At 30.7% G+C, this 72,089-nt stretch overlaps 1 protein-coding gene across 1 annotated transcript; it reads right to left on the reverse strand.

Moving 5' to 3' along the window:
* Positions 1–24,237: 24,237 nt before the first annotated feature.
* On the reverse strand, positions 24,238–54,029 carry LOC132715653 (adipokinetic hormone/corazonin-related peptide receptor variant I-like). The gene is made up of 6 exons (XM_060698689.1): positions 52,984–54,029; positions 28,586–28,790; positions 27,349–27,453; positions 26,264–26,327; positions 25,671–25,759; positions 24,238–25,202 (listed from the first exon to the last, which is right to left on the reverse strand). The coding sequence occupies exons 1-6, from the start codon at positions 53,551–53,553 to the stop codon at positions 24,841–24,843; spliced, it is 1,395 nt and encodes a 464-aa protein (XP_060554672.1). The 5' UTR covers positions 53,554–54,029; the 3' UTR covers positions 24,238–24,840.
* Between the last annotated feature and the right edge of the window lie 18,060 nt (positions 54,030–72,089).

Consider the following 72,089-nt stretch of genomic DNA (forward strand, 5'->3'; position numbering starts at 1 on the left):
AGAATCCCTGAAGAAAGTCCAACACAACAAAATTGAAAATGTTGCAGGCTCGGTTTGATTAAGTCTGTTCATGGACGGTATTGGAAAGTGCAAGTTACCGTCCACGACCCCTAGCAATGGCTTAAGCAGAATTCAACATTTAACACGGAAATGGTGAAATTTTGAATTTAGAATCATCCGCAGATGTGTTCATACGACGGTTAACAAACAGATGTAACCAAAAACTGATGGTCTAAATTGGGAAACAGCAGATTTATCATTGTTGCGGATCATCTGACTATTCCAATTACCCTAACGAAATCACTTTTTTTTTTAAATCGATATTATTTTACTGATAAGTCTTACTTAATTAGGATGTAAGGCTTCCTTGCCACGTGAGACCAAACATCGTCCTTGAACTTTACATTCATCGCTAAGTACTAGTTAGTTCCATGATTATAATCTGTTTAATAAGCCCAACGCTTACAAATCGACCAAATAAAAATATATATAAACTACAAAAATACAAATAATTCGAAAAAAGAATGTCTTTCCAATAGAAATTTAGCCTGGTTGTTTTAACAAACCTTAATGACACAACAAAGATTCAAACATAATTTGCAAAGAATGAGCTAACTGTCTTGATGTCAAAACAAAATGAAGATATTTCATCATAGTAACATATATCTTATCTGTCATATGCAATTATCTCCAGATACTGTTAAATGTTTGATAATGTAATTTTAATTCACTGTTGATACCATCTGAATATGTGTAACCTCATTCCTATAAGTTTCAACAATTCATCAATATTGAAGTGTATTATAAACATACACATACATTTGAGATATACAATATTATCATTTGTACAATTTACTCATAACATCTCATATCTAAGGTTAATTAAAACTATACTTTTTAGCGCTACAATATATATCGTAAATTCATTTATTTACAAGAAAAAATGTAATGTAACAAATATGTGTCCTGGTGAGTTTGATAAAATGAAAGGCTATGTTGCAATTTAAACATCTGCATTGATTCTCTTAAAGTAGATGAAGTCATTATTGCAGTTACCACCAGATTTTGAGGCTCACGTGGTTTATATTTAGGAAATGCTATCAGCGTTTTTATTGTGCTTCCTGCAGAAGATGAACTGCAAATGAAGACAAATGAGTATATTAAACTCAAGACAGCTTTCCCTATTTAAAGTGTTAACATAAGAAAGCTGCTTTTGGTCTGCCTTGCACGAGAAAATTGATTATAATGTCTGAAGTCATTAACTGTAAGTATTGTACTCTTATTTGATCACGGTTTTACTTCCTGTATACTGTTTATATAAATGATTTATCAATAATATGTTCCTTGTGATGATAGCAAACAATATCAAACCTCTGAAATTTAAATTGCAATGCAAGTCATCGCTAATTAACCTCATATTCATCTTACAATATACTTATGCTGGTTCGAATTAATTATATTGTTTAAAATATTTTAAACAGACAAATAATTAAGAACACATTAAATGCTTGTATAGTTATATGTGATCTCAAGCTAACCTTTAGTATTTAGGATCAACAATTCCAAATCGCTGGGTTTGTTTCTAATAGTTAAACTATTTCATATTTCTCAATTTCATATTGTTTTCCGTTTTAATTTTAGTTTGAGTTCAATCTGTATAAGTATATGTATATATTTGACATTATTTGAAAACAATTCAATGTTAATCTAAGCTCTATGAACTCTGACGGTAATAATGTTAACATGACACTGTGTACCTGCTAATAGATTAACCTAAATATAGTGCTACTTGGCATTTATTCAATGTACGAAAACTATTTCCTGGCTAACCGATGAAGATGCGTTTTTCTCTCGGACCAGTTATAATTATCATAATTTCATAGTTATGTCAAATACGACGTTTGGTAGATGTAAAGGTCATTTGATGTAAAAGAAAGAGAAATTCAAAAAAGCATTTCGATCGTAAAAATGGGGTATTAAGTTAAATGGGAGTGGTTGATGGAGCGTATAGAGGATATGTATTTGTTTGTTTGTTTGTTTAAGAGATAGAGAAATTCAATCGAATAATGGTAATTTGTGAATTTTAATATTCTGTATGTTACTATGTATTATATAAGATTGAATGAAAATATGAGGATATTTAAGCTGGTACATACATGAATATCCACGTATTTTTTCCATAAAATATGTAACACGTGTTATTGTTGAATTATAAATCACGAAAACATGTATTTTATCACAGTCTATTGTTGTTCGTATTCCATACTATCATATTGAAAGATAGAGTGCTCAAATATACAATAATTTTAAAGCATCTTTTCAAACCATAAGTAACGATACATGTTCTAAATATATATATATGGGATATCTATTTGGTTTTGTGTAAGATGAAATTTTATCTCATCAAGTGGGCTTTAAAACAGTATAATGTTTTTAAAGCTCGAGTGACAAAATTAAAATTCATCTTAAAAAACGGAGCTGAAATCACATTCTTCTTCCAATATAACCTTGAATATTAACATCTGTTCTACCCACTGGTATCTTCAATTTCAGACGACTCTCTCCAAACACCAGATGACAAAAGCATTTCACGTTAGATGGCGATGATGTCATTTATTTTTTAAAAAATCATTTTTTTTTATTTGATAGTTTGCTTAAATTAATTAGTTTGATAAAACATCTTTGAAATAATTAAATATTAATGTTACAGATAAATCAGAAGTCTATTTAAAAGCAAATGATAACAACACCTCTCCTAATATACTTGTTCATTGTTACAATGACATCCACTTTGAATTTGATAGTGCATTTTGTCAATTATGCTCGTTTAACATGTATTGCATGTAGGTAAATATTGCTTTCTTGCCAAGGAAAATAATTAATCTACTTTATTTATATTCGTTCGAAAAGTATCGGTGCCGTTGCTATTGCGTGAACGGTACACGAATCATGCAATTACCACTTCCATTCATGACCAGACTCAATCAAAAATAGCTTGCAACATTTCCAAGTTTGCCGTTTACAGATTTTAAGTACATTAAAACACAATGTTCATAAAGCACTCATTCGCGATGACATGACCACTGATGACTCTAATATGCATAAAATGTAACAGATACCTTAATTGTTTATTTATATAATCAAATTAGTCACCTATAGACAAGTTTGTAATTTGTAAATTATGATAAACAAGATCAACAAGGAAAGGCGGCGTTCAATGAACGCAACCCCCATATGACCCAGCAATAAGAACCAATGGCAAGGAGCCCAGGCGGACCCCAAACATAAAAAGGACAGGGCAACGACACGTTAATCATTAAATAACACAATACCATACATCACCAGGGTTTACGGTTAGCTTTAGATGCATTTCGCACCTCACCTGGAGAAAGTTTATGTGCGGAAGCTGGGGAACCATCGCTTCAACTTCGTCGAAAAAAGCTATCACTTCAATATGCAAGTAGAATTTCATCAAATAGCAAAGAAACAGCCAAAAATATTATTTTCAAACCAAGTTATATTGAAAAATTTGTTAACAAACCAAAGGAAATTAAACCATTAGGCCTTCGTTTAAAAGATGATTTAGATACACTTAAGATTAATCCAGACAGTATCCTTCAAAATGACGATGAGGATGTTCAACCTTGGACTTATAATTCCCCTGAAATAAATATTAACCATTCAAATATAAAAAAGTCATCAAATTTACATGAACATTTCAAAGAGAAGTTTCTAGCAATTAAGGAAGAACATGAAGATTTTATACATATTTATACGGACGGTTCAAAGGAAGGTTGCAAAGTAGGTGCGGCTGTGTTTGAAAATAATTTTACATCTTGTATGAGGTTACCAGATAATGCATCAATTTTTACTGCTGAAGCAAAAGCTATAGATTTAGCATTGTCATACATAGAACAGCATTCCCATGATAAATGTGTGATATTTTCTGACTCGCTTTCTGTTTAAATATCCATTAAAAACAAAAAACCTGACAATATCATGATAAAGAAACTTCTTTTACGATTTCATGATATACTTAAAATAAAATCTGTTAAATTATATTGGATTCCAAGTCATGTAGGTATACGAGGAAATGAAAAAGTAGATGCTTTAGCTAAACAATCATTAAATTTTCAAACAACTGACTTATTGTTACCTGCTTGTGATTTTAGAACGGCTATAAATAAACTCGTTTCGTCTGAATGGAAAGCAAATTGGGACAATGCCGTCTTTAATAAACTTCATGATATAAACACATCTCTTGATGTGTCATCATCTCTATCTTTGTCAAACCGCGATGATCAAACGGTTCTTCTTCGATGCCGAATTGGACACACTAAAGTTACCCACTCTTATCTCCTCACGAATGACAATGCCCCTTTCTGTGTAGCTTGCAATGAAAATTTTACTGTGAAGCATTTTCTTCTGGAATGCCATGATTTTTCACAGGCCCGTAATAGATTTTTAAATGTTAATTCACTCAAAGAACTCTTTAATACAATTCCATCAAAAAACATCATCGATTATTTGAAAGAGATAAACTTTTATTCAATGATCTAATTGGCTCTTTTTCGTTGTCATTTGCAGGGTTTTACATAATATTTTAAGCCTATTATAGCATTCGGTACGGTATGGCCATTTATGTGTTGACGTGCCGTAAAATCCAAACAAACAAACAAACAAATAACTCAAAATAGACATCAATAGATGTAATTAAAAAAGATTTCGTTCCTTTGTAAAAAGGCGTACACGCTCTTTGTATAACACTAGACGTTTTAATTGCATGCATTTTGTATCTAACTGCCTTTTATATTACTTGTAAAGATTTGACAGTTAAGTTAACAAATGGCAGGTTTTCTGGCCATTTCATATGAATGATATATGTTAATTATTGTGTTTCGAATTTAACATACACAAAAAATGGTAATGCATTATTGAATAGTTATATGTTAACATGCAAATTTCATATAAAGACAACATAGTTTACTAGTTGTGAATCAATTGATACCATACATTATAAATATGCTGATTAAATTTTGTTCTGAACATGTTTTTGCATGTTTAAAATGATGCTCATAATTTCTGATAAGTTATAAACGTCACAAACAACATGTTAAATCATTTAAGGCACGTTATGCCTCAGAAATCCATATATTTTATTTTTAAGTGTCTAGAAATATTAAACGTCTGTTTAATAAATGTTTTAATAATGAATTTAGAGCATGTAACAAAAATACAACAGTGTAATAACTAAAACGGTAGCGCTGAACTTGAAGTAATTTTTCATAAAGATAGCTAAATGTGAACAAAATAGTATCACGTCTTCCTGCCTATAACACTCGCGAGAGAGTTTTGCAGTACTCAGAGATAGATAGAAATACTTATTCACTATAGTTATACCATCGCCTACAGAGAAAAGACAACAAAGATGGTTCCTTTATATGACAATTGATGTTTTTTCGCCGCCCTTATGTCTACTCCAGGTTTTTATTTGGTGCCTTCTCGGCGGCCTACGAGGGTGTGCCGGGGGGGGGGGCTTACGTCCTATGAACGTTGCCTTTACCTTGTTGCTCTTTATTCTTGTTTTTTTTTTCAAGATATTATCCTATATTGTCATATCTCAGCCAATTATATCTAATCTTAGCTCACCACATCTTATCATAGCTCATTATATATTATCGTACCATATCTAATTTCAATATATATTTTCTCATCAAATATTATCTCATCTATCTATGTTATTTTATCAATGCCAAAAATAAAGAGCACTTATTGCCAAACTTTTTCATGAAATCAATTATTTTCGTGTCTGAAATGTTTTGAAGCCGAGCACTCAATACAATAATTTTATTATCAGATCGCATGCTGGCTAAAATAATAAAAACGCTGAGCAATAAAACGCTCTGAGATAATTTCTGGCTTTATTTGAGATTGTGTCTCCTATTTGAGAAGGTGTGTGGGTCGATTGAACCAAATTAGCAATAAGTTTATTAAATTATTATGTCTGACTTTCTCTTTTTTAAGATGTAGGAAAATGACTGCAATCAATTGATAGTGTACCAATCTTGGCTTCTACCATGGAGGATAGGTGCATAGATAGTTCCTTTTTTTCTTGTAATTCATTTATTCTATATTTATATATTTTTATATAATATAGATCTATATTCCGCACAATTTTCATAAAATTAAACGATGGTCATCTCAGATTTAACAATTTATTTAATATCACAAGTATTTAACTATTCTAATGTAAATTTTAAGATTGTTGGTGTTAATTGGCTACAATCAATTACAAGATATAAAATACTATTTATACATACTCAACTGATTATTCGTCAGTTAATAATTTTAACAAAACTCAATTCAAGTTGATACGAAACAGTACTGCTTTATATATTTCATGCGTTATATGTAATACACGATATGTAATTACATTTTCGTCATATGATACATGTAGTTAGTAGAAAACCTTTATTACTTCATACGAACATCACCGTTGTTAGAAAATGCCCTTATATAAATGAAGGTCAATGTCACGGTTATTGTAAAAACTGTTTTACTCAATAACTAGAGGAGAAACTCACGTTCATAGGATGATCAACCCTGTTTTATGGGCTTATGGGTATGTCAGTGTGACTCTGACTGACTCTGAAAACTGTGTCCGTTCACTTAAGTATTGTGCACCATATAAGTCATTGTTTGCAAATAGGACTCTTGTGTTATATGTATTTCCTAACATTTTGTGAATTTATAAGTTATAATAACATTTTGAAGTTAGATGAATATGAAAACATATCATATTGATTGACATGCACCTGGGGCATTGAGAGCATAAGTTCCCAATTATCTATAATGAGACTAAATAAGTTTTCTTTTTTTATTTAGAAACTTGGTTTATCGACAAACTGAGATACAGTTATATGTTTATAAAGGAAAATACTCTGCGTGAATATGATAGTATTCAGGTGTGCTTATCAATGTTTTTTAATCATATCACACTAGAAATAACTTTACCGTACATATTTTACAATTGATGTACACCTACTTTTTTAAAAAAAGGTACGTTATTCTTTATTTATAAACACATACTATAGCAAAACCACATTCTCTGTGACACTCATAACGGTTTCTTGTTTTTTTATATCCTAAAAAAGGGTAAAGAAATGAACTTATGTGTCATGTTAACATTAAGTTCATTTATTGTTATTCATTTCTTAGATATGGTATGGCTGTCAAATTCTCACCATTATTAATAGGAATAATGTTTTCTTAACATACATTATGCAATAGTCATTTCAAGCATACAATCTTTCATGATATAAAGAAAAGAAATGTTATTATACATAAATAATTTCAAATTTCTTAATAAATATTTATTTGCAACAATATTTGCAACATTCATGTTGTTTTATGGCAGTAGAGTCAGGAGGTCTATAAAATAATACTTTTATACTCTTTAGGTAAAATCATCAAACATTATATTCAAACGTAGAGAGCCTGCATTGTTAGACTTTAACTTATATATTAATGTTAAAATAAACTTCTATTCTCTCATACTGTTATTATACAAATAAAACACTTCAAATTGCAAAATTCGGTCAAAGTAGAATGTTGGCACTAAAATAATACTTTATAATGTAAACAGTTTAACGGCCTGGTTCTAATTAATAACACTTTTGATCTCTTCTGTGTATATTAAGATCGTAACTGATGTAAAAATATGTGTAGTTTATTTCTATGTTAGAATACCTACACTATTCTTACTTCAGCTTGAACGAAAATACAATTTAAGATCGTTAGTAAGAGTATACATATGTGAATAAAATTAATATACATATATGCAATGAAATAATAAAATAATACTTACTGACAATAAATATATGACGAGAAATTACTTTTTATTCGTACAATTATTGACTCATCTCACTTGCGTTAAGAAAATTAAAAATACTATTTATAAACCTACCTAGCTGACCTTGCCGTGATAAAACAGGTGGCAGAGGGCTACAGGGAAATAATGTGATTCATTTAATATAAGAATTGTGTAAAAATATACTACATATTTACCGTTATCGCCTATATACTCAATTTAACTACCGCAGCATATACTGATAGCAATTATCATATCAAATGCTCATTACTATCACTGTAAAATGAATACAGACATGGTATATGACAGTTTTCATTATTAAGACAATGGAATTTTATTTGGCCACAACAGAGTGATGCACAGCAAAAGTACCAGTACGTACAAGTCTCCTCTATTGTATCGCCACATCAGCGTTGTTTGTGCCGTTTGAAGGTCGTAAAAGATTGGCAGACAAGTTATATACCCGATCCTTGAAGATCGTTCAAAACGACACGACGTTATGGTTGTGTTTGTTGTACTTTTAGTTATTTCTGTTTGGTTTTTGTAGCTGAGTGGGTCCATTCTTCATAGGTTGAAGTTTTAATCATGTCCATTGTTGTCGTGTTATTTATGAATGTTGATATTTTTAAGCTGCAAATTAGGACATGGATTCCTGTAACTGTTGTACTTATGACTCAAAGTTCAGAAGTCATGTCGTATTATTCTGACATAGGATTCACAAAGGTATCCCAACCTTATAGCTTCCTACACAATCGAACTTAAGACAATTTTTTTTTTTTGGATAAATTCTGTATAAACCAAAGTTCTTTTAAATTTTTCACATTTAAAATGTCTTAATCATTTTAAATTAATTTACTTGTATATTTCTGGAAGCTATTAATGCATTTGGCTTGCTTTTGAACCAAACTTTATCAAAGTTTAAATAAATTTATATATCATTTTACAAAACGCCTACCCTTAAATTACAAATAGTGTTACTCTTCTATGGTCAGGAAATATTATACGTTGTATATCTTTCTTTTTTGCTTCTAATCAATTTGTTTTAAATTTCATAATTTGATATCTTAAAGACTATACAAAAATGGATCTAAACGATTTAGCCATATTTTGCAGTAGTAATAGAATGCGAAATGGACTCCATTTCGCGGAATGAACTTTTCGACTACAAATGAACATTTGTTTCTTAAATTTTGGTTTAAGTGTACTATTTAATATCATTTTTAATAACGAACATGTGATATATCACATTAAATTACTATTCAAACAATTTTGGTAATATTGTTTTCATTATTTATGCTTATACATTTGAAAATAATCGTAAAATAGTGCCACATAGTTCCGTGTTTTATACATGGTCTTTCAAATCGAGAGATTTTGTTATATCCTGGGACAAAACTATTTTTGTCGTTCCACATTAAACATAAATGAATAGAAAAGATACCCAATTTGACATGTCAGTTACACCATAATTTGTAAAGCAAATGTCCATTCCGTAAGCGAAAACTCCATTTCGTGGCCAAAAACTCCATTTTGTAGAGGCCAGACTATTTTCAGAAATATGACTATAAAATAAGAAAATAGTAATATTATTTGGTTCAATCAGTAGTTTTATGTTATACGTTAAACATAGATTAATAAGAATAAAACTACTTATCACTGTTAAACAAACAAATGTCCATTTCGTAGGCGTAAAGTTCATTTCGAGAAATGGAGTCCATTTCGCGTTCTATTACAACCCCATATTTTGGAAATAACAATGGAACGACATTACAAAGTTGAAGTACGCACTTATATTAAAAGTCGCACTGCTTTGCATATATCTCCAAAAGACATTTATAATGAGCTGAATGGTATTTATGGACATTCTGTGGTATCATTTATGACAGTTTGTAGGTGGGCGAAAAAATTTAAAGTTGGGCTTTCTTTGATTAAAGATGGTCATCGAAGTGGACGTCCGAAGTCTTCAGTGACTGATAAGCATGTGGCTGCTGTGAAAGCATTAATGGAAGAAGATGGCCGCTATACAGTAAAGGATATGGTTAATACTGTTGGCATTTCAAAAGAAAGTGTTCATGAAATTCTGTCAAAAAAACTTGGACTTAAAAAGTTTTGTACACGTTGGGTGCCCATTTACTGACCAATGACCAGAAAAAAATGAGAGTCATGTGTTTAAAACACTCCTTAAAGAGTTCAAAACATTTGACAGCAAGACTATTTCTGACATGTTAACTGGAGATGAGACTTGGGTCTACATGTTTGAGCCACAAAGGAGGGGAAAAAAATCAAAAACGTCCAGTAGTGGCTAAACGGCAGAAAAGCTCAAAGAAAGTTCTGTACACAATTTTTTTTTAATAATCTTGGTCCAGTTATTCAGATACCATCACAATTTGGAAAATCAATCACAAGAACATATAATAAGAACGTTGTGCTAAAAAGGATAAAAAAGTTTTATAAAAAGAAACGTCCAAGTACTGGATTAAGGGGAGTTAATTTACTACATGATAATAATCCCGCGCATAAAAGCAAAGGGGTTGTTACCTTTCTCGCTGAAGAAAAGGTAAATGTGTAGAGCCACCCCCAACCCTTATTCGCCGGATTTAAGTCCATGTGACTTTTTTTTTATTTCCCCGGCTAAGAGTTGTTGTCCGGACTTGGAAGAGCTGTATTTCAGTGTTTGAGACTGATACCAAGGGCAGACAACTCTGATGCATTTAGACAGTGGACATTTCGATTACAAAAGTGTATTTCTGTAGGTGGTGAATAATTTGAAGGGATGAAATAAACCATTTTTCGTATATATTTTCTTTATCTTGTTTTTAATACCCGATAACAGAACTTTTTGAAGAACCCTCGTATGCACTTTTATACATGCAACATTAATGCCACAACAGTTACAAATATCCCTTTGGTTCCCATGTGGGCCTGGTTTTTTTTAATTTCACACATTACGTGTCCCTCTCCTTTCGTCGCCATTATGTCCACATCCTGTCTTGGTGTAGTGCTTTCTGAGTGGCCTGCTTAGATGTGTCGGGGGAATGGGTATTGTGAATATTGTCTTTGCCTTGTTGATCTTTGTTCTCTTTTAGAGCGCAAAGTACTTGAATGTATCATTTTCTAACATAGACTGAAACCCCGTTGTATCGATCTATTTACATATAAATCACAACTGTAGTTAAAAAATTTAAATCTCCCTGAATATTTATTTTGTATCATTTATTTTGATCCTTTTGTCATTTAATTTATATTTACATGGCAAACATCACTGATATATAGTTTTTAGCTTTGGAATAAACGGATATTTACAGATATGTTAAACAGGTTGAAGAATTAGGTCACGCCATTATATCGATGCATTGTGAGAATCGCTCAGTTAGTCAAAGTTTTGGAAACTTGACCCATCTTTATCCTAGATTTTTCAGTCAATTAGAAACAAAGATGTCTGGTTTAAAATGTCAGCATAAATTAAGGAGTTTTCAACAGCCAGTTAATGTACTTTTAATACGAACACTCTATTTATAAGTTTATTTATTATCTACAAAGTCTGACGGAACTTGAAACATGTTTTTGATCATTTTTACGGCACAAAACAAATGCGAAAGATTTTCGTGACACTGTTGTTAAAGTAAACAAACATTAGCTAGTGCATTTTGCAAAAACATCATAAGATTTGTAAATAGATCGATACAATGAATAGCACGAGACAATGGGGTTCCACTATACATACATTTCGATTACGATCAGACTATCGTATATTCTTTGAAAATTTGTTATCGATTATTCAAACATTTTTGCCGGATAAATATATTTCAGTAATTGAATTTACATTATATTGCTTATAAACACATCAATTATTAGGAGGATTTAATAATTGTATCTTTAGAAATTAAATTGAGTCTTAAGCCGAAGATAGGGAGTGTGGATGGTACCATGCATTTTTCAGTACCATGCATGAATAGGCTCAATCAACCGAGCCAACTAAACTATTTCGTTTTTGTTTGTTTTTAACCAGATCTTTTTTAATATATACATTTACTGTCAATACTTTGACTGAAAGACCTAGCAAGGTTACAGAACTGCGATAATTGTATTCAAAACCATTAATAGGGATGTAATATCTTCACCTGGTGCCATTTAATAACATTATCTTTGCATGCAATTTAATGTATTCCCATCTGTTTTGAGGATTTGTTAATTGGCATTTCTAATATTTCATATTTAAACCAAACACATTTACTCTTGAGATTTAATTACATTAAGCTCTGAAAAGAAGAGACAATACGTACTTTATCATGAATTCTACGTGGCATCAACACAATATATGTCATATTGCAGTTTTACTGTGAAGGCTGTAAAGGAAGACATCAGGAGCCCTTTCGTGCATTATTAAAGGAGGAAGCTAAATAAAGTAAAACATACTTTGATATTTAAATTTGTGTTGGTTTTTGATCCAATTGTCCTATGTGCATTATTTAAGGCACGGCCTGAGTAGAACCAGTAAGCTTGATAGCTTCTTCACATGAATGAATTCATAGTCCCCGTCGGGTTTAAGCCTGGTGTGAGGAGAGAAAAAAATCATCCAAAGGAGGATTTAATAATTATAATAAAATCTAAAGAGTTTCTTTAAAGATTTAGAACAAAATATTATAAGTGTATAATGCATTATAAAGTGAGTTAAAACCTTAAAACACGGCATTTTTTTCACATATAATAATTATGTACGCAGTGTCCATGCCCGAGTGGTTTAAATCCTCGAGTTAAAACAACTTGCCTCTCACCTCTGCAGGTTCGGACCACGTCAGCGTCTGCTTCATGTGTGAAAAGCTATCCAGCTAGCTTATGGTATATATCCGTGGTTTTACTCTTGTATCCGTTTGTGCCTGAAATAATGCACAGGGGCACTTAAGGTCTTCCACCACCAGTAAAGCTATAAAGTCAACAAAAAACCTATACTGTGTTTGGCGACTTTAAACCCTGTCAAAACGTATAAGCAGTTTTACGACCATTTTCAGAAATTATGACAGGATTTTTTTTGTTACCATGAAGTCACGGCAAAAAGATGCAATAAGATGACATCAATGTCCGTTAATTTAACTTCTTTGGGTTTTAACGGCACAGTATCATATTAATGACCTTACAACGCCGAGTAATCTAAGTATTGATCTTTAAAATACAAATTTATTTCTTTCATGTAATCGATCAAAGTTTGGGAAGGAACTGAGTCAAAAAGTTCCAAAGTGAATTAATTTATATGTTTTCTCATGAAAGGTTAATAACAAGAACTCTACTGGTTGGGTAGTTAAAGGATTTTTAGCCAAAACATGTATCTGTTGTTCGTCAGTATAAAAACAGCACGCCACTGCAAATGCAATTTAAGAAAGCAAATATCAACAAGACAAGTCGACATTCGCAGATTGCAAACCCTGAGACAACAAAATCTGTCGTCATTTAGTAATGAAAGTTTACAAAATTGTCAGTAAAATGTGTCTTTCTATGTATATTCTACTACGTTACTGACACAGTAGTCGGTACAAATATGAAAAAATTCATTATGATTATTAAAGTGAACCGGTATGTTATTTGAAGTTAATTCATGTGTAGCCTGATATAGTTCTTATCATATATCAAGTTTAAGTATAAAACAATAAACTGGTCATTATATATAAAATGTTTGTTGTGAATTATTTATAACTTTTCATTGCCACAATTTGCGACAAAAGTCAAAACAGAGTATAATTAATAAATATTTAATATGATCCCTGTTCCCGATATTTTGCCCGATCACAATGAAAACAAGATAACATGTATATCATGTGTACAGTCCTCAACCATGTATATACCCAAAAGATTTTTAAAACTGAGATAAAAGTCAATATTGAGATAAGTTTAGACAAAATATTTGTTACATTTGTTTTATTATCTTTCTGTATAGAACTGTGTTCCTAAATAAATAGCCTTATTAGTTTGTTTTTATTTTAGGGTGAAAATATCGAAAAAATTTCTATGATCTAGTTTCTTTAATAACGGCGTAGCCACTTTGTCCAGTCCATCCAATGTGCTATTTCTTGTTTTCTCGTAAATGTCAAATAAAAATCTTCGAGTTGATGGACACTAAAAAAGATGACACTTAAAAAAGACAGTAATTTCATCTGAGGCTGGTAATTTAAGCTGAATGTACATAGTTATTAACATTGCTCATAGTATAGAAGTCCGTTTTGGTGGCAAGGTAAGATATAGGTTCTATTTTGCGATCATATAAATGCTGACCACCTGAACCAATTTCATGATAATGCCGACAGGAATGACTGACCTGGTATTACTGGCCCGTCATTTAGACGCGAGTCCCGGTACAGGTTATTTAACTTGAGCTATCAAGGTAGTGGTTTAAAATCTACGAAGGTATACATTTTTACAAAAATATTTTCTATGAAATGAGGTAATCCCCTGGAAACTTTATGCAAGTCGTTTGATGTTTATACATTATAGAGATCACGTCTCCGTCTACTTTCTGTTCATCTATCCGTCAGTCACAATACTCATCAAAAGAACTGTTGCAATTTCATCCATACTTTAAGGTCAGTACCAAGTTTAAAAAAATCGATATTTTTTTACGGATAAGTCTTAATTAAGTAGGGTCTGATCTTAGATCATTAAGTGTAGCAAAACGCAGACCAACCACAACTGCTCCAATTACATTAATACAAAATAGAGTAAAACAGAATCCCTAAAGAAATTCCAACACAACAAAATTGAAAATGTTGCAGACTCAGTTTGATTGAGTCTGTTCATGGACGGTTATGGAAGTGCAAGTTATCGTCCACGCCCCTAGCTTCGGCTTAAACAGAATTCAACGTTTAACACGAAAATTGTGAATTTTTGAATATAGAGATGTACGCAGATGTGTTCATATGGCGGTGATCATGGAACCCTCAATGTGACACGGTAGTGCCATTCCATGAAAAACGGCGTATGGTCTCCAAGTAAAGAAATGCCTTTGCCCTAAATGAGAAAACAATGGGCAGAACTAAATAAAATAGAATTTTGAAAGGGGATTTGAGGTTATGAAGCCTGCATATCACAGATAAGACGTCAAAAGACAAATTATAAAGGCAGGCGACATATCCTTAGGTAGATTCGGCAGTATTCAAGTAGGAATACTGGAACCACCCAAGTTGAAAATGGCCAAAAAGAAGACACTATATAACATGTTTACACAACAACAATGTTGTGCTGAACGATCTTCAAGGATCGAAAATATAACATCATTGATTAAATGTACGGGGAGACCTTTTACAGCGGCCACACGACACAAATAACAGGGATGTAACTTTTGCATTAAGAAACTTCCGCAGATGTGTTCATACGGCAACTGATACCATATATATAAATAAACTGGTGGAATTGCAATGCATGGTTAATGCAACAAACTATTGATGTAAAATATGATAAACAAGATCGACAAGGAAAGGCGGCATTCAATGAACGCAGCCCCCATCCGACCCAGCAACAAGCGTCAGCGGCAAGGAGCCCAGGAGGACTCCAAAGAAAAACAGGACAGGGCACAAGGCAGACTAAGGCTTGCTTGCCACGTGAGATCAAACCTCGTCCTTGGGCAAGGAACTTTATACTCATTGCTAAATACTAGTTAGTTCTATGATTATAGACTGTTTAATAAGCCCAACGCTTCATAATCGACTAAATGAAAATCTATATAAACTACAAAAATGTAAAGAATTTGATAAAAGGATGTCATTCCGATAGATATTGAACCTTGTTATTTTAACTAACACGAATGACACAGCAAAGGTTCAAAAACAATTTGCAAAGAATGAATTAACTGACTTGATGTCAAAACAAAATGAAGAGATTTCATTCAAGTAACATATATCTTATCTGTCATAGGCAATAATCTCCAGATACTGTTATATGTTTTATAGCTTTATAACTTATATTCACTGTTGATACCATCTAAATATTTATTATCTTATTCCGTTCAGGACTTGAAACGGAAATAAAATATTAGTTTTGACAATTCATCAATATATTGAAGTGTATTATAAACATACAAACACATTTGAGATACATGTAATTATCATTTGTACATTTACACATAAAATATCATATCTAAATTTAAATATACATTTACTTTTAAGCGCTACAATATATCGTACATTCGAATAATTACCCCCCCCCCCCCCCCCCCCCCCCCCCTAAAAAAAACATTAAACAAATCTGTGTCAAATTGAAATTGATAAAATGATTTGATATATTGTAATTCAAACGTCTACACTGATGCTTTTAAAGTGTAGACGATGTCATTATTGCATTTACCACTAGATTTTGAGGCTCACGTGGTGTATATTTAGGAAACGTAATCAGCGTTTTAATTGTGCTTCCTGTAGGAGATAAACTGAAAATGAAGACAAATTAGTATATTTAACCCAATACATCCTTCCTTATTTAGTGTGTAAACGTAAGAAAGCTGCTTTTGGTCTGCCTTGCACGAGAAAATTGATTATAATGTCTGAAGTCATTAACTGTAAGTCTTGTACTCTTATTTGATCACATTTTTACTTCTTGTATACTGTTTATATAAATGATTTATCTATAATATGTTCCTTGTGATAGCAAGCAATATCAAAATATGATAATGTATATTGCAATGCAAGTCAGCGATAATTATTCCCATAATAATCCCATATTTGACACTTGCTGTTTCGAATTAATTACATTGTTTAAAATAGATAAACAGATAAATAATTAAGAACATGTAATTTAAAAATGCTTGTATAGTTTATGTGAATCTCAAACAAACCTTAAGCATTTAGGATCAACAATTCAAAATCCAAATTCGCAGGGTTTGTTTCTAATAGTTATATCATATTCTTTTCCGTTTTATTTTTAGATTGAGTTCATATATAAGATATGTACATGTATATATTTGACATTATTTGACAACAATTCAATAGTAATCTAAGCTCTTTGACCTCTGATGATAATAATGTTTACATGAAACTTTGTATAAGCTAATGGAATAACCTAAATATAGTGCTACTTGTCATTTATACAATGTACGTAAACTATTTCCTGGCTAACCGATGAAGTTGCATTTTTCTCTCGGACCAGTTATAATTATCATAATTTCATAGTAATGTCATCCCTACTTGGGTGACATGTGAAATAAGACGTTTGGTAGATGTAAGAGTCATTTGATGTAAAAGTATGAGCAATTCAAAAGCATTTCGTAAAAATAAGGTGAGTGGTTGTTGGAGCGTAAAGACGATATGTGTTTGTTTGTTTGCTTGGGATACAATAAATTCAATCGAATAATGGTAATTTGTGAATTATATTATTCTGTATGTAACTATCTATTATATTAAATCGAAAATAAATATGGGGAAATTTAAGCTGGTACGTGGAATATCCGCGTATCTTTTTATAAAACACGTTACACGTGTTATTGTTGAATTATATAAATCACGAAAACATGTATTTTATCACAGTCCATTGTTGTTCGTATTGCATACTATCATATTGCAAGAAATAAATCATACATTCGTGTATCACTATATACTGGATTATGTCTTCAAATATGTTTCAATATTTGTCAACTGGAAATATTGTTTACACGTATCAAAACCATATCCAAGCTGTGAAGATTGATTTTGTTATCTAACTTGTGTTATACCTGTATATCAAACCAGCTTTTAATTATATGTAAATGCATGTTCTAAATTCAAATAAGGTATTGCATATTGTATTTTATTTCAGTATATCATTCATTCTTGACACGGCATGATAGTGTACTCATATATACAATAATTTTAAAGCATCCTTTTTACAACCAGTTTTCGATTAAATATTAAAAGTTATGAAAAAAGTCATTCGTTTTTTATCATTTCAAATGGATTGAGAATTACAATTACGTTTCTTTTTCTTTGGTATCAAACTTCAAACAATTAGTAACGTTACATGTTCTAAAATATATATAGAGGATAGTTATTTGTTTTTGTCTAAGATGAAATTTTATCTCATCAAGTGGGCTTTTAAACAGTATACTGTTTTTGAAGCTCGAGTGATGAAATTAGAATACATCTTAAAAAACAGTGCTTGAATCACACTCTTTCAATATAACCTTGAATATTAAAATCTGTTTTCCCGACTGGTAGATTCAATTTCAGACGACTTTCTCCAAACACCAGATGACAAAAGCATTTCACGTGTGATGGCGATGATGTAATTTATTTTAAGCAAAAATAATCAATGATTGTTTGCTTTAATGATTTATTTTGATAAAAATCTTTGAAATAATCAAACATAAATGTTACAGATAAATCATAAGTCTGTTTAAAAGCAAAAGATAACAGCACCTCTCTCCAAACATGTCATATTCTTGTTCATTGTTACAATGACATACGCTTTGATTTTAATGGTGCATTTTCATCTATTATGCTTGTTTAACATGTATTACATGTAGGTAAATATTGCTTTTTTTGCCAAGGGAAAGAATTTCTCTACTTTATTTATATTTATTCTATTCGAAAAGTATTTTGGTGCCGTTGCTATTGCTTAAACGGTACATGAAGCATGCAATTACCAATTCCGTTCATGACCAGGCTCAATCAAAAATAGCTTGCAACATTTCCAAGTTTGCCGTTTACATATTTCAATACATTAAACGCAATGTGTATAAAGCACTCATTCGCGATGGCATGACCCCTGATGATTCTAATATGCATGAAATGTAACAGCTACATTAGTTGTTTATTTATATAATCATATTAGTCTCCCTTATTAGTAAATAACTCAAAATAGACGTCAATAGATGTAATTAAAAAAGCTTTCGTTTCCTTGTAAAAAAGGCGTTCACACTCCGTGTATACAACTGGACTTTTTAATTGCATGCGTTTTGCATCTAACTGCCATTTCTATTACCTATAACAATTAGATAGTTAAGTAAACAAATGGCCGTTTTTCTTGCCATTTCATATGAATGGAATTTAATTGATTATTGTGTTTAGAATTTTACATTCACGTTAAATGGTAATGCATTATTAAATACATGTAGTTATATGTAAGCATGCAAATTTCATGCATGTATTAAGACAATATAGTTTACTAGTTGTGAATCAATTATACATTATAATTATGCTGAATAAATTTTGTTCTGAACATGCTTTTGTATGTTTAAAATGATGCTCATAATTTCTGATAAGTTATAAACGTCACAAACAACATGTTAAATCATTTAAGGCACGTTATGCCTCAGAAATCCATATATTTTATTTTCAAGTGTCTAGAAATATTAAATGTCTGTTTAATAAATGTTTTAATAATGAATTTAGAGCATGTAACATGCTTAATAACTGAAACGGTAGCGCTGAACGTGAAGTTATTTGTCATAAAGATAGCCAAATGTAAACAAAATAGTATCTTGTCTTCCATAAGAAATACTAATTCACTATAATTATCACAGTATATAAACGATTTGAACCCCAACCGGATCTTGTGAGAAGTTTTAGTGTCAGCCATATTCTTCCACTTCACTTGTTCACGATATTGGTATTTATATTGATACTGATGGACGTTAGGTTAGTAAATCTATATTTATATTATAAGAGAGAAACTTTATTAAACGTCTAAGTTATGCAAAACATAAACGTTTGCACGAAGGCTATAAAATAATCGACACTCACGAACAGCTTTCAGGTGATCAACACTGAACACGAACAAAAATCCGTCTTATTCCAATGTTAATTTAGTTAAACATTGAATTGAAATATCGAACTACTAAAGTAATCAATAACAAACGGTAATTTAGTCATATGCATAACATATTGCTGTATCTTGAACATAAATTTAAGAGTTTTACCAAGGAGGTCATTTCCGTAAACTGAACGTTACTTGCTGGTGATTGTGAACCCTACTTGTGAGTTTACGAATTTTATCTGTACCCTGACTTGTGAGTATTTTTAAAGATTTATTGGAGAAAAGGTTTACGTTCATTGCGATTTTGTATCAATTATTACCAGAAAATATAAATGATTGTAATAGAATTTTAGTATATAAGGTGGGATCTAAGGTATTTACCGAGAATTGGTTAAACTGGTAATATTGTTAATCATTTGTTTAATAGAATATATAATGATATGTATATTATTTCTTTCGGATCACCATGGAAGAATACAACTGCATATACTGTTCAGTAAAGACTACGAATTTCAATGCCATCATTGACCACATAATTATGCAACCAGACTGCAACTTATTTGAAAATAAGAATAAATAATGATCAGAATAAAATTTCCTACTTAAAAAATTTCAGCGTCACAGCCAATTAATAACGTAAACGAAAAAAAAGAAGTTTATAACACCAATAGCTGAAACACTGACAATTAAAATTTCAAAATTTCCCGAATATTCTCCGTTTAAAAAGATGCCAAAATTGTCGACGTCTATGAATAAACAAGAATAAAAGTCGTACATGTCAGAAAAAGAAAGTCAATATAAAACAGTGTTTAAAAAAGCAGAATGAAATCAACGGTAGGTGTAAAACTTTCAACATGCTGAAATAAGTAATCTGCAAAAAAATCTTGTAATGATATTTCGAGGTTTATTGATACGTGACGTTATATAACGGTCACGTCAAAACTAACAACAATGCCGTTGAACTAAATATAAAAAATGTATAGTACATATGTAATATTTTCGCTTTATATCTTTCAAAAGAAAAATGAATGGTAAGTGAAGATGAGGTTTGTTAGTTAATTATTCCTATCAATAAATAATTGACTTTCTGATTCGCTTCACTTCATGCCGGTATTTTCGTAGACAGTGAAAACATGACGAAGCTCCTCCATTCTGTTTCATATGCTGTTTTAGCTACTTACATAGAACTTAAACATGTACCCTTGTCTTGTGACACAATAACTTCATATTCTGCACAATAAAATTTGGAACATACGACAAAAACACAATAAAAATCATCAAAAGTGACTCGCAAGTAATGGTTCAGTGAAAACACAAGTAGGGTACAGATCATTAAAATCGTTTTAGCAAGACGGGTACAGTAATCAGAAATGTCGCCTCTATTATTTACTATGTTTTATCAATATTCAAAGATATTTTCACAAGTGTCTGTCCGGTAACATGAGGTTAAGACAATAAATTAAAGATTCAGATATGAGTTATAGTGAAGTAAAACAATTTTAGGCATACATTTGCTTGTGTAATCGGCGTGTGTCGACATAAACAAAACATGAGGTGAAGAGCACAGCGTTTTATGCGCTTATATTTTACAAAGAAGGTTATGGATGTATATTTAAGCAAAGATAAAATATTTCTCAATATGATTCAAATGTTAACACACCGTAACATATTAAATTCAAGTCGATTTTTAATAGTCTAATGTGTCATCCCGCCTGATTGTACGTTTAGATGCTGAGATCTTCTCACAAGATCCGGTTGGGGTTCAAATCGTTTATATACTGTGATTATACTATTGCCAACAGACAAAAGCAACACAGATGGTTCCTTTATGTGAAAATTTATGTTTTTTCGCCGCCCTTATGTCCAATCCAGGTTTTTATTTGGTGCCTTCTGGGTGCCCTACTTGAGTGTCGGGGGAAGGGGGTTACGTCCTGTGAACGTTGCTTTTACCTTGTTGCTCTTTATTCTTGTTTTTTTTTTTAGATATTATGCTATATTGTCATATCTCAGCCAATTATATCTAATCTTAGCTCACCACATCTTATCATAGCTCATTATATATTATCGTACCATATCATATCTAATTTCATCATATATTTTCTCATCAAATATTATCTCATCTATCTATGTTATCTTATCCATGCCAAACATAAAGAGCATTTATTGCCAAACTTTCTCATGAAAAAAATTACTTTCCTTTTTGAAATGTTTTGAAGCCGAGTACTAAATACAAAAAATTCATTATCGCATTTTGTTGGATAGAGCGCATGGTGGCTAAAGTTATAAAAACGCTGAGCAGTAAAACGCTTTATTTTAGATTTTGTCTATTATTTGAGAAGGTGTGTGTGTCGTTCGAACCAAATTAGCGATGGGTTTATTAAATTATTGTGTCTGACTTTAAGATGTAGGAAAATAACTGCAATCAAATTATAGTGTACCAATCTTGGTTTTTACCATGCAGGATAGGTGCATAAATTGTTCCATTTTTTTGTAATTCATTTATTTTATATTATATATTTTTATACCTAGATCTATATTTCGCACAATTTTCATAAAATTAAACGATGGTCATCTCAGATTTAACGATTTATTTAATATCACAAGTATTCAACTATTTCAATGTGGATTATAAGATTGTAGGTGTTATTGGGCTACAACCAATCACCTGATATAATATACTATTTATACATACCCAACTTATTATTCGTCAGTCAGTTATTTTAACAAAACTAAATTCAAGTTAATACGAAAAAGTACTACTTTATATATAGCATGCGTTACAAGTATTAAGTAAAAAAAAAACTTTATTACCAAGATTTAACTTCATAGGATCATCACCGTTGTTAGAAAATGCCCTTATATGCATGAAGGTCAATGTCACGGTGATTGTAAAAACTGTTTACTCAATAACTAGATGACCAACTGACCTTCATAGGATGATCACATCCAAAATTTTAAAAAACCTGTTTCATAGGCTTATGGGTATGCCAAGGTGACAGTGACTCTGACCATGAAAACTGTATTCGTTCACCTGCGTATTGTACACAATATATATCATTGTTTGTAAAAAGAATTCTTGTGCAATGAGATATATATTTCCTAACATTTTGTGTATTTTTAAGTTAAAATTAGATTTTGAAGTAAGATGAATATGAAAACTATGAAATCATATTAATTGACATGCACCTGAGGCATTTAGAGCTTAAGTGACAACATTATATATAATATTACTTATAATAAGAACTTTTCTTAATTTATTTAAAAAACGGGTCTTAAATTAATTAAAAAAACTTGCGTTATCGACAAACTGAGATGCAGTTATATGTTTAAAAGGAAAATACTCTGCGTGAATATGATTGTAGTCAGGTGTGCTTATCAATAATCAAATATCATAATTATTACACTAAAAATAACTATACTGTACATTTCAAATTGATGTAAACCTTCTATTTTAAAAGATGGTTGCGTTATTTTTTATTGATATACACACACTATAGCATAATCCACTTCTCTGTGACTTACATAACGTTTACCTATTCTTGCTACCTCTGAAAAGGATAAAGAAAAATCTTATGTGTCATTTTAACATTAAGTTCATTTATTGTTATTCATTTCTTACACATGGTATGGCTGTCAAATTCACACCAGTAGTAAGGAATAATGATTTCTTAACAGATGATATGCAATATTTCAAGCATACACTCATCTAGTAAGATAAAGAAATGAAATTTATACTAGTATATAAATAATTACAATTTTCTTGATAAATAATTATTTGCAACAATATTGGCAATATTTATTTTGTTTTATGGCAGTATAATCAGGAGGTATATAAAATAATACATTTTTATACTACTGTCTGAATTAACAGGTAAAATCATCAAACATTATATAAAAAACGTAGAGAGCCTGCATGGTGAGTCTTTAACTATTATATTAATGTTAAAAGAAACTATTCTCTCATACTGTTGTTATTTTACAAATAAAAAATTGCTTATTACGAATTTCGGTCAAACAGAATGTTGGCACTAGCATAATACTTTAAAGTAATAATGTTAATAGTTCAACGACCTGGTTCTTATTAATAACACTTTTGATCTCTATAATTATTAAGATCGTAATTGATGTAAAATATGTGTAGGTAGTTTCTATGTTAAAGTACCGTATATCAAGTATAAAAGACTTCATATTCGGCTTGGATGAAAATAAGATTTAAAATCGTTGTAGGAGTATGTGAATAAAATTAATATATAAATGAAATGATAGGGAAAAAATTCTTACCGACATAAAAGTATGGTTATTCATACAATTGACTCATTTCACCCCCACTCATTCAAACCCCCCCCCCCCCCCATTCTAAGTTGCTTTTATTTAACACGCCAGCACACAGAAATGTGGAGCGCCCTATCTGCAGGCAGATCTTGATAAAAGAAGTAAACTCAAGTGATAAGAAATATTTGGATGATATTAAATATTAATAATAATTGAATAAAATGTCATTACTTTATGATCTGATGATGTGAAATACCGTAAATGACCTCGTTGCCTCTTCAATCGCTTTATCATTGAACAACACGTGCGTGTAATTTCAAACGGGTTCAACCCCTCAAAATGTCGGTAAAACAAAAAGTATTTATTTTAACAATATTTTATTCCAATACTGACATCACAATACTAACATTAACTAGTATAGTTTTATAGATTTAGATAGTTGCTTTACATGCTTGTTTTAAATGAGAAGCAGAAATAATTATGTCCTTTAGACAGTGGGCGAAATGACACGAAACCTCAGTTATCCTATACATTGAAAATGATATACTTTGAAAGCAATAACTTTTGCATTTGTAACAAAATGCTACTCTGAATATTACGTTCGGAATATTTGTTCATCTTACCAGTGAACGATGTTTAAATTTGACCAAAAAAGTCAGAACGTCGCATAGCTACTGTTCGCACCAATACAACCTTTAAAGATGCAGATCAGAAGGGCAGTCTTAACACACTTGTCCTAATGTTATGCTTGCACATAACTGGCAATGCTTGCACATATCTGGCAACAGGAATATTGAATCACCGAAATCTTTAACAAAACAAATGTGTAGGAACTTCTATTAATAAATACGCGTGTATTTAATTTCATAAATGTCATAGGTCAAAAAGAAAATGTTGACTTTTATTTTTCTGTGTGTATTACATTCTTATTTTGTGTTGCTTTTTTCCAGTATGTCAATACATTTTCCATCATCTATTTATTAAAACTGTCACTAAACAGCTTCTTGTTTCATATGCACTACGAGAAAGTTATTTGAATTTTGTCTACAATCTCTTATCTGGGGATTTCTCATTGGAGTACACAGTCCATTATTTGGATGATTTGCATGATCTGTCTTGACTATGAATTTGCAAACACTATCATCTGAAGGTATTGTCTGCATTTCAATCTTTAAGCCTGAAGGATTTGCCGTCGATGGTGTACGCATCGAACTTAGTGTTGTTTTAGAGTACATAGATCTTCCAGCACGCAATCTAGAATCTGTTCCTTGGTTTCTCCGAGCGTTCCGCCATCTTGATTTTAGACAGCAACAGCATCGCATAAATTCTCTTTTGAAATTAATTGTAAATAGACCTGAAATGAAAATACAAAAAATAAATTTCGATTAACATTTGTTCCAAACATTAATGATTTGGAACTAATTTATAAGACCGTTTAAGTTTATATCTTAACAAAATTTACATAAACAACATAAAGATGTCAATGTAAAATTACTCTATTATTATAACGTTTTTTGTATAATTTATAAGAAGTCGTTGATACTAAAAGGAGAGACTTAAGTTATTTTTATTTATTTATTTATTTTTATTTTATTTTTGTTATCTTTTGCCAATATGTTTAGTGAGTCGGTTACTTTAAATGACATATAATATAAAATATAAACATATTGACGAAAGTTAGAAGTGTTAGAAAAATAAAACAAAATGGTGTTATTGCTTTTCATTTGTTTTCTTAACCAAAACCAAAATTCGATCAATGCATTTAAAAATAGAACGTGAATGATTTTCTTGGAGAAGACTAAAAACGTTAAAACCAACTTACCATACACAATTGGATTAACACAGGAATTAGACACAGCGAATATGAAAAGACAATTCTGTATTTTGGGATCAAGCTGCCTAGCAGACTCTCTAAAATAAAATGTAATGCATTCATTTTTTGGAATTACACTGAATTAAATACAAATTCCCGAATTCTAAAATTGACCACGAAATAGGCTTGGAAGAGACTTTATTATAAATACAGTAAATATGTAACATTTATCTTATGACATTAGAAACATTTTATTCTATATGCATCATCAATATTGGAATCTTCTCAGTGTATGTTTCCTTTAATTTTTAATATTTGAGTTTTCCTTGTTTCATGTCAAGCTATATATTACTTTTTGTTGGTTATTCAAAACACATTTCATAAACCTATTTATCCACAAAAAACATAATCATGAATATTTCATAAGGAAAATCATTCAAGTTTGATATTTGTACTATGTATTTGAAAACAACATTTTCTTTTTTGACTATCAAAATGATATACATGTAAGACTCGTAAGTTCTGTATATGTCTTTGAGTACTTAAAGGTGAATTGATCTTACATTATTAAAAACTGCGGAAACTAAGTGAGATCTTCTTACCTATCAAACCAATACCAGACTGCAAGAACATAGTATGGTGTCCAACAGAAAACAAACACACCAACTGTAATATAAATAACACTCTTCCTACTCTAAAACGATTACAAGCAATATTTATGTATTGAAATTATTATGTGTTTACAGTTGTAAAAATAATGTATTTGAAGCATTATTTCTTTGACACAGCATAAATGCATTAAACAAATGTTACCGATGAATGGCAATGGTATTATCAATCTTAAAGGCTTCCTGTTTGCTATGCCATTCCCATCAACAACAAAATAAAGCTTGAAACGAGTATTGATAACCTAATGAATGACATTTAGTTAAAATATTACTAAATATTATTAATAAATGCGACAGCATATTGGAACTATTTTAAGAAAAAATAAACTATCTCGTACATTGTTATATCATATAATTGCACAATCCTTTACCTCCATATGTAATATTCGCATCTTATTTCTTTAAAAAGTATGTGAATATATATGAACGTACATCGGACGAGTGACAGGAATAAATATAAAAAGCAATAAGTAAAATTTAATTATTAATAAAAGGTTGGTTATACATAATTATTTTAAATAAGTAAATAAACCAAGAGTTTGTGCCAATTAGTGTGACGCATGGTATGCTAGTCCAATTTAAGGTCCACTTTTTCCCAGAAATGCTTATTTTTACTTCTGAAAACCTTTTTGTTTTTGCTATCCTATTATAGCTAACGAAAATTTACTCATTGGTCAATTTCTATCTATATTTTAACATTCAGTGCTACTTTATTCGGTTGATAAGTTTGTTACATGTTCTTAAACCGTAGTGTAATGAAATAATGTTTACTCAAATAATACAATTATAATACTGTTAACCATTATATGCCTTATTTTCTTTTGTGTAGGCATTCATACCGTCTTCGAACGTATCGCCTGACATTTAAAGGATAATTAACTGATTTACTTTAAATATTAATATGTACTCGTATATTCACAAATTCAACGGCATTAACATGACAATCTAATAATTGACATTAATTTTAGATATAACCAGTATTAGTAGTTGTTTCACATAAATACGCAGGATTATATTACCAATTACTAGAGTCATTTTCAGCGTTTTTGATCTGGCTCGCTCAATGTTTCCTACCGCTGACCTCCGTAGTCGTCCGCCTGAAGAATTCATTTCTTGCATTTCCTCTGAAACAGTATATATAAAATGTGCAGACTTCAAATAAAGCACTGTGTGTCAAAATGTTACTTGTGTGTTACTGTAGTGTATAAAGAAATGTTGAAATGCAAATATTCTTTTTCTGTGTCTTATGTTGCAGATGACAATTATCTTTAAAATCAAAATAAAGGGACGGTAATATTTCAGGAATATTTAACCTTCTTGATGCTTAAACACATTGTACATATATGTATTAGATAACTTAGAATATTAAATGATTCACACATAAACACTTCAATGATAACCCTATAAGACTGACCATACAGCAATAACGTGATGTAATATTGACATTTAAAAAAATTCTACTTTAGTTTATAAGGGAACAATGCAAAAGCAAATTACTTACACATCATTTGCACAAGAAAAAATAATGGCTTGTTATCAACGTATTTGTTTTTCTTTTCTTGATTGGTTTTACGACAAGTATGATGCATTAACCTTTAAAGGCATTCCCTCAGCAACATGGGGCTGATATCAAAGTTAGTGTAGATATAAAATACTCAATCTCAGTATTCATTCTCAGGATTTTCTTATTTTGTTTGTCATAAGAAAATGTTTAATATTCTGATACGTTCAATTTTCTATTCACACCGCATTGCCTTTTTTGAAGCGCATTACGTTTGGTGTAACTAGTATATACTAAAATGAATTTACGATATTTTCTAACATTACTGGACAATACACGTACATTAATGTGCATTTTATATTTTTTCAACATTTTTAGATAAAACAGTTATGCTTATCAGTAAATCACATACCTTTACTTTGCCGTGTTTTCTTTGAGATCTCTCGTAAAATGAGCAAGTATGACATGGTGATAATGTTAGTGTAGATATAAAATACTCAATCTCAGTATTCATTCTCAGGATTTTCTTATTTTGTTTGTCATAAGAAAATGTTTAATATTCTGATACGTTCAATTTTCTATTCACACCGCATTGCCTTTTTTGAAGCGCATTACGTTTGGTGTAACTAGTATATACTAAAATGAATTTACGATATTTTCTAACATTACTGGACAATACACGTACATTAATGTGCATTTTATATTTTTTTAACATTTTTAGACAAAACAGTTATGCTTATCAGTAAATCACATACCTTTACTTTGCCGTGTTTTCTTTGAGATCTCTCGTAAAATGAGCAAGTATGACATGGTGATAATGATCAGAGGTAAACCATACATTGCAATCATTGTGAACATGTTGTAAACGTTCTCATGGAATATAGTCGGAAAGAAGCCAAACGTGACACATTGCTTGAACCATGGGTGGTTTGGATGAGAATCCTCGTGGAAAATGACGCTCTGAAAAATAAAAAAGACCAACATCAAATCTTTATCTGCGTCAGCACATAACGTTGTAAAAGAATTTCTATGAGAATCCAGATTTAAAAAAACAAAGCTCAATAACTTATATTAATAGTAATTTTCCAAAATATTGTTTAGAACTTGTATTTATTATTGAAGAAAAAATAATATTTATAAAAAGTGTGCACAAAATATCAATCGGAAAAAAATTTGTTGTGAAATTGTTTTAATGGAAAAGTTTTTGCCTTATGCGTTACTAACAACATTCCATATTCTTATGAATTAAGTAATCATACAAATTAAGAGCTACCATGAAAACATCGTAATATAAATACAAAGAATAATAGATTGTTAAGATGTTGCTATGAAATCATTATTACATTTGCCACCAGATTGTGAGACTCCTGCTGACATTAAATCTTATGTTTGTACTGTAATTTCCGCAGAACCTGAATCACAAATGAAGACAAACGAGTATTTTAAAGCCAATATATATTCATATTTAATGCCTTGACATAAAACACTGCTTTTGGTCTATCTGAAAATTGATTTTTGGTAAGTCATTTAATGGAATGATTATGTACTCTTATTTGATTATTTACTAGTCTTCTATTGTAAACTGTGTGTTGGCATTTTCTACACACAACTACACACTTCATTTTTCAAATCAATTACGTAACTTGGTTTGTATTGATTGAATGAATAGCATCTGATAAACTAGATATATAGATGTATATATTTCAGATTAAATGCTTTCAAATATGTGAATAAAGTTTTGGAAAATCATCTGCAATACTTGATACTCGTACATATTCTGTTAATCTAAACATTATGGTATACATCAGACAATTGATTTACGTTTCCAATTATTATATCAAACTTAGTGATTTAAGTGATTTAAAACTGACAAAACTTTACAGACAATACAAGGAATGTACATGAAACATTCCACTATAGCTGGTAACTGAAATTTTGAATCTATAGTTACTGTTACCGTTACCTATTATTTCAACTAGTAATTCACATTCATTATTGTTTCATTCATAGACAAATACAAATATGTTGTTTAACTGGAAAGGCTGATTGTTGAAACATTGCTTCAAATTCTTAATGTCAATAAAAAGTACACAAACAAATAAGAAAGATATTTTTAAACTAAAAAGTATCAATTTTGTAATTATATCAGTTGCAAACGAAATGTAAAGCCTCAACAAGTATTTATGGTAGGTTAATTATAAAAAATGTTAAGCAAAGATTTTGGCAAACGATAACCATCAAAAAGGATTGAAGTTCAAAATTGGAGAGTAAATTCCTGATACTCTTTTTTTATCGGCAATGATAATCGATTTCGGTGTAACGATGTTGACTCTATAGTGAATGGAACGAAAAAATCATGCATTGCCGAAAATTTGCTTTATAACATGTTAAGGACACACTATTACTTGAATAAACATCATTGATGAGCGATTGTTTGATTAAATTACGATCCTATACATGTGTATATATTTCTACCGGTCAAGTTTAAAGTCTTTTTGAATATTATTTTCAACATAAAACTAGTTATAAAGAAAATTTTCATGAAGTTGAAATCGTGAATTCTTGAAGTTGTAATCGAGAATTCATGAAGCTGAAATCGGGAATTCATGAAGTTGAAATGTCCCCACCGGTCTTTCGTACTTAAAGGTTAGACTACTGTCATATATGTTCATGATTAATCAGAATCGTCTTTACATTGGATACAAATCACCTTCAGGGCAATACATCGCTTAATGCTATTTTATCATCGCGTGCCGTACAGAATAATAATTATCTGATTCCATCTACAAAATTCAATTAACCATACATTACTGCTGTAATGCTATTATGTCATATAATTAATTAATGCACTTGATTATGCGAGTTTAATATTTGATACTGATGTCTATAATGAAATTTTGATTATGGTAATGAAAAAAATGTACTTTTTTCCATCTGATAGTTCGCATATTTACAAATCGACATGATATGTTTTGCAACACTATTAATGTCTAATTATTGCTAATTATTAACAGCAATTTGCATATTTACCAGACGACTAACTGATTAAGTGGCGACATTTCAAATAGGTAATCATTTAAATACGAGAAACTTTTCCAGAAATAATTCGAGATAATTAGAGATAATTCAGAATCTTACAGTTTATTTTAGGATATTTACTGTGCATATAATTGATATAAATAGCATGTGTTCCATCAAAATAGCATATAAAAAACTTTGCAATACATGTATATCTCTTAAAAGCGTATGCTACTTTTTATGAAAACATTTCGTATGAACATTCCAAAACGAGACTTGTTTTATTCGGCTGCTTTTGAAACATCTCTGCTTTTAAACACGGACTAAATACCGCCCTGCATTTGACTGTTTACGAGTACATTTGTACTCACTTGTGTTATTGCAATTCAAATGTTGAGCTGGTTACCAGTACATTCAGTGTTATAATTCATAAATCTTCTTAACGTAATGTGTCTGTTTTCTTATGTGGAGGACACTATTTAAAACAAAGCGGCAACTTGCTGCTTCTTACAGGGTACAACCACGTTTTTTTATTAGTTGAATTATGATTATATCGCTAACTTGCAAGACAATTTAATTAATATTTTCATCTAAATTAACTGCTTTCCTCAAAGCTTTATTACTTTTGTCCTAAATAAAGAAAAAACAACGGAGCTAAAGGGGCAACACTAGCACTGTTATACTTAATTATATAATGACAGTTATAAAGTATCACGATCATTTGTCAGTATTTGTGTCGATTCCCTCAAAAACGATAAGCTCTATATAAGCATTTTACATAATTGAAATAAATTATATTATCAAAGTCAATTTCTATCGAGTTTCTTATAAAAAGTTCAGTTTTTTTAAATTGAAAAAAATACACATGTATATTCAGGCATGACAAATCAAATTTGACTCTGTAATTGTGAATTTGCCTAAACTAAAACAGCAGTAGCAAGTTCACATGTATCATACGAGCATTGACATTTTAACGCTGACGAAGCCATACGAAATACTCTTAGCTCCAAATTAACTTACAAATGTCATTAACACTCCGTATATAAACGTTTTAATACTTCATTTGTCACCTAAGCGTACTTCTGTCAGATCTGGAGGCACGTTTTCCCTTGATTTTGCTTTTATGTCTAACCATTCAGATTGAATATGGCAACCTTGTTTAAAATTTCTGTCAAATATCTAGACATTTATACGCGTAATAAATATATGCTACTGAGAGTGTAACTGAAAATTAATGATACAGGTAGATTTCGTACATAAACGAAACAAAAAGGATACTTCTTGTTACAAATACATGGATTTTTTTCTTTTATGTTTTACGAAAGAGTTCAAATAAATAATTGATTTAGTAATTTGTAAGAAAAATATATGTACACAGTAATCACAAATTTTTAGATTCAGAAAGAAAATTTTTACAAATCTTTTAATGTGAAACAAATAATTTCATCGTTATAAGCATTACACGTACTCAGAGTTTATGGCTTCTTTGAACCCTTATATACTGATCTTGCCAATCCTTAAGTCATTTTTAATCTTCCCGGAAATTCTATGATGCCGATGGAATGGTTTATAAAGAATAACCTAGTATAAAAAGGTTATCCGATTGGTTGAATTAACCCACTTGTCAGATTTTAGTTCAAAATGATTTTGGGAAGCATTTAATGCTACGATTATCTTGGCATCAATGCTATCGAATATGAAGTATAGTATATACGTTTTTCATTTATTTGATACTTTATGGGGACAATCAACTACGAGGGATGATCAAAAATTAACCGGACTTTGTAAACAACGATCTTTTCTGCTATATTTACTTAATAATATGTTTATTCATTTACCGTAATTTCAAAGACTGTTTGTATTTCGTGTCCGTGCTATTGATTATTTGTATTTTTCTTCCATGGAAGTTTTCTGTTCAAGGAATTAGTACATTCATTGATTTTAAAAGCATTTTTCATGACAAACAGATTTATATGTATTTTCAACAATGTTTTTATAGATCCTGTATGTTTAGTGATTGATATTGTTACTGTGTGTATATTGTTTTGTTAATGCGTTTATTAAAGGTTGCCGCCGGAAAGCCCATATGGGCGACCGTACACTCAAGTCGGGCCATCATAGAGCGTCCCGCCGAGAATTTTTCGCCGATTTTTGTCCAGCTTAATTGGTGGAGGAATAATAATAACAAGTAAACAATTGCTGGGAAATGCAGCAATATGATTGTCACGGCGAAAAACAAAAAAAAACAAAAAAGACAACCCCCACACAAAAAAAAACCCAGTTAAATATATTGATAAGGTATCTCCAAATAGCATTGTTTTGAATTGACATGTTAACTTGTTCAGAAGGTTTTAAAATATCATAATCATGTAACTTGTTACAATTAAGAGCCATGTTTATATGTAGTAGAGTAGAATAATTATCATTCTTGTGTACTGCATACCTCTCGAGTGAGATGTATCCACCTATGAAGGTTCATGTTAATATCTCAAAGGCCTTTGTAGTTATGCTCTGGACAAAATTAAGTATGAAAAATAACAAAGGGCAATAACTGAAAAATAATGCACGGTAGGTTAAATGTCTTGTGTGCTGCACTCCTCCTCAATGAGATCTATCCACCTAATAAGTTTCAAGTTGATACCTCTAACACCTTTTTGAGATTATTTTTATTATTATTATTATTATTATTATTATTATTATTATTATTATTATTATTATTATTATTATTATTATTATTATTATATACCACATTTCTATAGCACTCTTTTCATAAATAATAAATGTTCATGAGTTCTTTACATAAATCCGATAAAACATTATCATATATATATTTATCACACACCCGTGCCGATTTTGCGACTCCGTAAATATGGTATTGCACGGCCGTGCATATTATTTTGACGTGACGTCATTAGCGTTATACAAACATAGTGTAAAGACGCGCTAAATGTTGGCGTTATACTATATGCGCGTCAATGAAAAATGACACTTATTTCACTTTAAACTGTATTTATTTTTGGTATGTGATAAAAAGAATATTAAATTCGTGTAAGTTCATTTCTGAATTTATTGCATTCGTTGAATAAAATAATATTATGCTCGCCAGAGGCTCGCATAATATAATTTTATTAAACTCGTGCAATAAATTCAGTATTGAACTTACACTCATTCAATATCCTCTATAAGACATAATGAACAACATTAATTTAGTAAACCTATTAAACAATAATGATAATCTAAAACCAGTAAAGGATGGTAAGAAATACAGACACATTTAGTTTAAAATCAAGGCTCAATTAATAATAATTGAGATAAGCTCCGGACAAAAAGTATGAAAAATAACAAATGGCAATAACTAACAAAATATAAAGGGTATTATTCTTGCGCACAACATTCCTCCCCAATAAGATCTATCCACCTATAAAGTTTCTTGTTGATATTTCAAAGACTTTTTCAGAGATATGCTCCACTCAGGTGAAAAATTTAGTATGGAAAATAACAAAGGGCAATAAATAAAAATTATGAAGGGTAGAGTTATCACTCTTTTGCACTGCATACCGCCTGAGAAAGATCTATCCACCTATAAAGTTTCATGTTGAAATCTCAAATGCTTTTGTAGTTATACCCTGGACAAAAATAAAGTATGAAAAATAATAAAGTGCAATAACTGGAAAAAACAATGCACGGTGTGTTATCACTCTAGTGTGCTGCAATGCTCCCCAATAAGATCTATCCACCTATGAAGTTTCAAGTTGTTACCTCTAACATTTTTTTAGATAAGCTCCGGACAAAAAGTTTGAAAAATAACAAATGGCAATAACTCAAACATTATAAAGGATAGAGTTATCATTCTTGCGCACAACATTCCTCCTCAAAAAGATCTATCCACCTATGAAGTTTCATGTTGACATTTCAAAGACTTTTTAAGAGATATGCTCCACTTAGGTGAAAAAATTAGTATGAAAAATAACAAAGGGAAATAACTAAAAATCATGAAGGGTAGAGTTATCACTCTTTTGCACTGCATATCTCCTGAGTGAGATCTGTCCACCTTTGAAGGTTCATGTAGATATCTCAAAGACTTTTGTAGTTATACCCTGGACAAAATTAAGTATGAAAAATAACAAAGGGCAATAACTGAAAAATAATGCACGGTTAGTTATCATTCTAGTGTGCTGCACTTCTCATCAAAAAGAGCTATCCACCTATGAAGTTTCAAGTTGTTACCTCTACCACTTTTTTAGATATTCTCCGGACAAAAAGTAAGAAAATAACAAAATTTAATGTCAATAACTCAATAATTATAAAGGTTAGAGTTATCATTCTTTCGCACAACATTCATCCTCAAAAATATCTATCTACCTATGAAGATTACATTGACATCTCAAAGTTTGTTTTTTAGTTAATTTATGCTCCACTCAGGTGAAAAATTAAGTATGAAAAATAACAAAGAGCAATAACTCAAAATTTAGAAATGGTACAGTTATCACTCTTGCATTGCACACCTCCTGAGTGAGATCTATCCACCTATGAAGTTTCATGTTGATATCTCAAAGGCTTTTTGAGTTATGCTGTGGACAAAAATTGAGTTTGAAGAATAACAAAGGGCAACAATGAAAAAAACATGCAGCGTAGAGTTATCATTCTCCCGTGCACTGCACTTTTCCTAAATATGATTTATCCACAAATGAAGTTTCAAGTTGATACCTCCACCTATGAAGTTTCAAATTGATACTTTTTGAGATATGCTCCGGACAAAAATGTAGAGTGACGGACGGAAGGACAGACGGGACGGATGGAGACTAATTCTATATCCGTATTTTCGGCGGGGGGTTTATAAACATTTTCTTGCTCATATCTAAAGGAAACTCAGAATTTTGCTCTCAATAACGTGACATGAATTCTGAATGAAGTTTGATGTTGTGGTAAAATCTGATTTAAGGACCAAATTAAGTTATTTTACAACCTGGTATATGATGAATGTTAATTGTGAAACGCATATAGAAAAACCAAGTCTCAGTTTAGAGAATTGCGCAGAAAAATGAAATTATTTAACAAGAGGGCCATGATGGCCCTGAGTCGCTCACCAGAAACATTTGCTTTTCAGTGTTGGAAATTATTTTTCAAAAGAACTTGCTGAAAGGCAAGTCCAGCTCTTTCGGCAGTTCAGCTCGATCAACTTTAACTTGCCCCTTTAGTATATACTTTCACAACACTGATTGTTTTAGCTTTTTTTCTTCATAATAAACAATATGACCACTAAGATGGTCCTAGATGACTCATCTAACACATCATTTCATTATTCACTATAAAAATTGTAATATTTTGGCCTAATATTTTGGAAAGGATTTGTTAAGATATGTATGTTGCAAGTGTGTTCCTATGAGACTATGTAGAATAAATGCAGAACAACTGACCACTAGAGCAGGATTAATTTTTTGATTGGACAATTTTTTTAAAACTTTTTTTGAAATGAAAACACAAAATGTCACATGCAAAACATGTAAGGTGTAGATGTTTGAAGTTCACAGTTTGGGACAATTTTTTATACATTCTGTATGGTAACATAACTGTACCTCAAAAAAAGACAATAGGTCAAACATTGTAAAAAATATGAAAAGTAGGCCAGTTAATATCAAAATTCAATTCAGCATCAGAAATTACAACCCTAAGTCCAAATTTCAAGTCTGTATGTCAAGAACACAAGAATGAAAGTCAAATTATATCAAAAATATCAAAAAGTAGGTCAGTTTGATATCAAAATTCATTTCGGCATCAGAATTGATCAACATTTAAAATCTGAATGTCAAAATAACAAGACAGTAGGTAAAATGATGTCAGTAGTACCTAAAGTAGGTCAGCTGGTATCAAAAATTGAATTCAACATCAAAAATTACACAAATTACACCCATAGTCCCAAATTTCAAGTCTGTACATAAAAGACAAAAAAAAGTAGGTAAAGCGATATCAAATATATCAAAAGTAAGCCAGTTCATATCAAAATTCAATTCAGGAACAGAAATTAAACCCCTTGTCCCTTGTTAATTCTACAAAAAAAATGAAAAAATTACAATTTTTTACAAAATTCAATAAGAGAATTGAGCACAGGAGAAACAAATTTTATGTTTCTTTAGACCTATTTTTTTCCAGGTTAATGACCTACAACTGACCTTACAATGATGCAATAATCCGAATTCCAGAGCTAAAATATATTTACACATCATAAACAGGTCATGACCCAAGCCAATGAAATTTATGAAATTCTTGCTGAAAATGTCTTATTTGGATAAAAGAATGAATATACTATGTACAGGAAACTGCATATGCTATTACAGGCAATGTAAAGATGGTCTTTTCTATAAAGAAAAAGAAAAAAAAAGTTTTTGTAATGACACTATCATTATATTTATACTGTGACCACGAAATAGTGTTAAGAATTTAAAACATACATATCTACTTTGTGTGAAGTCAAAACACGTATATTTCATATTTATATTTATAAGGAGACTGTGTATCGCATTGGGTCAATATTTTTTTTATATTAAATTAGAGCTTAGAATATCTTTAAACTTTAATTTAAAGAAATGCTAGTGCATTTAAGCTTTAGCTTTATAACAGGACCAATCAAATTAATATGAGCAAACTTGATTAAAGACTACCTAAGAATGCTACTGACAAAGTTTAATGATCATTTTATTCAATTAGCTCTGTAGAAAAAAAAATTTTGAGAAGATGTCTAAAAAAGTTTTTTCTTTCTATTTTTAGCCCTAGAGACCCCTAAAAGGGGCCAATCAAATTAAGATGAGCAAACTTGATAAAAGACTACCAAAGAAGGCTACAGACAAAGTTTGGTGATCATTCATCTATGAGTTCTGTAGGAGCAGATGTTTAAAGGTATTCTAATTTTTAGCTTTAGCGGCCCCTACAAGGGGCCAATCAAATTAATATGAGCAAACTTGATAAAAGATTACTTAAGAATGGCAACAGACAGAGTTTGGTGATCATCATCAATTAGTTCTGTAGAAAAAGCATTTTAGCGGCCCTTAAAAAGGGCCAATCAAAATAATATAGGCAAACTTGATAAAAGAACTACCAAAGAATATTTAAGACAAAGTTTGGTAATCATCCATCCATTAGTTCTGTAGAAAAAGATGTCTAAAGGTTTTTTTCTATTTTTAGCCCTATAGAGACCCCTAAAAGGGGCCCAATCAAATAAATAGCGAGCAAACTTAATAAAAGACTACCCAAGAATGTTTTACTGATAAAGTTTTGTGATCATCCATCTATTAGTTCTGTAGAAGAAGACATTTAAAGGTATTTTATATTTTAGGCTATAAGCGGCCCTACAAGGGTCCAATCAAAAGTAATATGAGCAAACTTGATAAAAGACTACGCCAAGAATCCTACAGGCAAAGTTTGGTGATCATCCCATCAATTGGTACTGTAGAAGAAAATGTCTAAGGTTTTCTATTTTAAGCCCTAATGACCCCTAAAAGGGGCCAATCAAATTAATATGAGCAAACTTGAAAAAATACTACCTAAGGATGCTACAGACAAAGTGTGGTGATCATACCATCAATTAGTGTCTGTAGAAGAAGACGTTTAAATGTTTTCTATTTTTAGCTAAAGCAGCCCTACAAGGGGCCAATCAATTAAATATGAGCAAACTTGATAAAAGACTACCCAAGAATGCTACAGACAAAGTTTTTGGTGATCATCCATCCAATTGGTTCTGTAGAAGAAGATGTCTAAAGGTTTTTCTATTTTTAGCTCTGCTGAAACCCTAAAAGGGCCAATTGAAATGACATGAGCAAATTTAAGTGTGACTATCACAAGGATGCTAACAGACCAAATTTTAGTTTAAATCTGCCCAGCAATTTCAGAGAAGAAGATGATTGTTGACGCATGAAGACGGGACGACGGACGCCGGAGTATCCCCTTTGTTTACTAATATAGATCACCTGAGCCTTCGGCTCTGGTGAGCTAAAAAAAAAAAAGACAATTTAAGTTCTTAATTGCAAATATAGAAACTTAGGAATGTAATGTTCAAAGGACATTTTACACGTGAAAAGATTCACTCCGAGAGAGACATAGATCCGACATGAGAACACATTAGTCGAAATATGTCGTCCCTTCGATGTTTTCGCATTTTCGCATTTTGAGGCGAAGACGCGAAAATATTTGGATGGCGTTAATCAGCCACCATATACATAATCCATTCAAGGCAAATTTCTCAAGCATGTCGAAAGGATGTCCGGAAATGTGTTAATATAAAACGCTGATATTTCGTGTGTTGATTAAAATACTGTTTAGATTCTATATGGTTTTGGAAAAAAAACTGTTTCTATGTAATTTTTCACGGAAATGGGCTGTACAATGATTGCGTAAAAACAATAAAATGTCGGCTGTAGAAATCGAAAGGCATTTTGTCACCTGACTTTTGCCCATGCTACCGAAAACTACCCATCACAATATCACGGCGTTGAGACGCCGTGAAATAACCAGATTTATAAAGCGCCCTTTTCATGCAGAGCACGTTCAAAGGCGCTGTACATAAAAAAAATAAAAGAACAATCACAAAAGTAGTATTGGATAAAACGTAAAATATTAAAGAAGATACAAAATGAAGGTAAAAAAATAAGATATACCCGTGTGTTGCTACACACATAAAACGTTTAAAATGTCTTATAAAACCGGTAAAACTTACTGACTTGTGTAAATAATTAGAAGTAGGTAATTGTAAAAAGGTGAGTTTTTAAAGCTTTTTTAAAGGACGAGAGAGTTTTACAGTCACGTAGTTCTGAAGATAATGTGTTCCAAAGTTTTGATGCTGCAACTGAAAAACATCGATCACCGTATGTTACAGTTCTGGGACGTGGAACATTCAGTAAAATCGGTCCATGCAAATACCTTAATTGTCTTTGAGGTATATATACTGTTAACAAGTTTGTAATGTATTGCGGGGCTTCTTCATGAAGCGCTTTAAAGACGTGTGTTAGGATTATATAATCTATACGTCGATGTATAGGGAGCCATTGAAGTTCTATGAGCCCTGGTGTGATACTGACATACCTAGAAGTTTTGGTTATAAGCCGTGCAGCGGTATTTTGAACGATTTGAAGTTTGTTAAGAACTGTCTTTGAAGAGCCATTTAGAAGGGCATTACAATAATCCATTCTCGATGCAATTGAATGATTCACCAAGGATCTTGCCGCCAGGTGCCCCTCCGGGCATTGTTTCAGGCACGAGCGGGCACCTGGGTAGAGCCACAGACCTTCCGTAATCCAGCTGGATGGCTTCCTCACATGAAAGATTTCGACCCGAGTGAGGATCGAATCTACAGCGGTGAGGGACCTGTGATCTTCACCACTCGGCCACGGAGGCCTTTCGATACCATACTTGCAAAAAATATATATGTTTATAATTATGCAATATAACAATTTTCAAACATCGAAGAATATGTTAAATGTGTACTGTATTTGTGTATGTGTATTTGTGCACATTATATTTAATCAATAAACTACATGCATTAATATCTTATTGGGAAATTTGACTTAGAATTTAAAGAAAATAAATTTCTAATTACCTCCCTTTATTTACATGAAATGTTATATTGGGTAATATCGTTATAAATAATGCTTATTGGAACTTACAATATTGACAAATATTAATTTGAGCATCATATTTATGTAATAAAACCATGACAAAATTGTGTAACATGATCTTTAAATCTAAATAAAGTGTGTTTCAAGTCTACAAACGTATCGCTGATAGTATTTTATATTTTGGTAAAATATGTAGGCTGTTTTAATCATAACCTCATCATAATGATAACACATACAGTATGTAGTTCTAGTCCACAAGTTTTGTTGGTTTTTTTTTTTTTGTATATACCTACTTTTTTTGCTTTTAATAATTGTAAATCTGGGAAAGGCATATTTGCACGAGAAGTGAAACCGAACTGTTATAACATTTTTGAAATGATTTTTGATGTAATATCAACTATGTCATTATGTACTATGTCAACGTTGATACAATGAATTAAAAGAAGTTAAGGAGAAAATATAAGAATGATTTAATGGACAAAAGTAATACAAAAACAACAATGTGCATCAATAATAAATAAAATATTTAGAAAAAAAATCTCAAAGCGGCAATTATGTCACTTAGCTGATTTCGTTTTTCTTACCAACCAAAATTGAAAATGTTGCGGGCTCGCTTTGATTCAGTCTATTCATGGACGGAACTGGAAAGCGCATATTCCAATAAAACAATCTTCATGATGTCGCATAAAACACAATGATCTGACCATTCTCTTCTTTTAACCAGACATGACGATCACATTTTGTCTCTCTTTTGTATTGCTTGTATTGGTTATTTAATTCCTTGAATGTTATGATGTAAACAAAGGTTCATGATAGTTTTTATGCCCCCCCCCCCCCTTCGGGAGGGAGAACATTTATCACCGCTTTTTAATTATTCATATTTGAACACTCCTCATATTGGAAAAAAGAATGATCCTACTCAATGAAGGCCATTGTCTCTTTTTGTGTACACTTGGCAAGGTGCTAGCACGTATTATTCACAAACCGTTTTTATTTTCTTTAATTTATTTAGACATTATCATGCTTTTTAATAATAATTCATAATTATGATTCTACAAACAATGAACTTTATAATCTATCACAATTTTTTTTAACTCTAGACGAAGAAATTCGTGCTAGCAATCTACACCCTATACAATTGACCGCGCCTGGCACCGTGGTCTCATTTAAATTCAAAGTATCTGGGACAGTACTAGGTGTCATCACGTTTTTCACACAAAGCAAGCTGTTCTTCTGTACTTCTTCTGGGATCCAGTATTTGATGCACCCCCCCTCCTTCTCCTTGTTTGTATCTTTCCCTTCTGAGCAATAATTTTGTTTGGCTGATTTGTTTCGCTGGACGTAATTGGGGACTGAGTTACATTAACTTTACTATTATTCTTTGTAAAGTTTCAAAATCAGGTGTTTCAAAAAGTCAATATTTTTGATCCTTTATTTTTTGTATTAGTTTTGATAATATTAATGATATTGCAGAAGACATTGATTTATCCCTCGGTCTCTTGCTAATGACACTTGTACCTACTGTTGTTGATGAACACCAATAAATACATTAAATTCAAATCTTTTCAAATGTTGAAATATGGCAAATGACTATCTTATCGATTTCATTCTTTAAATGCGAATTATCTTAGAAACGAAATCTTCAATGAAGTATATATCTTTTTATTTCCATTTTGTTTTTCGTTTTTGCTTCCAACCAGTCTCTAAGTATTCCTATTTAGAAAATGACACGTTCTAACTCTGAACACTTTTAAATAAAATCTAGATAGAAGTATGAAGAAAATTAGTTCTCACGGCAACCTCAGAATAGTATACATTGAGGTCCATACAATCTAGTACCTAAGTTCACCAAAATCCTTTTTCCTCCCCCTTTCAAACTATTTTTCTCTATTACTTGTGATAGACCGGATGACTCTAAACTTTTATCAAATTACCTTCCTTTCTTAACATTTTATTTATTCCGACTGTCTGATGATTTTAATTTATGTCAGATGATACTTGTCAAGACAGGGGCTCTAAACGAGCTCTTAGCTGTCGCATTTCGATCGCATTAACTTTGTTGGTATATTCATGTAAATGAGAAGATACATTTGTTTTAACATTTAGAATATTGTAACGATTTGGAACTAATTAAAAAGTTTGGATTCTACACTAAAAACGCTTGAATGCTTTTTTATTTTTATTTTTTTAACTCCGATATTTTATATTGTTGTTTCATTACAAATGACTATTAGACTTAACGTCGGGATCAATTTCAAGGGAAACGTTTGATAAATAAACGTTAAATTCAAGTATAAGTATGATTACATAACTTTCATAAAGTTAAGTGATAATATTACAGGTATATAAGTTAATATTATATAGAATAGCTGGAAAATAGTGATCCCTCGAAAGAATAAAAAACTACAAATGTATATGAAAATTGCAGATTGCGTCTGATTGAGTCTGTACATGAGGGATAACGAAAAGTGCAACATCCTGACGCCTCTAGCACCAGATTGAGCGGTCCTCAATTCTCAACAGGCCTCAATGATCAAGAAGGACCAGAAAAATATAACAACATTGAAGTGAAGTACGGGGAAACTTTATTAGTTACATGTAAATTGCCGTCATAACTTACGAAATTACGCAAAATGTAATAAAATGATTAAACACTTAATGAAAAAAGCTTGAATGTTTTGATATTACTCTAATACCATGTACATTTTGACTGCAGATGGACGCTGAAATCAAATCTAAATCTAAATGTTTCTTTAACTTTGTTAACTATATGTGTAACTAGATTTGATTCAACAATGTATTGAAATGTAAATTTAAAAAACTGCATATATAAATTAATGTTTGCAAATCAAGATTTAAAATAAAAGCATTGTAAGTTTATGTACTGAAAGTAATTTTTCTTTGTCTTCGTTTGTTTATATGTATCCGTAAATAAGGCGACATGTTAAAGTCAGTAATAACAGCAAAAAGGAATAACAATGTGAAGAATATATATTTGACTTTTATACAAGACTTTTAATATGCTTTTATAGTCCGTCTTAATTATTGCTTGTTAATGTATTTCAACATCATGCAAAAATAGTTCTAAGCATAATTTTAACTGAATGCTACTTGTTGAGTAAAATGGTACAACTGTTTTCTTTTATGATTAAATAAATAACATTTATTTCACATTAACATCACAAACAAGAGTAAAATCTCTAAATAAAACGCACTTTTACTGAATGTTGGCAATTATCCAGATATAAAATTATTTATTTATGAACTGATATTTAAAAACTAACTCGTTCAACTCTTAATCGTCTTATCATCATTTGATAAAATGTTAAAAACTGACGTAATTGTTACTTAAGCATAAAATGCATCATTATGACGCAATTTTGATTGATTCATTAATGTAAGAAATCATAATGTATAAAAAGAACATCTACAATTATATAGATTCTATAAAACTTGTTATGGTAAGCTTATCAAACCGACAATCGTTACATTTTAAGATTGTTATAAACAATAATACAATATCCTCACTAATGCTTTTATGGCATAGGCTTTATTACTTTTTTACTGTTTGAGATATTGTGCAGCAACCCTTTTTGTTATTTTTTTCTTCTTAAGTAGGTATAAAAAATTGGGATATACTGATGTGCCAAAATGTGATAATTTAATTCCTTTCTTGTTCTATCATAATATAATTTAGAAAATTATATTTATGATATCGGTGAAATAGGATTGGGATCTGTTCAATAGTCGTCAAGGAGTCAACACAATTTTGCATGTAACCATTTGATTACAGTTATCAAACATAGTTCTGATCATTTTGAAGATCCTCTGTAGCTAGGAATGTTTTCTTAAAGGATATAAAGAGTTGAATCTAAAACACATTTTGTTTAATTTTAAAATTTAAAGTACGTTAGATATAATATAATAATTACTTATTTAACTAATACACGTTCATTATATATATATATATATAACAAGGGGAATGCCAAATTATCAATATAATCAATTTATTAGTTGTATCAGTTGTTGTTGAATATAAGATGAAATGTAAAAAAGACCTTCTTAAAGATAAACAAATGTGTAAGGTGTCAAGTAAATATGCTTTATTTACCAAGAGTCGTGGGCATTTCTTAAAATAGACCAGTGACGTATGATGACGTCACAGGAACAAGCATGGAAATTGACTGAAAATGTTTAACTATTTGCATTTTGCACTGTCATGATCTTTTATGCATCTCTTAAGACTTATTTCCAATTATCTTACTCATTTTATGAAGGTACCATTTTGCATTCACATGCATTTTGCTTTTCCTTGAGTCGTTGCTGACATGTATGTCAACAGTATTGCAAGAAAACATTGGTCAAATCTCAGTGAACTATTTCAAGTTACCTTTCAAATTTATTAAACATCATATTATATGACTAGAGCATCCTATCTTTAGCGATTTAGAGTCAGGTTTGATTAATTTATTCGGTACTAAACAGTCCTAAATAAGAATTATTAAAGTTTGTAATCAAACTAAAATAAAACATCAGGGCAACTTTCATTAGATGCCTTCAAAATCTTTTATACATTAACAAAATTGTACCAGCAATTGCAAATTATGATATTTTAATAAAAATATGGTTTTCAAATGTCTCCTATTTTGTTAATTCTGCTTAATAAACAAACATATCTAGTTGCAAAAAGAGGGAGATACAACAACTGATTTCAAAATTTTATTCAAGATTGATAATGGATCGATAATAGATATAATGATGCCGATGGCCCAGTGTTAGTTAATATTTCAATAGATAGTTCAGTGAGACTTTCTGTGGAGCCCAATTTTGGCGCAAAATTAAGTCGCACCTGTTCCAAACACCGGAAACCAGTATGTTGTTGTTGTTGTTGTCAAAAAATGTAAACAAACCCTACAAATGGCCAAATGAATCGATTATTACGGTATTTACAAGTTTTTAACAACAAATTATAAAAAATATTAACTTCTCAAATACATTTTTAACCATAATAATAGTCATATACGATTTTAACCAACCCACGACTTAAGGAAAACCCACGACTTAAGGAAAAGCAGCCATACAGCTCATCTGGCCTTGCTTTCAAACATTTTGATACGCAACGACTTCTTAATAAGATAAAGTTGTGTTGAAAGTTAAAAAATGTCCGAAAGATTATAATGAAAATGTCTAAAATAAATGCTTATATTAAAGCGTGAAAAATTCAAACCATGTTTTCGTTACGTTCTGTGCCAAATTTGAATATTGACAAATAATTTCCGTCAGTCACAAAATTTGGAAGTTTTTGTATCTAGAAGTGCAATATTTTACGCACTTGATATAAAAAAAATAACAACAGTGATATATCACATCAATTTGCTTCTTTAACTTTATTTTGATAAATGGAAACCCTTAATAGTTTTTTAACAGTATTAAATTGTCGAAACGCCAAGCAATTTATCTATATCGCTCCATGTAGGCTGCAGAAAATTGACATAATTTAGGTAAATGAGAAAATCTAAATAACTTTTCTGAATATGTCAGTATCATATATTTATCCCCAATTCAAAAAGGTTATTATTTGTCATATTTTGGTTATCTGCTCAATATTTTTCACTTGAAAAATGTCTGTCTGTGTATTCAACCCGATTTGTTAAAAAACGGATTTAAAATTAAAAATAAACTTGGATTTGATAATGAGAAATGTTAAGAAACTTTCATTATGGTAATATATATCTCTGATTCATTACATATTGCTGCAAACAGAATACACTTCCATCAATAATGTTAAACAAGAACGACGAATGTTTTATTTGCAATGGTAGAAGTTTCTAAAATAGAAATGCAAGTCGTATCGTTAAATTACTTATCGGAACTGTAAGTTAAAAATCTCCATTTCATTTGTAGAAGAATATATATCATGTTTGAAATTAGTAAATAAATAAGAAATATGACCTACAGACAATTTGAAAGCAAACAACTTTAATCACACTAAGAAGACAAATATACAAAGTTATAAATTCAACGGGTTCACTGGTACGACTATATATTCTTCTGTCGTTTTGTTTATAATAAATTAAACAAATTAAATGTATGTACTAAAGCATATATTAATTTGGAAAGGTTAAAAATGTCAGACCTGTTTGATCACATTTTTATGTAATAAGTGGCTTATTAAATTTTCCTGTTATTTTTAAAATTTCAATTTAAATTATATCTGTTAATTTTGCATGGTATTTCGGTGCAATTGTCTTTCTGCCTAAATACACATTTGTAATTTGCTAGCAAATTACAATCAAAGGCATTGATCTAATAGATTTCTACAAATTCTATTTTAAACAGTAAATTAGACACTCTCAAAGGTTACTCTTTTGTCCTATATAATTATCGTAAGTAAATCTCGTCTTAATAAGATTGTTATTAATACTAATCACCTTATGGGCATAAAATTGCTTTAATGTGATCGTGTGTATGCGTGTCAAGTATAATAATAATTATCGGAGTACATCTATCAAATCATAAATTTCTAATGCTATTATATTATCGTGTTAATTATTGCAATAACTGATTCAAATTTTATAACTGACACTGAAATCTCACCTGATACCTTTATATGTACCAGGTATAATATTCTGGCCGAGGAAATGAACTTTCTATCTGCTTATACTCATTTAATTAAATTTGTATGACTGAGGTAGATTTAAAACTTTTAATAAAGCTTTATAGTTTTATCACTCACAATACCTTTGAATCTTTCATCCATATTAAGCTTCTTTACGTCGTGAGAACTGATAACTATCAAAAATGATGATCTTGTTAATTGAAACATGGCGTTCTATATTCTTAATGAAGAAATAATATACATGATATATTTTATAAAATCTATAACCTTTCAATTCTTAGTTTCGTTTTTTTTAAATTAACCAAGTAATGCCTTATTGACACGGAAAATGAAAATAATTTTAATAGTTTACTTTTCCCTAAAAGTGATCCTTGATCATACAGCCAATGTTTCGTGATTAAATCATTTTGTTTTTTCTAGTTAACTTTGTCATAGCCCATTCTTTAAAGTGTATAAAGCTATTTCTATATGCTGCAAGAAATGTTATTTGAATTAAAAAAAACGAATGCTTATTAAGTTCCTTTATAATAGAAATATGTCCGTATATTTCCTTCAGAGCAAATGGCTCATGCCTGAGATCAATATTGAATAGTTAAAACACAGCAAATAGCATCCCTAAAAAAAGTCCAAAACGTTAAAATTGAAAATTTTCCAGTCTAGGTTTAACCTTTCTTAAAATGACAGCATTATATTTTGTTGTGGAACATTTACATACAATTTCCTTGTGTGTTCATTAGATCTATCTTTTTACCCTTTATGTTACTATCAAAACATGTTTGAAATACTTCGATTTAATTCATTTGAATATTAAAATGCTTTTGTGAAAATACATGTATATTTCTGTAAATAATAGAAAAACAACAATGACAATGAAATAGCGTCATTATCTAGTCTTACAAACAATCATAAAGTGTTGAAAGGTTACATCAAAACCTCACCTAACATCATGGTAATTCAGGGAAGTGTCTGACGCGACATATCAGATATAATATAATGTTGTTACAGTTTAAGTGTCGCTATTTTACATACATTTTTAAAACGATACTTATGAATAAAACATTACATGTCAAAAGTGTAGAGAATGTGACCACGGCAAAGTCAATAACTGTGCTCTCAGAGGTTGAAAATGTATGTTATCAGCGTTATTTAATATCGGGTCTTTCGCTGACATTAATTCTCACGTACCAATCCCATCGTCATACTTTACACATAAGACATTTGTTAAAAGCTTGACCCATGAAAATAATAATATAGAATAGTGCATTGATCTGAACCATGCGTTTTATCTCATGTACGGATTTAAGCGATTGTCACACTTGATATATAATTTATATAATTCGATATTTAGTTTACTCAATTGATTTTTCTACAATGAATATAAGATTATTTAAGCTGAATAGAATGTATTGATTTAAAAGTAGGATACCAGTCAATAATAACGGACACTAAATACATCAAAAGTTGTTTTCTAATGTAAGGAATATACGATGATGCCAAATACAATGGAGTGAGGCTAAAAAAAGGATTGGAGCACCACACTAAATACCGTAGTCCGGTATTTACCTGACAAGGCGCTTGAATAATAAAATGCTGAAATCTTGGTTTTTCACCAAAGAGGATGAACTTTAAAAGGTCTAATTCATCTTTTTACACCGATTTATGTATGATAATGAATGGAAAGTATAAAAATCGGCGAAAAAAGATATTTGTCTATTTTGTGATCATGATTTCTGCAAGCGCCTATAGGTATTGCTCCAATCCTGTATTGAGTTAAATCCAATACAATGGTGCACAAGTCAATCAGAGAATGAGTCACCTTAAAATAGCTTGTTGCAAGAAGTTACCCAATAACAACATTTTCTGATGACTACCTATGTATATATATATTGTCTTTACGTTTCCAAACAATTGAACCATTTCTGAAATAATTTAACTCTTACTGAACGTCATACAGCCAATATCTAAACCAAAGGAATTTTTAGATATAAGTAATGCATCGCATTATCACATCAAAACAAAATGTTTGAATGTGGTGAAAGTAGTGGTAGTTTTCACTCCAGATCACGGCAGTTAGCCACATTGAATTTACCAGAGCACAGTTCAGCCACTGCATATTGGAATATTACTTCTCTTCATCCATGTTCAGTAATTTGTAATAAACATGGATACCTAATTGGCAATACGTTGTATCATAAATAAAAAAGTAGCAAAATATAAAAAATAGCATAATATCAAAATAAAATATATAATTTGTTTTGTCATTTTCATCAATTGTTCCTTACTTATTTTAATTCTTTCATCTTTTGAAGTCCTTAATCTTCTAAAAAATAAAGGTGTCTTAATGACTTTCTATAGACTAAAAGCAAAGAATTCCTTTTGAATAATTCGAAACATAATCTGAACTAAATTACTTGATTTGATGGGTTTATTCAATATTAACTCAACCACATGACTTAACACTTATTCAAAATCAATGTAATCATAAAACAGATTCTAGAATTTAAGAATTTAAGTACATAGTTATAACTGTTCAATAATATCGAACAAATCTATTATTTCCAGGTTGTTTTTTTTTTGTAACATAACATAACATAACATAATCTTTATTTCTCTCAATACATGTATACATGCAAATATGAGGAATTTACAATAAATGATATAATCATACGAGGCTCATAAAAGGTGACAAACAAAACATGCAAATCAATAATTACAAAATTAGAACTAATGTAATATAAATAACACAAGTATTTTCAGTGAATAGTTAAGTTCTTATTTTTTGAATAATACATTTAACAAATTTACACAATTTGAGAAATTCAGATTTGTTTTTAGTACACATAAGATTTTCTAGTTTAAAAATGTTTGGTCGTTGATTATATACTTTTTTCAAAAATTGTTTTCTTTCTTCGTTGAATTGACAACATTCTTTATCTTTATTTCTCTCAATACATGTATACATGCAAATATGTGGAATTTACAATAAATGATATAATCATACGAGGCTCATATAAGGTGACAAACAAAACATGCAAAAAAATAATTACAAAATTAGAACTAATGTAATATAAATAACACAAGTATTTTCAGTGAATAGTTAAGTTCTTATTTTTTGAATAATACATTTAACAAATTTACACAATTTGAGAAATTCAGATTTGTTTTTAGTACACATAAGATTTTCTAGTTTAAAAATGTTTGGTCGTTGATTATATACTTTTTTCAAAAATTGTTTTCTTTCTTCGTTGAATTGACAACATTCAAGTAAATAATGAAATTCGTCGCCAGTTTTATTTTGACAATTAGAACAAAATCTTTGGTTAATTGGAGTACTGGACCAATTTCCCGTTTCTATAGGAAATCGATGATTTCTTGTTCGAAATTTAATAAAAAAGTACAGTAATGAACTATCTAAATTTGCCAAGTACGATTCAAATCCAAAAGTTGTCTTAATTATTCTATAAAACAAACTGTTACTCGAATTTTCAATTTTAGAATACCACTCATTTAAAAAAAGATCTTTTAACTTTTGTTTAACAGAAAGTTTGAGCCACCCAGAGTTTGTAAATGTATTGTCGAATCACACTTGTGGTAGACCACATTTGATTAAAATAGTTTTGACATTAAAAAACCATGGAAATTTCTTTTTAAGCAAATTATCACTTAAACCAGCTGTTGAGTGTAGTAAGTTATTATAGACAAGAATTGACAATTTATTATTAGCGTTAACACCGTCTTTATTACATAATTTTGACCAGAATGATATTATCCTTTCTTCGATGTCAATAGCTAGAGGCAAACAAACGGTTTCTCCATAAACAAAATAATTTGCTGTTGACTTTTTTAATTTAAGAATAATTTTTTAAAACCTTAGTTGAACTCGCTCAATAATGTCGAGATTACCATATCCCCAAATTTCTACACCGTACAGTAAAATCGGCTTAATTGTTTTATTAAATAATTCAATTTGTAAATCTATTGGAAGATTGAGACGATTAGAATTTTTTACCAAACTATACATGGCTCTTGTAGCTTGGCTTGCAATATGTTTTTTACATTTTAGAAAAGAACCTGTTTTACTAAAATAAATTCCAAGATATTTGTATTCATTTCTACCTCGATAGGTTCGTTTTTAAAAGTAAAATTATACATTTGTTGTCTACCTTTAGAAAAAACTACGATTTTTGTCTTTGACGTATTAACCTTAAGTTTCCAATTATCACAGTATTGTTCATATATATTTAATGCTTTTTGTAAATCATCTGCTGTTTCTGATATTATTACCGTATCGTCAGCATAGAGTAATATAAATAATTTTAAAAGACAGAAAAGCTCATTTGTATTACTTCCATTTACCAATGTTTATTCCATGTACGTTACTAACATTTAAAAAATACGATTCTAGATCGTTTTAAAAATAATGAAAATAGCAATGGCGATAAATTTTCTCCTTGACGTACACCTATATTACAAGGAAAAAAATTAGAAAAACAAGAATTTACCTTAACACATGACTTTATGTTACTGTACAAATTTTTAATGACCTGAAAACATTTTCCATTAATATTTGAGTTTATCAGTTTTTCCCATAAACCATTTCTCCAAACTGTGTCAAATGCTTGTTTAAGATCAATAAAGGAGCAAAAAAGCTTTTTTCCATTGTTATTAAGATAATGAATAATGTGTTGCAAAACAAATAAATGATCTGAAGTAGAAAATCCTTTCCTAAAACCTGCCTGTACATTGTTAATTATTTCATTAGATTCAACATAATCAGTTATTCTTTTATTTAAAATACATGTAAAAACTTTACCTAAACAACTTAACAAAGTTATAGGCCTATAATTTCCAGGGTCAGATGTGTCCCCTTTGTTTTTATATATTGGGTTGATTATACCAATAGTCCATAATTCAGGAATTATACCGGAATTTAATATTAGGTTAAAAAGTTTAACATATATTGTTTTCATTAATGGAAATGTTGCTTTAAGGTGTTCATTTACTACATTGTCATATCCACTGGCTTTATTATTTTTAAGGGTTTTGATTGCATACTCAATTTCATTGTCTGTGATTGGAACATTTATCTGTTCGTTACTTTCATTTACTTCATCAGAATTTGGTTCATCTATAATTTCATCACTTTCATCATTTTTAAAATTTACATTTTTAAAGAAATTATAAAGGTCAGTTAGGTCAGCCTCGCAATTTTGTTTTGTTTTTTTGTTTAAAATTTTCCAATAGTTTCGTGGGTCTTTACCTTTAAGATTTCGCAATTTACTTATACTTTCTTTTTCTCATTTTTATAAAATTGTTTTAACGTGCCTTTATATATTTTTGCGTTTTGTTTCAAGTTTTCCTTTGTGGTTTCGTTTTTTCTTAATTTATAAAGATGCTTTGCAGTGTGAAAATTTTTTCTAGCCTTTTTGCATTTTTGCAGTTTGTGTTGAAACTAATCTACTGATAATCTTTTTTTCCAAACGATTCTTTGTTTGGTCAGTAATTGTTAAAAATATAAAGTATTATCCTTCTGTTTAAATAAAGGAAATGCTTTTAAAATAATTCCTAAAACATGTTTACTTTAATTATTGCTTTTTTATAATTCTATCTACAAATAAAAGTTGCTGTTTATCAGATGTAAATCTATAGTATGAGATAAGTAAGCGACTCAAGCTTAAAGGATGAAAACATCCGTACATCAGTAATACAACCGGAAGTGAGTATAAAGCAATTAAACATTATAATTTGTTTAATTGCATATAGCCAAGCATTTATCTGATATTTGATGATTGCTTTTTAAGTTTTGGTCGGGACAAAAGCCATTCGGGATCAATGTTTCGGTAGAAAATCCTTTTTTAATTGCATGTATTTATAATAGATATATATGTTACAATAAATTCACAAGGTTTACCTGAGGTATACTAGCAACGATGCTGAATAACCATGCGAAGCCTAGCATAATCTTTCCTCTCTTATCGGAATCATTGAGGCTGAGCGGATAAAGAATCGCAAAGTAGCGATCTAGGCTTATAACAACCAGCACAAAAGACGATAAGTATAATCCAAACGCTCTAAAAAACATCAAAATTCTACAGGCAGCATCTCCAGCAAGCCACTCAACTGTTGCTTTCCAGACCACTTCAAGTGGCATCATGATAAACGTTACAATCATATCAGCCATCGCAAGATGCATGATAAACATGTTAACTCTAGATTTATCATTACGGTTCCTAAATAATGTTATAAATACAGTCAGGTTCCCTATCGCCGCTATAACGAAGAAACAGGAATATGCTGTTATTGATATCACATGTTGCACACCAAACTGCATTTCTTTTGGTAACTCCTCGGAGACCGGGAAATGATCCGAGGTCGAATTCGAACAATTAGTTTCGCAATAAGTCATGCTTTTGCTGATCTGGTGAAAAGGCACGTTTGGCGTGTTTTCCTCTAACGATTTGTTTAAAGTCACAAAATCCATTTTGAATTTATAACAGCTATTGTATTTACGACGTTTTTATACACCGTTTATAAAGTGCGCAAAGGCTGGCAATATGAATAATTATTGTTTATTTCAATATCATTCTGTATTAAACTTAATATGTCTCATTAATCTTCCTTTTTATTTTGTTTATTTTAACTAATCTTACAATTTTTTATATATTCCTCCAATAAACTATAACATCTCAATTGGATTCATTAATGATTTTCAAAAAAGATATCTACCGGAGATATGTATTTATACATTAAATAAAACAAGTTACGTCCACCTAATTACTGGCTTGAAGTCATTTATACATTCAGCATGTTTCAAGACCCGTTGCGGCAAGCGTTAGCTGATATTTCTCCTCACTGATTGGCTTTTCACAGAGCAAGAGTTTATAGCCTTTGTAATTTCCAATAAACTCTTCTCAGCAGTTCTTTGATCTGCCAAATCCTGCATTGCAATGAATAGTGTGATGTTTTTGTTTTACTTAACTATTGGACCACTGCAGATCATCTAATTTCCAACGTGTTAAGTATCACTTTAAAAACCGTGCAGTTATTTGATAGTATTTAAAAAGACAGTGCATTGATTGCGTTGATTTGTGCAGTTTTGGCATCACCTTACATGTGCTTACCTTGCCAAGCTGGATAAGTTGGATTAATACAAAACTAAGGAAAATTTAATCGATCATGTTCTTAAGTAAGGAACTTAGATTATAATCATATACTATTAAAAATATCTTTTTAAACATAGTTTTAATGGTAAACGAGTTAAGCAGATTAGTTGATTACCAATTTATTTTAGTTCGATTGTGTTGTAGCTCTAAGCTTAAATTACTACTATGACGTCATTCCTTTGTTCTGACAGTACTGTATTTTAATACAGTACAGGTAGGTGTCCAATATTAATGTGTTAGTCTAATATTAATCGTGTAACACATTAATTAATATTAGACAGCGTGCCGTGTCTTGAAAGAAGCTTGTATGGCCACAAGATTTTGTGGAAAATTCTTCAAATATTAAAAAAAACAAAAACCGATTAAGTTAAATGTAGCCTCTTATCTCAGAAGTTAACACGAAGAATGATGCAATATCTTTCCTTCGCCCATTACGCATTTTACATAGTTTTACGAAAATAAAAATTATACTTATTATCTGGTAACAAATTATTATTCCAAACCTCCTGATTTTCGATTTTCAAGCTCTTAACATCATATCACTGTTTACACTTCTTATAGCGGAGCGTCAGTTAGGATACGATTTTTATGGGATTGATTAATTTCTTGTATTGTCCGTTTTTTCTTTTTTAAATAAATGTTTACGTTAAGTTGATAATTATACTTGATTTGCTTTATTGTATGTACGTTATGTTTCAGTTAGGTAAGGGTAAGGGTCAGCTTTTCAAATGAATACAATAGAGAAAATAAATTCATCTATTTAACAGAGAAGTGGTTATGTTTGACTGCTTATATAAAGAAAAGAGTCCAGACTCCTGAGGTATGACAAATATCAATTAAAAATAAGAAAATATCATTTTGTTGCAGTGATAGTTGTTACAGTAGTAAAGTAAAAATATCATTTTAACACTAAATGGTCAGTATAAATCCTTCTTAAAAATCATAGATTGTTTCAGTCAATCATTTAAAATATCCGAGATTCAACACAAATTTGAAAACATTTCAGTTTTATTATTTCTTGTAAAAATCCCAAATGTAAATTGATGTATACTGTATGTGTGTAAGTCCAACATTTTGTGTAACTGGTATATTTTGTGTATACATTGTGTTCATGTACATAATTGGTCATATTTCAAAACACGGTCATTTCATGCTACGGTCATTTTGTTATTCAAGAGGCTACCTATAAGGTTTTTTGCAAGTAAGAAAATGATAATTGCTAAAACATTAATATTGTATATTTCTAGCACAAAAATACATTATTTCTAAGTTTTCGATAGATAACATGATATTTGATAGTAAAAGTAGTAATTCAAGTAAGATATAAGCCCCAAACTGACCAATAAGTAAAATATTGAATTCCCTTCGGCGCTACGCGCCTCATGAAATTCAATATTTTACACATTGGACAGTTTTCGGCTTATATCTATTACTTATTGAAACACTCCCGAACCAACCATTACTAAGCAATAAAAGTGTAAAGTTTCTTGCTCATGGAATCAACGACTGGCCCGTGACGGGGTTTGAACCCATGCGACCAGCACCTAAGGTTGTCCGGCGCATTAACGTTACCACTCGGCCACGCCGCAACTTATACAGTTAAGATGAATAACAATGTTAAATTGAACGCAATCCTCACCTCAAGTACAATACCCAGAAAGTTTTCTTGCAATTAAAAAGGTCCTATACAATTTTCAGCGACATGTGTTTTGTTAATTATGAAGAAGACTGATATTGTTTTCATTATCAATTCACTTCAAAATATTAACTTTGAACGCATTCCTTTTTTGCATTTAAGTGGGGACTTCATTATTATGCCAATTTCATATCATATTATTAAGGTAAATTCACAAACATAATGAAATAAACTAATATAAGTGGAAGCGAAGAAATATTTTTGACAATAAAATCATAATTTTGGCATATAACACGTACCAATCAGTACATCAGTATCATTAATATAACAACAAAATGCAATTTCCTAAGGCATGCATATTTCAATTTGCCACATTGCGATCTTCATTGCTGCAAATGCCATTTGAAACTTTTTGCTTGATATTATTGTTAGGTAACAACTGTATTATAAGTTTGTACTGAAGAAAAAATACTAAATATTATATAAAGATGAAGTTATAAAAACTGATATTATTCAACGAGCAACAGAAGTATATCAAACAAGATAATAAAACACTAATTGAAAATGAATACCTTGGCTTCATTTTCTAGAAAATTAAGTTGAAACGGTTTCACTTGGTAATCAAATTTATCCTAAAAAGCATAGTGCATACTTGCATAAAAGCAAGATCTTAAACGATAACTTACTTTTGTTGATTCATATTTTTTACCTGTTTGTTCTTATCATTTATCAAGATGTTGAATACTCATTAAACTCTACTTATATAACTAACTGTTGTATATTATATGCTTTGCAGTTGAAAGTGAAATAATATTTGATTCTTTTTACAGTGACAGTTCATTTGATTATTTTTACTTTATCGTGACTATATTTGAATGCGGATGAAAATATTACTTCATACAAAATAAAATTATCAACAGGAATAACTTTCGTCGTATGTTATGTTTGCTTCTTTAGGAGAAGCAAGTAAATATCTGCATGTATTGTGTAAAAAGATCGTAAAATTTTACAGAATTAAACTGAAACAATGGTACGGTTACGTAATGATGTGATGACATCATGAAGAAGAACGCATTACGTTTCGCGATAAAACAAGTAAAAATCAAAATCACTAAAAATGCTTGAAATAGATAGAAAATCTATTTCACTTGTGAACACCAACTATTTTTTTTTTAACTTTTGGCTACGCCACTCGTGATAATATTGCATCTGATGTCCACTAAGTGAAATATATTTCGATCTTCCATAAAAAAATATCCTTTATTTATTTATTTATTCATTTGTACACAATTGTATTTTCACATTGATCAATCAACGCCAGAAATAAATTCTAATTTGTTAATTTGAAAGAAACGTGCAACTAATGACAAACTAATCTCATGCATACTATTTCGTCCGTAAAAATTCGCTAGATATAAATGGTGCCGTCTGTACCACTGTACTAAAATAGTAAACAAATAGTCTGAACAATCTTGTCGGCATTTAAAGACACATTGTAATGAATTGGTCATTGTGTAACTACAAAAAGTTTTCTATAAAATGAGATTGGATATCTAAAACCTAATCTGCATTTCTAGTACCTAATTAACAAAAGTGACATAGTTTGCCCTTCAAAAAAATCACATATAGCTTCGTACCCTTTAAATGTGCTTTTATGGTAATCAGTTTTCTAATTCTAATGACACAGTCTTTATATTTCTTCAAGTAATTTTAGTCTATGACAAAGAATATCTCACCACGGTAAATTTATGCTCTTTGAGTACTTGTCGTCTTTCTACAAAGCTATTCAGGTTTAAATAATGTCATTTGATCAATTTTCCCATTCCTTAAAGTATTGTATAAAGTGGTTAATTTTGCGACGAGGAAATATTTGCAATTTTTACCGATTTAAAATTTTCGCAAATATATGATCGCGCATTTTTTTTTCTTTTTCGGCAAACTTTCTTGAAACATGTTCTCATAAAGCAACATGCATGAATAAGTTTGACTGTTCAGGTACTGAGATTGATTTTTTTATTGCTTGTTTGTTTATTTTTGGTCTTAATAAATCACAAATGTTTTAATGAAACAATATAATATTATGTGAAAACAACACTCATATAACAAAAGAATGTTTCAAAATATGACAAAGAAATGTGTGAGCAGGTCCTTAATCAAACTAATGATGTATATTTTAAACAATTATATAATAACAAAGGTATTAAACAATTTAATAGAACGATTACAATAACGACATATTCTTTACTCACACCTGCTTAGATAATGATATCACAACTCAAGAAATATATTTTGCACAAATTTCTACACACAAAAAGTCCATTTTTTGACATTTGCAATTTTTTGTGACGCATAAGTATCCACTTGTACAGTAATTGTTAATCTGTTTATCGCGTTTAATATTGTTTATCATATATTGCTTCTGTGAAACTTACTTAAAGATAACGCTAGACTAAAGTGTACTACCTACAAGTATTAAATGAACATGCACATTCTTGAAATTATGTCCAATTGCGTATTTCAAAGCACAAAAGATTTGCTTGATATTGTAACAGCTTCAAATTCTTTAATGTTAACGCTATAAATAGCTTTAATTAGGAAAACCGTAAACATAAATGGAGGCACGATAAGCTGTTTATTAAGATACAAGAACTCATGTGATAGTTTATCTACGAAAGTCCATTAAAACAGACATTTTATAATTTTAATCTTATCGCTATGAATGTAGTTTTGCTTTGATCTATTTCTTTTAATTTATTCCATTACGAAAATAAAAGATAGCATACAATAAACAAAAAATACCTCCAAAGTAACAACTAAGATCAAGTTGTTAGTATAACAATATTTGAATGGTAGGACGTAAGATATCCGTTCTATGTAAAATCTATTATGAAATTATTTTACTTGTTATTTAAAACGGATTGATATTATTGTTTATTGGAAAATATATTATTTAAAGGATGGAATAAAAAATAAATCATCATTTTGAGCTTGTATGTGTTTTTTGTGTAATGGTGCCTTATTCCTGTAATTATTATCTTTTTCCCCGGCTATTTATTGGTTAATGCTGATTAATGGTTAAAGATTGTGAAGTGCTACTTTATTGTTGTTGTGTATGTGTGTTTGTTGTACTTGTTTTCTTTGAACTTGACAAGCCTGTTTGGATTATTCTAGTATTCATGCATAAGATCAGTCTAATCGCCAGTCTAACTTGTAGATAGCTGTTTGGGACACACAGCCGTTAACAATTATGTTGTCAACGCAAAAACAAAGGCTACAGCAAAATAAATGTTTTTTAAGCTCTATTTTGAAGTATTTGTCTATTGCATGTTTTTCTTAAACATTTTATGCACATTATGTAAAACACCATTTTCTTTTAAGAGCACCATTCTACAATCAAGAAGGAAAAGTAAAATACTGTTTGTGATATTGATGATTAATATTACGATATAACAGATTGATATCAAACAGTAGTCACGCAATCAAACAATAAATACTAGCTTTAAAAGCCTGGAAATACATTATGAATATTCAGACATAATGTGATATTAGCTTTTCCTAATTTCTTGCATATCAGACATGATTATCTACCATTTTGACCGGTGCTAGAAAACCCTGTCTTACACCCCATCCCCCAAATAAGACAAGTCTCGTGCTTTACAAGACGTCATTTCGGACTACTTTCGGGACTACTTTCAATTGCAAATGTTAAGTTCACACGAGAACATATTTATATTGAATAATAAAGAATATAAACATGATTCTTTGTTTGTTTTCTTGTTTCATTGCAATAAAAGTTCAAAACAAAATAAATTACTTAAAACGTAAATAATAATTGTTTACCTATTAACATCATTTCCGGTACAGTAGCGTTTCATTGTATACAAACAAATGAATGTTTACAAACATGTCATCAATGAAATATTTCAATATTGGAGACACAGCTCAAGTTGGGTCAAATGGGGAAAAAGGAAAAATCATTGACATAATAAAACCTTTAGGAATTTATAGCATGTACAAAGTTCATATGTTTTTCAGAGGTGATATCAAAACTGCTGCCAAACACGAACTTGTAAAAGAAATTCCAGATTTTGACTTTCAAGACCTTTATGATTGTAATATCCTTCATGAGATTCAGATTTCCCAAACTTTGCCACTGTTAGCTACAACAAATGCATGTTCTTCCATTTCTTATGAAAACATTCCAATATTAATTTCTGTAATTCCTACAACTAGTTTTTCATCTGTCAGTTAACTTCTCCATCCAGAATATAATTCAATGTATGAAAAGCCTCCAACAAACGGTATGAATCTCCCTGTTCAATTGCCATATGACAAGGAAAATAGATTTGCACCTCTTAATGTTGATGCTAAGTCATTTAGAGATTTGCAAAAGAATAAGAGAACTGAAATGAAAACTCGCTCTAATAATGCACTAGTGCAGTCATTTCTTAGTTCCAAAGGTTAAAACAGGCAAGTTGAACAAAGTCCACCAACTGAATTAGATAATTATCTCCAGGAGTTCGATATAAGAGTCCGGCAGAAGAATAGTGACGAATATGAGCAAACCACAATAAGAGGCATGATTGGAAGTCTTGACAGGTTGGTACATTGTATCTTTATTTCCGTAACAAGCTGTGCTCTTTTGCTGTAAAAATTAAAAGAAAAATATTTAAAGTGCATTTATGGTTATCCGCACCTAAAATAGTACGAATGTGAACAAGATCACCCATTTATAACCAATTTCAAGGATATTTAGGCCAAAAGTAGCTTCTAGAGTAGTACATAGATATACATTTAGCTGCATGTTAAGTGATGACAATGTTTTTCCCATAACATTTTGACCTAGTTTTTAAACCCCAAGTGAGTTATATTTAAACTTGACCTAGAAATAACCAAAACAACATTTATAACTAATATCAGGATATTTGGGCCAAAACAGTAGCCTGTAAAAAGTAAACAAGGATTTTAATTTTGGCTGTGCGACCAAGTTTTATGCCCAAAATAAACAATATTCAAACTTGAGCAAGAAATCATCTAAACAACTTTTTGTCCAATTTCCAGGACATTCAGACTGAACAATTGCTTTGAGTTATAACGTTTTTCTATATTTGAGCTGTGTGACTTCCTTTTGACCCAAAATGACCCATATTAAAACTTGGCCTAGTAATCATCCAAATCAACCTATCTGCCCTATTTTCAAATTACAATTACAATTCAACATGTGTAGTTTACCAAAGAGCATGTTATTAATATGATTATCACTTAAAGCTACATGCCTCTTGATGAGCGAAAATATTTCAATAAAATCAAACTTGAGAAAAATGTACTAAGATTTGAGGACAAGTAAAATATATTCAAGATTCAAGTTATTATTTACATGTTATATGTGATTAATAACTGATTTATCAGACTTTATAACATTATTCCTACATGTGTTACTAATGCAGTAAGGGCTATTTTTTGCATATTCTGTCGTCTTAATCTTAATTCTACTGACAATTGAACTCTAAGAAGTAAGGGAAAAGACTTGAAAAGCAAAGCGAAAGGTAACAAAGATAATGCAGCCGACTCATTAAGTGATGATGAACTTGAAAGACTGTATGTGACGGGACAATTTGTCTTTGTCTTTTGCGTGTTTTCTTTTAATTCCTTATAAGTTACAAATCATTTATCATTTTAGTGATTAACCTGTCCGTGTCTTGTCCTGTTTTGTTGGGTTCGCCTGGGCTCCTTGCCACTGGTTCTTGTTGCGGGGTCGTGTGGGGGTTGCGTTCATTGAACGCCGCTTTGCCTTGTTGATCTTGTTTATCATATTTTTTAGTAATTTACGTTGGTTATTATTGCCATTGATAACGTATAAATTGTTTCTTTAGGGATTTTTTCACTAATTAATAATTTAAACACATTTTCAAAATTTTCATGAAAATTAGCATGAATGTGGAAGCATGCTGCTTTAGTAGTAGACCAAATTAAGTTGCATAGGTGAGCTAAAAGGACATAAGTAACAAAATTTACCTAATTATTTTATCAAATAATGTTTTCTTATAGACAATTACAAGAACATCATTATGGGACTTCTGTTGTCAGGGGAAAAGAGTTTCTACTGACAATGGAAACTCTAAGAAGTAAGGGAAAAGACTTGAAAAGGAAAGGGAAAGGCAACAAAGAAAATTCAGCAGACTCATTAAGTGATGATGAACTCGAAAGACTGTATGAGACGGGAAAATTTGGGAATCACTGTCCAGATTCACTAATAAATAGACTGTGGTATAACAACACCTTGCACTTTGGCATAAGAGGTGGAGGAACAGAACATATGCAAGCACAATATCCCTTGTTTCTCTTTCTATAACAAAATAAATTTTAAGATTTCTGACCGATCCGCTGGTGTTTGATTCTTTTTTTTTTGTTGTAAATATTGTTTTTCTAAATACTAAAAAGAAACTACGAAAAAGTAATATTTACTCTTACTTTCTTATAGAAATGAATACTATTGTTTACAAATTCATTTATAGACAAAACAATCATCATAAGTATACTTTCACTTACAATATATTTGATATGAAAACACTATTTACCTTTTGCTTTCATGATTTAATGCGTTTAGGCAACTGATGTGGGGAGATGTCAAGCTATGCGTTGACAACACAACAAAAACCGAATTCCTTTAATTCGATGAGAGACAGACAAAAACCAGGATTTGTGTGGATCCATCAAGTATCCGCAAGCAGAGACCCAGGATGTATGCAACTGGGGGTGACAGGTGTCCTGAAACAACATACAAAATATATAGTGATAAGAGACCTAATGATTTCTCTGGTATAACATTATTTCAAATGATCAGATCTAATAAATATTAAAAATAAATCTTAACAAATTTATTCTGTTTTATTTGAGTATTTTGATATCAACAAAATGTACACAATTATTTGGATCATAAAATGTATTTTTATGTATTTATCTATTGACCCGTGTTCAGTCAAAAGAGCAGTGCTCAGCAAAATATCCTAGTTATAAAAGTTTCAAATTTGAAATTATTTTGGAAGAACACTGGTTTACATAACAAATTTATACACATACTGTATTTGAACAGTGGAATTTCCCTTTTCCAGTTTGGTTAAAGCATATATTTAAGCCATTCAAAGACCCTGTGACATTGACCTTTGGTCATCGCCTACTTATGACCAGTCAATATGTGAAATAAAAAGACTTTGTGAAGAATACTGTTCAAAATAATAAGCAAAAATCATTCTGACATTTAAGGCCCCTGACCTTGAAGTTTGACCTAGTGACCCGAAAATTGATAGAGGTCATCTACTAGTTATGACCAATCACTATGTGAAATATGACAACTTTGGGTGAATATTTTTCAAGATAATCAGCGGAAACCATTTTGGCATTTAAGGCTCATGTGACCTTGACCTTTGACCTAGTGATCCCAAAGTCAATAGGGAAAATCAATTAGTTATGTCCAATCACTGAGTGAAAAATGAAACTTTGTATTGAATAGTTTTCAAGATAATCAGCGGAAGCTATGTGGTCTAGTGACGGAGAGACCGACTGACAGACAGACAGATAGACAGATAGAACGACATTAGCAAAACAATATACCCCCTCTTCTCCGAATGAGGGCATAGAAATACAGATACACAGATCCAAATACACAGGTACAGATGCAGACATACACAGATATACAAATACAGATACACATATACAGATACACAGATACAGGCATACATACAGGCATACATATATAGATACACAAATACAGATACACAGCGGCAATTGAATTTTACTACAGATGTCAGAAAACAGACATACAGTATGTTATTTCGAAGAAAGTCTTATTACAGAGTTTTGTATTTGGGTTCATTGTCAAGTCAAACATAGACAAAATAAATTATTTTTACTTTTTATGTAATAAGTTAATAAATACAAATATAATACAAATATATAACAAGATGATTTAACTAATAGACGCTGGGCTAGTATAACCTCCCTTACCCCCCCCCCCTGGGTATTTTTGTACACCTATATAGTATTGAAGCTTAGGGTATGTGCTATCGATTGGAACTTGTTGTTTAGCTGAAACGTTTACCATGAATCCAATAGAACAAGTTGATTATCTCCCCTTGAATCATATTTTTGCTATATATGTTTTATAAGATTTCTTTAGATATTTTCTCTATGACAGAGTAAGTTTGTGATCTAAACATTATTTTGAGTTGTAAATATATGTTTTATGTTTTATACACAAAGTTTTAAGTTTTAACATAAAAATAACATAATTAATGGTGTCCGCCATTTTAAAATGGCCGCCAATTATTCAACAGATAAACAATTCATAACAATATTAAATGTGTTTAAAATCATTTATACATAGTTTGATGTAATAATTAATTATATATGGTATGCTTAGTGAAACTAACTCTATTAGAATTTTAAATGGTCCACTCTTGAATATTATTTCAGTTTTATAGAGATATGAACCATAAATATTTGGGGTAGATTTGAGCTGCCTTTAAAGTTCGATAAGATACTTTTAATTGAATTTCATGCGAATATTGACTTTTAGTCCTCTCTAGAAAATTAATATACTCTTACTTATTTGAAAAAAAAACAATTTGAAAAGTAAGCAGTTGACTTCTCCGTTTCGTACTGTTTCTGTATATTCATATGACTATAATGAATTGTATAGATTACCCGCACCACAATGACTATTTGACAGAGGCTGCTTGTTGAGTTCCACCAAAGGAAACTGTTCTTACTCTTATTTTATTTAAAATGACTTAAGCCTTTTGTTGGTGTTTTTTTACATTTATAATTGAGATTAATGTATTATATTTCATTATCATAGTTACTCCCCTTTAAAAAACATTATAAAGTTACTTCCCCTTATTTCATTGCGCCATTAAAAAAAGCAGATAACATTATGCTTTATTATTAGTATGCTTTTCCCTTTTTTTCAATTGTTTTGGGGTGTTTTTTGGTTTAAAAAATCTTTATTGAAAGGGAAACACACCCATTTTTTGAGAGCTTTAAGACACTGATAAAATTTTTCGGACATTTTTTTTTTTTTTTGGTTTAAAAAAAATTTTTTCCGGGGTTTTTTGGAAAATTGGGGAAATTTGTTTTGAAGTACTCTTGCAAAATGCCCAATTTTACGCAGGGGACCCCCTCCCTTCCCTTTAAAAATTTAGAACAAAGCCGTTCTACACTTGTTAAAAAAAAAAACCCGATACACTTTTTAAATGCTTAATAAAAAATTTTTTTTTGTCAGAAAATCCTTTTTTCTCAGCCCAAAAACTCCCCGGCGATGCATAAAAGGGGTTGGATATTTGATTTGTACAATTTTTCCCAACTTTTAAGACCTTTTTTTTTTTTTTTAAAATTCTTTTTTCTTTAAAGTACGCCTACGGCGTAATGGCGTATGCCCGGTTACGCTACTGATTATACTTTACAAGAGGTATCAAGAGTTAAAGGAAGACGTCGGAAAATGTCACTTAGGGAAGACAGCACAGTTTTGAAGAGATTTATTGTTAAGATTTGGCTGGTTCTTCGTTTTATGAGAGCAACGAAGGAAAATGATTTTGACCTATACATACTAACATTATAAAATATGCTACAATTATTCTTTGCAAATGATCATCGAAACTATGCAAAATATCTATCTGTACATGTTCTTTTGTTGATAAATTGATTCAACACACGGGATCAAGAAAATTCTTCAAAATAACGGATTCAGTTTAAGCAGATCCAATGTGCCTGACTCCGGTAATGCTGTTAATATAACTATTGAGCAAATAATAAACAGACATGCAAAGTCTCGTAGAGGCATAATAGGATTCAGCAGAAACTTTGCTGCCTACTACAGATGGAGACAAACACAGCACTCGAGAGCCAGCTATGTTGAGGCAACATTCCGCATGGCCGGCATATCATCAGCGGATTTTTCTACACACATTGATACACAACCAGCAAATATAGCTGCATTTGAAAAAAAATGTTACGAAACTCAAAGAATCAACAACTAACTCTATGAATCCATTTGCAACAAATAATTAGGATGTGTTAATTTGTTTAAGTTAAGGGGCTTCTGCACCAGAGGGGATCGAAAAAGGTATGTTTGATGCCTACCGAAATGGACTTGAAGCACACAAAAAGCTCGCACAAAACCGTCTGGTTGATAAAACTGTTTTTATGCTCCACTGAAGAAGCAAAACTGAAAAACCTTTGCCGATACAAAGAAAGTTAAGATAGTGACATAAACTCAGAACAATCTTGCTTAAGTTAAGGCCGCTGGCAATGTCCTTGGTCAGCTTATCATGTTATCAAAAGAAAATGACTCTATCCTTGAAAAGACCCTTACGTAACCGCTTGGACCAGTGCATTGGTCTCTAGCTACAGCAGATGTCTTGCCAACAAAGACTGCCAAGGCAAAACTAATGCATGATCTCGAAGGCGCTTATACAATGAACAGAGGCCAGGTCACAAAAACATAATATACATATATCTTCAAGCACTTTCCTGTCTCCCTTCAACGCTTATAGACGCGCTGAAAAAGCTTGAGATTTTACCAAAATGTGAGCGTGCAGACTGTGTGACAGATACGTATAAAGTAGAATTATTCAAATCTGTAGAAAGGTCATGAAGAGTAACGAGTGATACATACCTGATAAAATGCAACAAAACCAAAGTGTTGCAAAGACGGGAAGGTTTTTTTGTACTAATAATAAAAATAAGAAATAATTGATAATATTGATATTAGAGGAATTGTCTAGAGATAAATATGCAGGGAAATTGGACGGAAGGAGAATCTTGTGCTTATGAAGAGACATGTGTAAGCCCCAAAGTAAAGATGGAAACGTAGAAGTAATACCGATTCCAGATCTACATGTCTCCGAAGGAAGCCGATACCAGAATTATGCTACATATGTTACATGCGGCTGAAAATGATGACAAAGCAATAATTGTACGATATCCTGATACTTATGTTATTATATTACTTCTAATGTAAGCACAGTCTATCAACAGATTAATACTTTTTGGCACTGGTGTTGCTAATAATAAAAGAAGACTGTTCAAAGTAAATAAAATTGTTGATAGACAAGGAGAAGATCTTTGCAAAGCATTGATTTGGCTCCATATTTTCACCGGATGTGTTACCACGAGCCCTTTTTTATGAGGAGGTGAAAATTAAATATCCTGAATATATACTAATAACCAGTTTTCAAAAGAATTGGCAAGAGTGTTGATATTCAAGAAGAAGATTTCAAAATTCTAGAACAGTTTGTTTGCATTTTAGAAAGGAAAGACAAATAAAGTGACATAAATAAGTTGCACAATGACATTTTCAGACAAAATTTTAGACCAAATGCAGACATACAATTACCCATGTTATTGACTTGCGTTCAATACCATCATATCTTTCCACATTAAAGATACATATTTATAGATCAAATTACCATGTATCTGTGTGGTGAAATGCCTTTTGTCAATTCCCAACCCATCCAAGTCCTGAATACTGGTACAACCGGAGGTCTCACATATACATAGTACCTGGACAGAGGAAATTATACTACCACCAGGATTAATTGAAATCATAGCTAATAAAAATGCTAGTGAAGTGTTGGAGGATGATTAAAATGAAGAAGGTGATCTAGAGGAAATTTAGATTGAAATTTATATAGATGTAATTTTCGAAGAAGAGTTCGAGTAATAATTAATATGTGACTTAAAAGCTGTATTGCAAAACGTTGGAAGGGGGGTAATTTATATTCATTGGCAGCATTATCATTAACCCGAATTGATCAACAAAAAGTATATTTAACATCTATAATATTTATACAAACAATTATTTTATGATTAAGTGATGTTTTGCTTTTTTTAAACAAAACCACAAAGTTTATATTAAAATGTTAATAAAATAAGAGGAAAATGGCGGCCATTTTGAATTTGGCAGCCATTTTGAAAAGTAATAACATCAATTAATTATGAAGTAAATTATTTTAGAGACATTGTCTATGATCTAAAACAAAAACCGACCACATAACAATTTATTTGGTTAAAAAATTAATGGTTATTTCAATTAGGCTGTTTATACAAAATTGTGACAGGGGCAGATAATTCACATTGACTTGTGTCTTAATGGTAAACGTTTCAGTCAGACAACAAGTTGCAAATGTTTTCCTATATTTTTATCTTTAAAACTACATAGGTCCCATAAAATACCCAGAGGGGGGTAACCTTTTCCATTTCCAGTCATTTCTTTTATAAATACGGTGATCAAATTTTCCCTTTTTGGGGAAAATTTTTTAAAAAACCTGTTTTTTTTCAAGCAAAGGGTTTTTTACTATGAGCGAAGGGAATTTATTTTAAATTAAAAATTTGAAACCAAAATTTTGGGTGGGTTTATTTAAATTTTACTTTTTAGCTAGCAATTACAATCAATTGAACGCTCATTATGATTTTTATCGACGTTTTACACTCTATTTCATATAAATTAATCTGAAAAAGAGAGCAGAAGTCTAGTAGCTCAATTCTGTCCTTCTTAATCTAGAGCTCGTTGCTTCAAACTCTACAGAGGTCATGACCAATATAGTTGATTAAATAAGCTTTAACACCATCATAAAATCACGCTTATAAAAATGATGTTTAGAATTATTAATTGAAACTGACAAAGATTCATTCAATTGGGTTTCTTTAGCAAATGTGTTCAATTACTACTGGTCAAATAAAATTTGCATCAGAATCCAGGACAATTTATTCATAGCATTCTAGTTACCTTCTCATCTACTCGGTATTCAAACAGAAAGACGAATGATTTATATCAACTTCTATTTAATTATTTATGAATACGGGTTTCATTATCAATTCAAAACAAAATATTTATATTGAACGCATTCCTTTTGTTTGCAGTTGTTGGGCGGGGGAGTGAGGGTTGGGTTGATAATTATGCCAATTTCACATCACATTTTAATACTTATTCACAAACATCATGCAATATATATTAACATAAGTGGAAGCGAAGAAATATTTTTGATAATGAAATCATAAGTTTTGCATATAAAACGTAACAATCAGCAGATCGGTATTATTAGTACAATTTCCTAAGGCATTTTTCAATTTGCCACAGTGCGATCTTCATTGCTGCAAATACCATTTTAAACTACTTGCTTTATATTATTGTTATATAACAACTGTATTATAATTTGTACCGAAGAATAAATACTAAATATTGTATAAAGATGTATAAAGATGAAGTTATAACAACATATGTGAATATTATTTAAGGAGCAACAGAAATATATGAAACAAGATAATAAAACTCTAATTGAAAATTAATACCTTAGATTTATTTCTAGAAAATTAAGTTCAAACGGTTTCACGTTGTTATCAAATTAACCTGAAAAATATAGTGTACGTGATAAAAGTAAGAAATAAAACGTTGTGAAAACAAACTTCCGTTGTTTAATGTATTTTGTTTGTTATTATCATTTATCAAGATGTTGAATACTCATTAAACACTTCTTATATAACTTTTCTTATATAAACTTACTGTTTTCTATTGATTTATTTGTTTATTTTTTGTTCCCGATTGCATTTTTAATTGATCAATCAAAGCCAGAAATAAAATCTAATTTGATATTTTGAAAGAAATTTGCAATTCATGAGATGAATTTGAGGCATACTATTTCGTCCGTTAAAATCGCCTAGATTTAAATGGTGCCGTCTTTACTTCAATGAAAAAAGTTCTCTGAACAAGCTTGTGGGCATTAAAAGACAGTTTGTATTGAATTGGTCATCGTCTAGTCACAAAAATTACCGACAAAATGTGATTCAATATCTAAAATCTAATCTGCAGTTCTAGTACCTTATCAATAAAGGTGACAAATTTTGCACTTAAAAAGATTTTTCTATGAGAAAGGTCTGGTGAAGAAATCAGATGAAAATATATTAAAGATGATATTGTAACAGCTTCAAATTCTTCAATGTTAACGCTATAAATGGCTTTAAGATAAGACAAAGAATTAAAACATAAATGTAGGCACGATAAGCTGAAGTAGAAAATATATCTTTTGTATATTCTTATAAACATTTCAGGAAAATAAAGGTTTAAAGACTTAATGTATGAATTATATGAATGATAATATTATTTTGTTCTTGAACAATTTATTGCCTGATATATAAGGATAAGCGTATCAGATCATGAATCTCAAAGTTATCAACAAAATCCAGATATTGTTATTTTGTTTTGTGTTTGATTGGGTTTTACGTCACATCGACACTGTATAGGTAATATCGCGACGTTCCAGCTATACTGGTGGAGGAAGACCTCAGGTGCCCTTCCGTGCATTATTTCAGGCATGAACGGGCACCTGAGTAGATTCACCGACGTTCCGTAAGCTAGCTAGATAGCTTCCTCACATGAAAGAATCAAAAGTCCCTGTCGGGATTCGAACCCACAGCGGCAAGGGGCAAGTGGTTTGAAGTCAACGACCTTAACCACTCGGTCACGGACGCCCCCATATTGTTATTCCGTGGTTTGTTACAACATATGATTTTAAATATTATGAAAATAATTACTTATGGTATTACACACAGACCTTCCATTATGGACCAAATCACTACAGAAAAACATTATATTTGAAACACGGACATGTTTTATTCTTTTGCATATATTTAGTAGATTTAGTAGTAACATTTGGTATTATAAGAAAGTGGTATTTATCAGGTCTCGAACCCTATATCTCTTTTTTCTCAAAAAAATATTGGGATTTGTTTTTATGTCATTCGACCCCATCATCGAAACTACATGTTTGATTGTTCAGATACACTGTTGCGTCGTTACCAAAAATAACATCATTATTTATACCATACATTTAAAACTGTCAAAATACCGCTTGTTACAAAGAACACAATATGAAAGTAGCTAACAGTCGTTACTCCTTGTGTTTTCACTTACCGCATTCCAATAACAAGCCGCCTTATAACAGCTTAGAAAGAAGCTAATCTGTACAAAAATCAGATAAATTATTCCGAACAAATTTTGGTGACATTGAATGACCGTTTCTATCGAACTGGTCATCATATAATAACAAAAGGCAATCAGCAAGATCAGAACAACTGTCTGAAAACTAATCTAAAATTCAACTGCAAAAAGCAACTACACAATTTTTATGATTATTTCATTCTCTATTAAAACATATTGTTCAAATTAAATGACTAATTCCACAGAGACAATTGCATTATTTAAGAAGATTTGTTTTATGACAATATTAAAAAAAATCTTCAATCTTGTGTAATTCGATTTATGAACTATGATTGGTTTTCCTTAATATTTGTTGAGAAAATTATGAAACAAGTTCTTTTTTTTTTATTTTAAACTTTTAAAGCATTAATTCATTCAAACAATGGAGACCCATAGAGAGTAATTAAGACAGAAAACAGAGAAGTTCTCACACTCGGTGTATTTCAGTCTCTGTTCAATGGTGTTTATGAAAATTGCAACATATCCCAGACGTCCTAGGGAACCGATTTAATCTCTCAGTCTATAAAAGTATTTAATAAAATTACTTCTTAAGACAAGATGAATATGAAGGTCATTAAGATAAAGTGGCGATTTAGCATTTTCACATACTGTAAAAGTGAAAATATCTCCACGCCATTATGCACTGCTGGAAGAACAACCACGCAGGTAATTGCAAAATGGATACGTGTTTATATGATAAAAAAAACAATCTTAAACGATTCTAGATACTAGTGAGGCTTAAACTTTTGAGGACATTTGTTTATATCTAGCAAATTGTCAAACCCCTTTTAAGAGGAAAATCGATCAATTCGTACATGTTCCCAAAGGTAAATCTACAACTGAGATTGATATTTTATGTGGAAATTGAAGATTAATGTCATTTTAATCCAGTCATTTTATGACGTTGGTATATATAAAATTACACTAACAATGCTTTATTGTCTCCAATACATGTAGTACATGAAGTGTGTATTACTTCTGGTAAGAGTTCAATGATCCTGCCTTGTTTAGATTTGATAGATGAGTTGTGAATAAAAACAATGTGAAGCAGGTACAGTAGGGTGAACGTGTCAGTTTACACGCAAAACGCACTTTACACGCTATACGAACGCACGTTACACGCTATACGAACGCACGTTATACGCACGCAAAACGAAACGAAATACGCAGACGCACGCAAAACGATA

This window comes from Ruditapes philippinarum, unplaced genomic scaffold (genome assembly GCF_026571515.1).
Source record: "Ruditapes philippinarum isolate M1 unplaced genomic scaffold, ASM2657151v2 ctg3564_1_1_1_1, whole genome shotgun sequence".
Taxonomy (NCBI): domain Eukaryota; kingdom Metazoa; phylum Mollusca; class Bivalvia; order Venerida; family Veneridae; genus Ruditapes; species Ruditapes philippinarum.

Excerpts from the sequence above, each read along its gene's own strand:
- LOC132715653 (XM_060698689.1), bottom strand. The coding sequence starts at position 53,553 with ATGGATTTTGTGACTTTAAACAAATCGTTAGAGGAAAACACGCCAAAC. Across the intron at positions 25,760-26,263 it reads GTCTGGTATTGGTTTGATAG|AGAGTCTGCTAGGCAGCTTG; the intron begins GTAAGAAGATCT and ends ATTTTATTTTAG. Across the intron at positions 25,203-25,670 it reads TGTTAATCCAATTGTGTATG|GTCTATTTACAATTAATTTC; the intron begins GTAAGTTGGTTT and ends TTTTCATTTCAG.